Source organism: Coregonus lavaretus (assembly GCF_964263955.1).
Source record: "Coregonus lavaretus genome assembly, chromosome: 19".
NCBI lineage: Eukaryota > Metazoa > Chordata > Actinopteri > Salmoniformes > Salmonidae > Coregonus > Coregonus lavaretus.
Window position 1 is genome coordinate 15,979,886 of NC_140006.1, and position 56,172 is coordinate 16,036,057.

At 41.0% G+C, this 56,172-nt stretch overlaps 3 protein-coding genes across 4 annotated transcripts in view; 2 read left to right on the top strand and 1 right to left on the bottom strand.

Moving 5' to 3' along the window:
* Positions 1 to 2,301: 2,301 nt before the first annotated feature.
* On the top strand, positions 2,302 to 19,595 carry LOC311146161 (outer dense fiber protein 2-like). 2 transcript variants are annotated; one of them, XM_084182649.1, is made up of 17 exons: positions 2,302 to 2,380; positions 2,898 to 3,059; positions 3,192 to 3,321; positions 3,465 to 3,596; positions 3,834 to 3,908; positions 4,433 to 4,504; positions 6,129 to 6,245; positions 8,225 to 8,410; positions 11,352 to 11,461; positions 11,608 to 11,743; positions 13,104 to 13,214; positions 13,343 to 13,447; positions 14,315 to 14,473; positions 14,943 to 15,043; positions 15,278 to 15,440; positions 15,950 to 16,075; positions 19,131 to 19,595. In XM_084182649.1, the coding sequence occupies exons 2-17, from the start codon at positions 2,926 to 2,928 to the stop codon at positions 19,308 to 19,310; spliced, it is 2,037 nt and encodes a 678-aa protein (XP_084038775.1). In that variant the 5' UTR covers positions 2,302 to 2,380; positions 2,898 to 2,925; the 3' UTR covers positions 19,311 to 19,595. The 2 variants fall into 2 exon arrangements, with proteins under 2 accessions (XP_084038775.1, XP_084038776.1); XM_084182650.1 differs by lacking the exon at positions 14,315 to 14,473 and having other exon boundaries at positions 2,319 to 2,380.
* Positions 19,596 to 21,779: 2,184 nt separating this feature from the next.
* Positions 21,780 to 25,343, bottom strand: LOC311146171 (CCN family member 1-like). The gene is made up of 5 exons (XM_084182663.1): positions 25,182 to 25,343; positions 24,771 to 24,990; positions 23,486 to 23,839; positions 22,705 to 22,912; positions 21,780 to 22,579 (listed from the first exon to the last, which is right to left on the bottom strand). The coding sequence occupies exons 1-5, from the start codon at positions 25,245 to 25,247 to the stop codon at positions 22,525 to 22,527; spliced, it is 903 nt and encodes a 300-aa protein (XP_084038789.1). The 5' UTR covers positions 25,248 to 25,343; the 3' UTR covers positions 21,780 to 22,524.
* Positions 25,344 to 54,637: 29,294 nt separating this feature from the next.
* Positions 54,638 to 56,172, top strand: part of LOC311146172 (B-cell lymphoma/leukemia 10-like) — a 4,057-nt gene continuing 2,522 nt past the window's right edge. The window contains exons 1-2 of the mRNA XM_084182664.1: positions 54,638 to 55,477; positions 55,984 to 56,172. The exon at positions 55,984 to 56,172 is cut by the window's right edge and continues 100 nt beyond it. Coding sequence (XP_084038790.1) covers positions 55,427 to 55,477; positions 55,984 to 56,172 — 240 coding nt within the window. The 5' untranslated portion in view covers positions 54,638 to 55,426. The remainder of the gene's footprint in view (positions 55,478 to 55,983) is intronic.

A 56,172-nucleotide genomic window follows, 5' to 3' on the forward strand; every position in this document is an offset into this window, starting at 1 on the left:
AACGCAAACAGTGTTCTTTACCAGGAGGAAGGTGGGAGATGAGGTATGCTTGAGGTTATATGGGAGAAACTTGGAGAGGGTGGGGGCCTTCAGGTTCCTTGGGGTATACTTTGAAACTAGACTGACCTGGGCAGAACACATTGAGAGATTGGTGGGAAAGTGTAAGAAGGTGCTAAATGTGATGCGCTGTCTGACGGGGAAGGAGTGGGGGGCTGGGCGTTCCTCATTGAAGACCATGTATGTTGCATTGATCCAATCTGTAATAGAATATGGAAGTATAGCATATGGTTCGGCAGCCCGGACCTCACTGGAAAGGCTATTTGTCATACAGGGGCAAGGACTCAGAATATGTAGTGGGGCGTTTCGGACATCCCCAGTGGCTGCGTTATAGGTGGAGATGGGGGATATGCCGTTGCAGATTAGGAGACAGCAGCTGGCAATTAATTACTGTGTCAACCTACAAGGACATGGGGTGTCTCATCCTGCGAAAGGGATTTTACAGGCATGCTGGGAACATGAGTTAAGACCGAACACGAGCTTTGGGTGGGTGGGAAAATACCCAGGCGAAGGAGATGGGACTGTATGGAAGGGAGTTTAGTCCAACGGTAGTTATTCCTGTAAATCCACCATGGCTACTCCTGTCTCCAGTAGTTGATCTGGAAGTGTTGGAGAGACTACAGAAAGAAAGGGAGGGTGTTGATCCAGCTGATTTCTTTAAGAGACGTCTGGAAACTGTGTATCAGGATTTTGTGGCCATTTACACAGATGGTTCAAAAGATCCAAGGACAGGACGTACTGGGTCAGCATTTGTAGTGCAGGAATGTGGGGTGGAAGTCAGGAAACATATTACAGATAATCTGGCTGTATATACGGAGGAGCTGATGGCCATACTGTCGGCCTTGCAGTGGATGGAGGAAGTCAAGCCAGACAGAGTAGTTATTTGCTCTGACTCATGCGCAGTGTTAATGAGTCTCCAGGGCTTTCGCTCACGTAGCAGACAATACCTGCTTTATGAGGTGCTACAAACCCATGGCAGGATTAAACAGATGGGTATTCAGATAAGATTTACTTGGGTTCCAGCCCATGTTGGGGTGGAGGGGAACGAGGCGGTAGATGAACAGGCTAAACAAGCACTTAGTAGTGGGGATGTTTATGTTGAAGTGTCAATGAGCAAGGCAGAGGCAAAAAGACTGATATATACAGTGATGGTGAAGAGATGGCAGGAGCAGTGGAATATAAATAATAAGGGAAGGCATTTATTTCAAGTACAGAGGAAAGTCGGGGATGGGAGGACGGCAGGAAGGGACAGAAGAGAGGAGGCTATTTTTAAAAGATTAAGGGTGGGACACAGCCAGTTGAATAAGACATTAAACGTGATAGGAAAGCATCCATCAGGAAAGTGTGATTATTGTCAGGAAATAGAGACTGTGGAGCATGTATTGCTACGGCATGGGCAGTATCAGAGGGAAAGAGAGAGGATTAGATTTAGTATGAGGGAGAAGGGGATACAGGAAATTAGTTTAAAGAGTATATTGAGTAGAGCGTCATTAGATATAGTCTCAAATATTTTTTTTATTTTTTTTAAAGAGAAACGGGGTTAGCAGGTAGGATTTAGTTTATCCCTGTCTCTTGCCCACACTTCAGTCCGGTAGGTGGCGGTAATGCACCATAACGTTGGATGCCAACCGCCGATAAACCCCACTGAAGAAGAAGAAGAAGAAGAAGAAGAAGGCGTTGATGCTGTCACAGACTCAATAATGGCACCGATACAAAGATGAGTCCTCTATGGGCCTCTCCAAACTTGGATGCCATTTGACTTCACTGTACTAGCACAGAGTAGTCAAACTGTCTTTGGTACTAGCATTTGAATCTCGTACAACTTTCTTTCGGTTTGACTCGAAATATTTTAATACAGAAAATCCATGTGGATGGGTTAAATCAACCCCCAACGGCCATTTGGTTCATTTGGTTTGCTAACAACAACCACGCTCTAGTGGGGTTTGTTTACGTTACGTCCAATGCCTTAGCCAATCTCGAATCGCAGAACAAATAGACGGGACTCAAATCAACCAATGGGTGCAACGAACGCCATTCGTTTCCTACGGTCGTCACTAATTACCACAGCCAGAAAGTCATAAACCCCGCCCATTTCTACAATTTATCTTCTTAAAATCTGATTTTAAACCTAACCCTAACCACACTGCTAACCGTATGCCTAACCCTAACTTTAATTAAGACCAAAAAGCTAATTTTTATTTTCATGAATTTTTACGATATAGCCACTTTGTGGCTGTGGTAACTAGTGACAACCGTTTCCTACAGAGAGCATCAGCTGTTGAATAGCAGTAACACAAGACAAAAGGCACCGTAGTGAATGAAGGTAAAAAACACAATTTAGCTAGCTACTTCTTGATCATAGGATATGTGTCTTACCTACTGCAAATTCGGTTTGTATTTTCATTCCATCTTCGTGATTCTAACTAACTGGCCAAATTAGCTAGGTAGCAAACTTGAACTTGTTCTGCTTGCTAGCTAGCTAGCTACTGTTCTTTAACTCTGAAAGTGAAGGTCAGAATGGATCAGCTCAGCTAGAAGATAATGGTAAAAGAACACGCACTGTTTGTATCCTGACAATACATACTATTAGAGGAAATAGTTGTTGTCTTTGACAATTTCCTTGTAAGAGACCGGTTAGTTAAATAAAATTCTAGCTATACTTGCATTATATTATACACTGATGTTGTCTGTGTAATCTTATCATATGCTGTCTATGCAACAATATTTTTCATAATTTCCTTGTCATTACAGTTGTCTAGTTTAATTTATTAGAAAATGAGAATGGGATTATTATAGGCAAGCAGTCATGGGAAAGCATTAATGTAAGCCTAACCATATAGTCAGTCCTCTGATCCACCTTGCACGCGAATGAGAGCCATGTCTCCTGAGGATCCCTACCAGGACTCTTTAGATGATGATCTAGACGGCTTCTCCGAGCCTGGGAGAGGGAGCAGGATACGCAGCAGTGTCTACACCAAAACCCCAGAGATGGAGAGTAACTGGTGAGACCCATGAGGCACAGTTTTATTAAGGGATAGTAAACATTGAGGCCACACACACTTGCCCACAAATAGCTTTCAGTGTGGATCCAACTGATTTCAAATCCTCTCTCTCTCTCTTGTCGTTATACTTAGCTATGGAGACTATGGAGCCACCGTGGACAAAAGTCCCCTGATGAAAACATTGATGGATGCAGAATCAGCGGCCAACTCTGCAGCCGTACAGCTCATGTCATTCAAGGAGACCCTGGAGGATGATTTTGCTGTATGTGAAGTCCTTTATAATTGATATGCTGACAGTGCACCTGTCATTATTTTGAGATGTACAACATGATATCAAAATGTTCAATTCATTAACAATGTTTAATGTGTCAAAAGCAGAATGTAATTTATCCTTCTATTATAAAGGACTCAAGACACTCTGCCTCTGATAACCGGCGGATGTCAAGGCAGAGAGGCCTTCTGCTGGAGAAGTTGGAGGTTTTTAAACGGATTAACAAGTCTGTTCGACAGCAACTCAAAGACCTGCAGGATGCAGAGGTTGGTTTTATCAACCAGTTATAATCTGATGGCTAATGACTACTACTTTGAATGACTGTCAGGTTGCAATTTATAAGGGGGTCATGCTTATGACAAGTTTTACAATGCATTATAACGGCAACATAATGCATTATACTGACCTGTGGACTAAAGGAAACTGTTATTGCAACTTTGTCTTTTTAACTGTTGCTTGAAATAACATGATTTGACTACCTCTTTTTGTCTCCCTTTTATTAGGCATCTCGAATGGAGACAGACAAACACATCGATCTCTTACTAAAGAAGCTTACACAGGCTGAGTGTGATAATCTGGTAAATTGCTCCTCATTTGGGTAAAAAAAAGAGAACTTCAGACACTCCAGAGCTGTATGGTCTGCCAATATGTTAAGCTCCTCTTGGCAGATTATACATTTTACATTTTAGTCATTTAGCAGATGCTCTTATCCAGAGCGATTTACAGGAGCAATTAGGGTTAAGTGCTTTGCTCAAGGGCACATTGACAGATTTTTCACCTAGTCGGCTCTGGGATTCTAACCAGCAATCTTTCAGTTACTGGCCCAACACTCTTAACCGCTAGGCTACCTGCCGCCCAGAGGGTAGGGTAATTCAGTGCAGTAGTTCAGATGGCTCAATGGGTTGAAACATGGTGTTAGCTACATTAAGGTTGGGGATTTGATTCAGTCCTGCATGGGCCACATGTACTGAACTTGTGTTCTAACTTTGTAAGACACTTGGGATAGAAAAGCATCTGCTCCTGTTCACTATACACATTTGTCATTTTACAGTTGTACTGTGAGTAAGATCAAATGTTTTTGTTGTTCTTTTGTTTCCACCAGCATTTGAAAAGACATTTGAATGATAAAGAAAAAAGGGTGGATGAACTGATGGGTTTGAGGAAGAAAGAAATGGTAAGCTTTGGCCTTTCATTTCACATGAAATATGGTCGCATCTGAAATTATTGGCGCCCTTGATAAAGATTAGCAAAAATTACTGTTTAAAATAAATGATACAAATACCAAGCTATATTGTATGCTCCAAAAAATGGGGAAATTCTAGTATTTTATACAAATACAATTGCTCAGAGAAATATATTTTGTTTAACAAGTTAAAACAAGTCTAAAAAAGATAGGTGTCAAAATTATTGGCACCCCTAACAATTCTTATATAATATAATAAAAATAATTATAATCAACTGCATTAACATTCTAATTTTTAAGTCAATCTCAGCTTAATTAACTGTATTGTGGCCTTTCATGGTTTCCTGTTTCACACAAATTTGGTAACACGCATGTAAAATCAATTTGTCATCCATCACCATGGGGAAAGGCAAAGAACTTACAAATGAAAAGAGAAAAATGATTGTTGACTTTCATAAATCAGGCAATGGGTACAAAAAAACTACTGAAAAAACAAATATATCAGTATTAATGCAACAATTAAGAAGTTTAAAACCACTGGAACTGTGGTAAACTTGCCTTCTAGAGGACCCAAGTGTATCTTATCCCCACGCACAGTGGGGAAGATGGTTCGAGAGGCAAAAGAAGTCCAAGGGCCACAGTTGAAGATTTGGGGTCACGAAGTCTCCAAATCTACAATTAGACACCACCTCCATGCCAATAGTCTGTTTAGAAGGGTTGCCATACAAATAGCCTTCATTGAGAGCAACCAACAAATGTAAACACCTGGAGTTTGCTAAACGTCATTGGCACATGGATTGGAACCATGTGCTATGGTCAGATGAGACTAAAATAAAGCTCTTTGGCCTCGAACACCAGTGGTGGGTTTGGCCTCTAAAGAAGGATGCATATTCAGAAAATAACCTCATACCTACTGTAAAATATGGTGGTGGATCTTTGATGTTATATGGCTGTTTTGCTTCCAATGGTTCTGGGGCCCTTGTCAATGGCATCATGAACTCTACCAAGTAGTAGGACATTTTAGCCAAAAACCTGGTTCCCTCTGCCAGGAGGCTGAAACTTGGCCACAAGTGTATCTTACAGCAAGACAATATGACCCCAAGCACACATGAAAATCCACAAAGAAATAGTTAATTTACCACAAAATCAACATTTTGCAATGGCCATTTTCATTTTCCTTACTTGAACCCCATTGAAAACCTGTGATTTGAATTGAAGAAGGCAGTTCATAAGCGCAGACTGAAGGATATCAAGGAACTGGAAAGATTCTATATGAAGGAATGGTTGGTCTAAGATCCCTCCCAATGTGTTCTACAATCTCATAAGACATAGAAAAAGGCCAACTGCCCTTATCCTCACAAGCAATTGCATTAATGTAAATAATACAAATGTTATTTGAGCATACAATATATATCTCAGTATTTGTATTTATTTCATATGGTGTTTTTTGCTCATCTTTATCAAGGGTGCCAATCATTTTGGATGTGACTGTACATAAGTGATGACCACAATTTGTACATGATAAAACATATTGTATTAAAGGTTTAAAGGTATAAATCATACTGTATGAAAGCAGTGTCCTCACACCATCTCGTTCTGCTTTGATGCGCCACAGGAGAACACAGAGAATGCGGTCCATGCCACCAAGTCTGTGGAGACCACGCGCGCTCACCTGCAGGGCCAGCTACACAGCAAGGAGGCCGACAACAACCGTCTCACCGTGCAGCTCCGGGTAACACACAAGTTCAGGCATCAGTCTATCAGTCAGTCAATCAATCACTATATTGTCAGAGTTGGAAAATGTGTATTTCTAAGCCCTAGCCATTCTCTCTGTAGAATAAGACGGATAAAGTAAAGGACACAGTTTGCAGTCAGTATTATGCTTCCAGCCTGTGTGTGTGATGTATGGGACGGTTGGGAAGAAAGACAGCAAAAAGTAGACATTTCTGTTTCACAAAGAATAGTGGGCAATAATCTTCTACAACCCATCCAAGATGGACGTCGTCCATGAGTGAAATCCTATTTGTTTTCACCAGGCTAGAGATAAGTATGTACAGTTGAAGTCAGAAGTTTACATACACCTTAGCCAAATACGTTTAAACTCAGTTTTTCACAATTCCTGACATTTAATCCCAGTAAAAATTCCCTGTCTTAGGTCAGTTAGGATCACCACTTTATTTTAAGAATGTGAAATGTCAGAATAATTGTAGAGAGAATTATTTATTTAAGCTTTTATTTCTTTCATCACATTCCCGGTGGGTCAGAAGTTTACATACACTCAATTAGTGTTTGGTAGCATTGCCTTTAAATTGTTTAACTTGGGTCAAATGTTTCGGGTAGCCTTCCACAAGCTTCCCACAATAAGCTGGGTGAATTTTGGTCCATTCCTCCTGACAGAGCTGGTGTAACTGTGTCAGATTTGTAGGCGTCCTTGCTCGCACACGCTTTTTCAGTTCTGCCCACAGATTGCTATAGGATTGAGGTCAGGGCTTTGTGATGGCCACTCCAATACCTTGACTTTGTTGTCCTTAAGCCATTTTGCCACAACTTTGGAAGTATGCTTGGGGTCATTGTCCATTTGGAAGACCCATTTGCGACCAAGCTTTAACTTCCTGACTGATGTCTTGAGATGTTGCTTCAATATATCCACATAATCTTCCTTCCTCATGATGCCATCTATTTTGTGAAGTGCACCACTCCCTCCTGCAGCAAAGCACCCCCACAGCATGATGCTGCCACCCCCATGCTTCACGGTTGGGATGGTGTTCTTCGGCTTGCAAGCGACCCCCTTTTTCCTCCAAACATACTGATGGTCATTATGGCCAAACAGTTCTATTTTTGTTTCATCAGACCAGAGGACATTTCTCCAAAAAGTACGATCTTTGTCCCCATGTGCAGTTGCAAACCGTAGTCTGGCTTTTTTATGGCCGTTTTGGAGCAGTGGCTTCTTCCTTGCTGAGCGGCCTTTCAGGTTATGTCGAAATAGGACTCGTTTTACTGTGGCTATAGATACTTTTGTACTTGTTTCCTCCAGCATCTTCACAAAGTCCTTTGCTGTTGTTCTGGGATTGATTTGCACTTTTCACACTAAAGTACGTTCCTCTCTAGGAGACAGAACGTGTCTCCTTCCTGAGCGGTATGACGGCTGCGTGGTCCCATGGTGTTTATACTTGCATACTATTGTTTGTACAGATGAACGTGGTACCTTCAGGCGTTTGGAAATTGCTCCCAAGGATGAACCAGACTTGTGGAGGTCTACAATTCTTTTTCTGAGGTCTTTCTTTTGATTTTCCCATGATGTCAAGCAAAGTGGCACTGCATTTGAAGGTAGGCCTTGAATTACATCCACAGGTACACCTCCAATTGACTCATGATGTCAATTAGCTTATCAGAAGCTTCTAAAGCCATGACATCATTTTCTGGAATTTTCCAAGCTGTTTAAAGGCACAGTCAACATAGTGTATGTAAACTTCTGACCCACTGGAATTGTGATACAGTGAATTATAAGTGAAATAATCTGTCTGTAAACAATTGTTGGAAAATTACTTGTGTCATGCCAAAACTATAGTTTCTTAACAAGAAATGTGTGGAGTGGTTGAAAAACAAGTTTTTATGACTCCAACCTATGTGTATGTAAACTTCAGACTTCAACTGTAGATATGTTGAAAGTTTAAACAGTCAGTGTGTGTTCCCTCTCTTTCTTTCTCCCAGGGTTTGGAGAGGCAGCTGACTGAGCAGAAGCTGGAGATAGATGGTCTGAGGAGGGAGATCTCTAGTGTCTCTGAGAAGGCAGAACAGGAGAAAGAGGCCCTGAAGAAGGCCACCCGTGCCCAAAAACAGAGGGCCGAGAGGTTCGAAGCTGCTGTGGATAAATGTTATACTCAGCTGAGGGAGAAGGTATGTGTGGGTAATGTTGGGAATCAGTTTCTCGGTCACCATTTTCTCCTCAACTTAGATTCTCTTCACCAGAGTTTTGTTCAGTATGGAGAACATGTTTTGAAACGGGGAGATACTACATGAACTTGTCCAATAATACCACAGCTTTTTTAATTGTATTTTTTAAAATACTTTTTATTTATTGGTTTTAGATCACAACAAGATTCTGAAAAGGAAATAATTAACCTAAACAGGCCAATAATCAGCATTTCATAAAACAATATAATGGTACACACACACAGACGCGTACCCCCTCATGCGTACACACATTTGCACTTCTACACTCGCATACATGCACCAATTCACACACACGTGTCCACCCACACCCGTCTGTTTAAAACATGTACATTTTATCTCCTGTTAGGGCCTATAAATATTTCACAATATAATGTCTGTTTTTTTATACTTTTTCCCCATCATATCTCAAATAGTCATTTGGTTTCTTATTCTATGAGTTATCATTTTCCATACTATAGATTTAATTAATTGTTTCTTTCCAATTGCTTATTTGTGGTGCCAGCGGTTTAAGCCAGTATCTAGGGATCTGTTTAAGTGCTGTTATTCTCAGAATTCTGAAAAGGTACTTATCAGATTCAAGGACCAGTGCATGAGGGGTTCTCCCTAGGAACATGTGTTCTGGATTTAGAGAAAGTGAGCGTTCAAGCGTATCATCCAATACGTTGTATACTTCGGTCCAGAAATGACTGAGGACTGGGCAGGAATATAGTATATGGGTGTGGTTAGCCCTGCTCTCCCCACAGTTACGCCAGCAATTTGGTGTGATGTCACGGTTGTATTGTTGTTGTATTATAGGAGTTACGAAACATCTTGACTGAATTTTCCAAGAGTATCCCTCCAGAGTAGAGAGTTAGTTGTTCTTCTAGATATGTCCTCCCAGTCCTCTGGGGTTATTACTATTTGCACCTTGTCTTTTCAATTGGTTACCACTCTAATATTCTCATATTTAGTTTCTTCTTCAATCATTCTGTATATGTGCCCCAGCACATTCTTGGCATTTACCTTGTTAGATGTCTTTGCTATATATCTAATTAAAGGATGGATATCATTAAGCGTTTTATTAGGTCCTACTGCTTTAGTAAGATAACTTCTTACTTGTAAATGATTGTAAAACAGAGTTCTGAAGGTTGTATTTTTTTTGATAGATTCTCAAATATATCTATCCCCTTATCTGTGAACATCTGATGATACCTGGTCAGTCTTTTTTCAGCCCATAATTTTAAATGTATCACCAATCGTACTTGGCTTATAAAGTCTCCGTCCATTCCAATTTCTCGCAGGTAGATCAAGTCTGTTTGGATGCTTTTTGTTTTGGTGATCTTTGTCCAGACCTTTATGTTATTTATACAGGTATTTTTTGATCTTCCTAGTGTGTGTTTGATTGTCTTCCTAAAAATAGTAGTACTTATTGGTTTTGTCCATCTGTCTCCATTTAGTGGTTGATGCTGGGTTCATCCATACAATAATTGATTTTAGTTGGGCGGCCTAGTCCCGCTGCTTGTTTACGTTGTTTGATTGTTTTACGTTTGACACTGGCTTTTCTTCCTCTCCAGATGAATTTACTCAGGCCTGTGTCCCACTGTTCAAAAATTATTTGGACTAATAGTTATTGGTCGATTCTGGAACAGGAGTACAAATCTTGGGAGAACATTTCATTTTAATTGTTTCAATTCTTCCTGTTATTTTATCTTTGTAGGCCCTGTTTAAGCTGGTTTTCCAGTGTTCCAAAGTTATACTGATGTAGTGTCATCAGATCTTGGGGGATAGTAATCCCTAAGTATTTCAGTTTATTTTGATCCCATTTAAGTTTAAACTTAGTTTTGATGTCTTGGGATATTGGTTGACCTACCGTCATTGTGTCTGATTTCCCTGTATTTAGTTTGTACCCAGATACGACACTTTGTATTTCATCCATAGTGGCGGGAACTGACTGGTATGTTTGTTAAGTAGAGAATCACATCATCTGCGTACATTTTATTTTATTTTTTACTTCAGTTTATTTTGTAAATACTTTCTTAACACGTATTTTTCTTAAAACTGCATTGTTGGTTAAGGGCTTGTAAGTAAGCATTTCACTGTAAGGTCTACACCTGTTGTATCCGGCGCATGTAATAAATACAATTTGACTTGATTTGCTAAGTTGTGTTCTTCCTGATCGATCTGTAGACCTTGTCGTTTCTGATTGTTTGTTATACACTGAGTGTACAAAACATTAGGAACACCTTCCTAATATTGAGTTGCACCCCCTTTTGCCCTCAGAACAGCCTCAATTCGTCGGGGCTCTATAAGGTGTCAAAAGCGTTTCACAGGGATGCTGGCCCATGTTGACTCCAATGCTTCCCACAGTTGTGTCAAGTTGGCTGGATGTCCTTTGGGTGGTGGACCATTCTTGATACACATGGAAACTGTTGAGCTTGAAAACCAAGCTGCGTTGCCGTTCTTGACACACTCAAACCGGTGCGCCTGGCACCTACTACCATACCCCGTTCAAAGGCACTTAAATATTTTGGCTTGCCCATTCACCCTCTGAATGGCACACATACACAATCCATGTCTCTAGGCTTAAAAATCCTTCTTTAACCTGTGTCCTCCCCTTCATCTACACTGATTGAAGTGGATTTAACAGGTGACATCAATAAGGGATCATAGCTTTCACCTGGATTCACCTGGGCAGTCTATGTCATGGAAAGAGCAGAGTTCCTAATGTTTTATACACTCAGTGTATTTTCGGCTAACGGTTCCATACTAAAAATGAAGATTAAAGGCTTTATTTTACTTTTGCTACGGTGTTCCCTACTGAACAGGACCCAGGTATCCTGTTGTTGGTGAGTTTCTTGCCACTGACAGTAAACTGATTTATGTTATGTGGCATGATGACATATAGGATGTTCAGCTGGCGGAGGCTTGTTCAGAGAGGGACACGTGGAAGAGACAACAGGAGCAGAAGACAAATGCAAGACTTCTACTTGATGCACAGATAGGACTACTGAAAGGGTATGTCATTTCACATTTTGACCTCGACACAAAAAGTCTGGCATATTGTTAATCTAGGTCTTTGAGGCAATCAATTGTGTTCTTTCATTTTTAAGCTTTTCAGATTTGTGGGCAAGTGGCAATTGCTTATTGATGTTTCATTACAGCCAAATAGCAGACGTTACTGCAAAGCTACAGAAAGAGAGGGAGGAATTCACTGCTGCAAATGAGGTCTTACTGCTAAAAGTGGAAAAACTAAACGCTGAAAACGGAGACATTGGCCTTGAGAACGCAACCCTAAAGGTAGGAAAATTAAACATCAATATAGACCTTTAAGTTGTGTGTGCACCAACCAAAAACTATTGATTTACCCTGTTTGACTAAAACTTTACCTTGAACCATAGAGTAGCCACAAATTATCTAAACTACTACATCTGTAAATTGCTTATATAACAAACCTAGCTCTACTGCTTTTTAATTTGTGTACCTTTTCTGTATATTCTAGCATGTATAATTTATTTCCACCTTAATACAGGATGATATGTTTATATACTCCCCTCCATATGTATTTGGACAGTGAAGCTAACATTTTACATTTGGCTCTATACTCCAGCATTTAGGATTTGAGATCAAATGTTTCATATGAGGCGACAGTACAGAATCTCACCTTTTTTATTTGAGGGTTTTTTCATATATGTTTTACCGTTTAGAAATGAAAACACTTTATATATCTAGTCCACCCATTTGAAGAAGTCCTAAGTATTTGGACAAATTCATATATAGTGTATTAAAGTAGTAAAACGTTTAGTATTTGGTCCCATATTCCTTGCACTCAATGACTATATCAGGCTTGTGACTACAAACTTGTTGCATGCATTTGCGGTTTGTTTTGGTTGTGTTTCGGATTATTTTTCCCTCAATAGGAACTGAATGGTGAAAGTAAGAATAGAAGATGTTTCTGAACACTTCTACATTAATGTGCATGCTACTATGATCATGGATAATCATGAATAATGAGTAGTAAGGTGTACAGTGGTACAAATATCATACCCCCTGAAAATGCTAACCTGCCCTGTTATTGGTAATGATGAGAAGTTAACATGTTTTATTGTAGCCTTTGTAACCTTCTCACTCATCATTATTCATGATTCATTCATGATTTTTCTTAATCATGGCATTATCAGGATTAATTTACATGTGTTCAGAAACATCTTATCTACTCACTTAGAAAGAAAATGACTCATCATTCAGCTCCTATTGGGCAAAACATGATCTAAAGCACAACGACAACAGAGTCACAAGCTTGATATAGTCATTGTGTGGTAGGAATATCGGACCAAATACTAAACTTCTGACCACTTTAATACACAAAAGGGAATTTGTCCAAATACTTATGACTTCTTCAAATGGGGGGACTAGATACATAAAGTGCTTCCATTTCTAAGCAGTAAAACAGATATGTATGAAAATACCCACAAATAAAAGGTGAGATTCTCTACTGTCGCCTGATCTCAAATCTAAAATGCTGGAGCCCAGAGCCACATTAAAAATGTTAGCTTCACTGTCCAAATACATATGGAGGGGAGTGTATGTATGATTATTAGTATGTGGCTTGTTCCCACCATGTTCAGGATCACATTTGTGTATTTATCTCTGGTTCCAGGCGTCTATCGTTGAGCTGGAGCTGCAGCTGGTCCATTCTGAAGCAGCGCTAAAAGAGGAGAGCACCGTCTCGCAGGAGAGGAAAGACCAAGCAGAACAGTATCAGAGTCAGGTAGGGATCCCACACTCCACCACATATCCAAGTTCCCGTACTTACTAATCCTATACAAATGTATTGCGAGACTAAAAGGTAAGGCAGCAGCTGTCTGTTTTATTAACCTCTTATTGCACATCTCTCAGGCGGCAGAGCTTCAAATGGAGGTGGATGATCTGAAAATAAAGTTGGAGAGTTTTCTGAGGGAAGCAGAGCACATCAGAGAAGGAAGAGATGCAGAAGTAGAGAAGGTAAAGTCTTCTGTTGGCTACATTCAGTGTAAAGAGCTTTGTCTTAAAGGGATAATTCTGGATTTTGGCGATGAGCTAGCATGCTAGTAGATACCCATAGACTTCCAGTCATTGCGCTAATGCTAGTTAGCATTGGCTCTCAAAACTACCTCTAACTTCCTTCATACTGTACACAGAGACATAAAAATGGTATCTACAAGTTCATCTGACTCTAGTGAAGTAGCTAAGGGGCCTCATTGCCAAAATCCCGAAGTATCTCTTTAAATTGTTTTGCGTCCTTCAAAATTGAAGCAAGAGAGAGCCCACTCAACATGTGTAAGAATATCAAATTCTTGAAATAGTTTGAGACACACACTACTTGGTTCAGTGAAATTAAAATGAATGTGATATCCTGTGTGTTTGATATTTGTTTACTAACATTTGTATTTGTCTCTTTCTGGTACCCACTGTATTGGTTCTTAAAGGCTTTGCCTGTGCTGTTAATCATTTCAAAGTGCACTGTTTACAGCTTCACATTTATCCTCGGTGTGAAAACCAACGTATGCTGTCATTTAGAATTCAGTGATCACTAAGGTTCCCAAGTCTGCATCCTAACTATGGTACACCTATCGACACGTCAGTTTAACAGGACTGGAACTTAACTGCTGCTTCTGATTTAACCTCATTTTGCTGAAAGCCTTCCAAAGATTCTCTCTGAGAAAAAATGGTGAATGGCCATGCCCTGCTTCCGCATGCGTTACCTATGCTTCAGTTACCAGTCAAGGTCCAGTCGGTGAAAGCTACTCAGAGAGGTGCAGCCAATCAGTCATTAACATTTCTCTGACCCCCCTGCCTTGCCGGCCTGCACGCCCCTCCCCCGGACCCCAGGTGAGGCTGGAGCTGGAGGGGCGCGTGAAGGAACTGGAAGAGTACCCCGAGTTACTGAGCACCACGGAGCAGAGTCTGGCGGAGTGCCAGGACAACCTGAAGCGCTCCGAGAAGAGATGTGCAGACAAGGCAGAGGCCATTAGACAACTGCAGGTTAAGGTGTGCATCTAGCAGTAAGACAATATGTAATCTGTAGATGGGCAAGTAAGGTTTGTGATTGGATGTACTTGGAGTGCAGTAAAATAAAGTTAGGTCGCAACCCTATGTGCCCCTTTTGTAGTTTCTGTGTTTGTAAAGCCTTGATGACCACCTTAAACTGTTTTAAACTGTGTTTCTGTTTAATGTTTCAGCCCTGTTCAATCAATGCTTGCCTTTGAATGTTGCTCATATCATCATTGTACAGTGTTGTGTGCTGTGTTGATAACTTGATAAGCCAATGTAATTCCAGTAATTCCATGGTAGAACTCTTTGTGGTATTGTACTCTATGTGCTTAAACCCTCATTCATGTCCCCATAGTCAATACTATTAAACTGAACATACGTTCAGCATCTATGATATCATTCAGTCACAGTCCAACTACATTTTTTCCCAACCACAATTCTGAATGTATGATTATTGTGCATCCAGGTGGAGAGACAAGGGGAGAAGATGAGATCATCGGTGGACATGAAAGAGTCTATCCACGAGGCCAACTCACAGCTACAGCAGAAAATGGATGCTCTTCAAAAGTAAGATTATTACTTTCTCTTCTTTGAAAGAATTAATACATTCTTCCATTTGCTTTTTGGTTTTCAATTAGTGACATTGAAGACATATTGTATTGTTTTTAATATGTTTTTAAGCCTGACCTGGGTGAATTCTGAAATGTTCTGAAATGTTAATGTACTGCTTATGACTTATATGTATGGGTTACGAATGTGTTATGAATGTGTTCCTTATGTATTGCTAATGATGTATTCCAGGCAGATGGAGGAGCTTCATGGGGAGAACCAGGAGCTGGTCCGTAGGCTGGCAGGGCAGGAGGAGGCCCTACACTATAGCAGCAGGCAGCTAGAACAGCGCTCAGCAGACTGCCAGGCTCTCAACAGACAACTGGAGGCAGCAGTGGCCGATGTCAGGCAACAGGTACTCGGGTTAAAGTTCTCCATCACTGCGACGGATTTTCGTCATATAAGGACTGGAATTGGTCAAACTTGCAGTTTAAAACATGTCAAAAATTATCCTCTTTCCTTAAAAGCATGATGGTCATTACTTTTATTTCGTTTTACATGAAAGGGGAGGTTAACCTGGTCCCAGACAATGGATCTGAGATTAACCTGTTTCAGTCATGTGATTTATTTTTTGCTTTAACCCCTGGGTACTGTATGATGGCTCCTGGATAGGATATAATGTGTGGATGTGGACAGTATTTAATGCTCATACACTCAGCATATGTTTTTATTCAAATCTGTTGTATGTATATAGAAGCAAATTCAAATGCTCAGAATAAAGGTGTATATATTAAGTGGAACCAATGTTCCCAGAAGGGAATGGAAAGGCACAGAAGCGAATTGAAGATGGTGTTTTTAGGAGATTAGTTGCTGTCGGGGGTGTGGTTTCATCTTTATTCATCTTTATATTTCTTTCATGCCAAGGTTTCCAAAGTAAAAGACAAAGCCATCTCCAGAGAAAGTTCCCTTCAGACCAAAATCCTGGAGCTGGAAGCTGAGAAGAGCAGGAGAGAGAATGAGCTGAAACAGATGAAACAAAGCAAGCAGTCAGTAAGTACCAGACACAATCACATAGTGCCTTCAGAAAGTATTCACACCCCTTGACTTTTTCAACATTTTGTTGTGTTACAGCCTGAATTTAAAATTGAATTAATTAATTGTTGTGACTGGCCTACACACAATACCCCATAATGTCAGTGGAATTATATTTTTAGAAATGTGTACTAATTAATAAAAGATGAAAAGCTGAAATGTCTTGAGTCTAAGTATTGAACAGCTTTTTTATGACAGGAGTAGAAATGTGCTTAACAAGTCACATAATAAGTTGCATGGACTCACTCTGTGTGTAATAATGGTGTTTAACATGATTTTGGAATGACTACATCATCTCTGTACCCCACACATACAATTTATCTGTAAGGTCCCTCAGTTGAGCAGTGAATTTCAAACACAGATTCAACCACAAAGACCAGGGAGGCTTTCCAATGCCTCGCAAAGAAGGGCACCTATTGGTAGATTGGTCAAAATAAAATAAAAACAGACATTGAATATCCCTTTGAGCATGGTGAAGTTATTAATTACACTTTGGATGGTGTATCAATACACCCAGTCACTACAAAGATGCAGGCTTCCATCCTAACTCAGTTGCCAGAGAGAAAGGAAATCGCTCAGGAATTTCACCATGAGGCGACTTTAAAACAGTTGGAGTTTAATGGCTGTGATAGGAGAAACCTGAGGATGGATCAACAACATTGTAGTTACTCCACAATACTAACCTAATTGACAGAGTGAAAAGAAGGAAGTCTGTACAGAATAAAAATATTCCAAAACATGCATCCTGTTTGCAACAAGGCACTAAAGTAATACTGCAAAAAATGGTGGCAAAGCTATACACTTTTTGTCTTGAACACAAAGTGTCATGTTAGTGGCAAATCCAATACAACACATTACTGAATACCACTCTCCATATTTTCAAGCATAGTGGTGGCTGCATCATGTTATGGGTATTGCAAGCATTAAGGACTGGGGAGTTTTTCAGGATAAAAAGAAACGTAATGGAGCTAAGCACAGGCAAATCCTGGAGGAAAACCTGGTTCAGTCTGCTTTCCACCAGACACTGGGAGGTGAATTCACCTTCCAGCAAAGCCAAATCTACAGTGGAGTTGCTTACCAAGAAGACAGTGAATGTTCCTGAGTGGCCGAGTTACAGTTTTTACTTAAATCTACTTGAAAATCTATGGCAAGACCTGAAAATGGTTCTCTAGCAATGATCAACAACCAATTTGACAGAGCTTGAAGAATAACAAAGTATTGACTCGGGTGTGAATACTTATGTAAATGTGATATTTCTGTATTTCATTTTGAATACATTTGCTAACATTTCTAAAAATGTTTTCACTTTGTCATTATAGGGTATTGTGTGTATATGGGTGAGTTTTTTTTATTTATTTAATCTATTTTGAATTCAGGCTGTAAGACAACAAAATGTGGACTAAATCAAGGGGTATGAATACTTTCTGAAGGCACTGTAGCTACGATTGCCTACTGCAAACCATGTGACATTTTCCCCCATATCCCTCAAAGCTAATGAGAACACAGTACAGTACTTTTTGAAGCCATACAATACCCAATGAGTCAGACCATTTTTTATTTTAAAGCATAGTAGTACATACAGTGCATTCGGAAAGTATTCAGCTAAACAGGCTCAGCCCCACTTGCCTTGAATGACGGGTCGCCACTGGCACTGTAATACAGTGCAATTGGAACGTTTTCAGACCCCTTGACTTTTTCCACATTTTATTGCGGTACAGCCTTATTCTAAAATGGATTGAATAAAAAAATATCCTTATCAATCTACACACAATACCCCATAATGACAAAGCGAAAACAGTTTTTAAAATTTAAAATTAAAAACATCAATACCATATTTACATAAGTATTTAGACCCTTTGCTATGAGACTCGAAATTGAGCTCAGGTTCAACCTGTTTCCGTTGATCATCCTTGAGATGTTTCTACAACTTGATTGGAGTCAACCTGTGGTAAATTCAATTGATTGGACATGATTTGGAAAGGCACACACCTGTCTATATAAGGTCCCACAGTTGACAGTGCATGTCAGAGCAAAAACCAAGCCATGAGGTCAAAGGAATTGTCTGTAGAGCTCCGGGACAGGATTGTGTCGAGGCACAGATCTGGGGAAGCATTGAAGGTCCCCTAGAACACAGTAGCCTCCATCATTCTTAAAAGGAAGAAGTTTGGAACCACCAAGACTCTTCCTAGAGCTGTCCACCCGGCCAAAATGAGCAATCGGGGGAGAAGGGCCTTGGTCAGGGAGGTGACCAAGAACCCGATGGTCACTCTGACAGAGCTCCAGAGTTCCTCTGTGGAGATGGGAGAACCTACCAGAAGGACCACCATCTCTGCAGAACTCCACCAATCAGGTCTTTATGGTAGAGTGGCCAGACGGAAGCCACTCCTCAGTAAAAGGCACATGACAGCCCGCTTGGAGTTTGCCAAAAGGCACCTAAAGGACTCTCAGACCATGAGAAACAAGATTCTCTGGTCTGATGAAACCAAGATTGAACTCTTTGGCCTGAATGCCAAGTGTCACGTCTGGAGGAAACCTGGCACCATCCCTACGGTGAAGCATGCTGGTGGCAGCATCATGCTGTGGGGATGTTTTTCAGCGGCAGGGACTGGGAGACTAGTCAGGATCGAGGGAAAGATTAACAGAGCAAAGTACAGAGAGATCCTTGATGAAAACCTGCTCCAGAGCGCTCAGGACCTCAGACTGGGGCGAAGGTTCACCTTCCAACAGAACAGATTTAATCAATTTTAGAATAAGGCTATAATGTAACAAAGTGGAAAAATATCAAGGGGTGTAAATACTTTCTGAATGCACTGTACATTTGTCAGGTCAATGGATTGAATTCCTTGGTGAATTAAATAATGTTGAAAGTGTTTAGAGTAATAACTGTTGTTTTGAGTTTGAGCGTGAAGCCTTATTGTCCTATGTGAATGAGCATATTTTATCCGATTTTTGTTTTACCCTAACTGCACTACAAATGTCAATAAAGAGATTGATTGGTTGTGTTGCTCTGCAGGCTGAGAAGCAGTTTGAGGTGCGTCTAAAGGACCTGCAGCTCAGCCTGGACCAGTCAGAAAGCCACAAACAGAGCATTCAGAACTACGTAGACTTCCTCAAAAACTCTTACGCCACCATGTTTGATGAGGGACTACCACAGGCACCGTCTAGTTTTGGATCGTCCTACTTTTTAAAATGATGATTATTTATTTATTTTTATTCATTTAGCAGACGCTCTTATCCAGAGCGACTTACAGATTACTCAGGTATGTGTGTTTGCGGTATGTTATGTGTGTTGTTGGTTCAATCATGTGTACTGTACAATTTGATCCTTATTTAAGAATAATAATGTGTTTTGGAGAAACAATGAATTGTCACATATTCATTTAATGTTTATTAAAGACATACATGTAAATGTTTATGTAGATTAGTTAATACTTTTTGTCCATTTATAAATAGAGTTTCAATAAAGTTTATAATTGCATATTGTACAGACTGTTTTCATCACATAATCAAATGACAGAACCGCCAGAGCCAATGTGTTTTTCTCTCGTCTTAAGTTTGTATATCACTCTTCGTGCTGTGCAGGATTTGGGAGCCTCTGAGAGCCAGTTTCATGGCCTGTTTGGGATCTCACTGTCTCCAGGGTTTTTCTCAGGAGTAGTCAGTCAACACTTTGTTTCCTCTTCTCCTAACATCATGCAATCTGATGGAATGCCAACATCCGAAAACAAGGTACAGTTGCTTCAGCTGTCAGGCCTGGTTTCATCACAGGATCTCCAGATATCCAATACAGAACCAACACAGTCTCAGTTATGTAAAAGGCAATAACAAACAATTCAACAAACGTAGTAGCGACGTGAACCACAGGATGCTTCTTTACTTCCCCTCTTGGCCTCTGTTTTTGCTTTTGATATGTTTATGTGAACCAGGATAATGAGTTAGAGGTTTTTTGGGTAAACTGAAAGGACTCCAGTTTAAATAACTTACACTCAACTAGCCTGGGCCTACCAACAGGAACCTTGGCACATCTCAGTGCTTTGTTACATAAGCTTGACTTGACATGTCTGATGACATACAGGAACATTTGTTCCTCCCTGTGACAGCCAGAGATGGACAGTGTCATTCCCATTGGGCCTAATCACTAATTACTGTTGTACTGTGTTGCCCTTTCACTGACTATTAGATAGCCATACATTCTTTGTTAGGGTGTATTAGCTGGACGTCATGAGTTGGACCAAAGAGTGTGATGATGACTTCATTCTATTCAGCTTTGCCATTCATCGTTGAAGGCACAGATCCAGGATTTCTAAATTACAGCCAGAGACTGGAGAGGCTGTAATTGGGAGTTTCAAACATCTCTTTTACAGCATTCACAGAAGATAACGTTTTGTGGTGAGTATAGGAAACACCTCAATGCTTACGCCTTGACTGCCTTGACCATGAAGAGAAAAAAAACTGCAATTGATTAGTTGTCCAGAATACCTAGTGTACTGGGCCACCATTTGGTTATGTCATGATTATGGGACTGTTGTTAAGTATTGGTTGAGTCATAATCCTGCCTGCATTTGTCTGGCGGTGAGTTGATATTATGTAAACTCATCAAACCCTAGGGTATAGGGTAGAGGCTACTAATGTCAGTCAAGTTCTCTGCCTCACAGGGTTGGGGTCAGTTCCATTTCAATTTAGGAAATAACTGATATTGGAATTTCCTATTTTTCTTTTTGAATTGATTGAAATGAAATTGACCAAATCCTCACGAGTCGGCTCTTAAGCTAATTAATGACCTGTTAGGATCAATAGACATTAACTTGGAATAGACCTTGGAGGCAGTCCAAGGAGGAGTATGGGATTCTGCAAAGCTCAGATGTGGACCTCTTCCCCAAAGCAGGCATCACACCTCAAGTGTTCACAGACAAAGCTCCATTGTACTCCTCAGACACAAGATGGATGGATTTCACTTCTGTGTGCGTCAATGCCCTAATTTCCCCCCCTGGTCCAAGTCAGAACTTGTATATTTAATACTGGCAGTCATGATTGGGTGTATGCATCTCTCATTCACACACACACACTGTCTCATACACTCATCTATTTACTGGAAGATATTCTCGCTTTCATGCTGATGCCTGACATGTTGGGCAGAAGGGAAAGTATTGTACACACACACACGGCACATCAGGTTTGGCACTCCCTCACCTTATGTGCCTACCAGTCTCTCAGCAGTTGGATCATGACCCACATATCTGTTTATAGACACCTGCAGTATGAAAATAGACTTGATGTCAGTTCTGGATGTATTTAGAGGTTTTATGAGGGTTTGATGTTTGTGGGGACTGAGTGTAATGTAGGAGCTGGATTAGATGGTACTATGTGATTTACCAATACAATGAACTACTAGATGATAGAAATGTACACATTTGATCCATCCATTCAAATCTAGATCCCCTCAGAAGTGGGTCAGCCAGAAACACAGCAGGGCAGGTATCCCTTGCCTAAGTATGGAGTCGGACAAGCTATTGGGAACCATACTCTAAAATAACTATGGATAGATTAAACTAGGGAAAACACTGCCAATAGAACTAAGTTAGAGCTACTGTCCAATGGGATACCAAACACTAAACCCCTTTGATTCTGTGATATCTATTAATTCACGACAGAGCATCAGGTTCCATAAATACATATATTTTATTAATAGCACACATAAAAAACAAATGCTCAAATATCATTTTCCATTATGGCCTATTATATCTTAATAGAACTTAAAGAATTTATTGATAAATATTACAAATAATATTGTGATATTCAAAACAATGGCACTTATTTATATTTTACATCTTCTGAATGAATCATTTTAGTAAATGCCACAAAGAAGATGGCTACACTGTCTTTTCAATGTTTTCATATTGACTGTAAAAAAAAGTATATAGATACACAAAAACATAGGCATGCATACAAAACTTTTGTTTTGAATAAACAAAACATAAGTTGTCAATAAACTGAAATATTTCAACATAACGCTCCATATCGAAGCAACCAATAACACTCCAATATTACGAAGCAATTCATTAAAAAATCATCGGAATAAATGTCTCCAGCATAACGGTGCACATCTTTGTAATCCTAGTTTACATTGAGTCCCACACTTTTATTCCCTCAACCTTCCCTTCCCCTCAGTCTCTGGACTTGTGGATATCATTGGAGAGCCTGTAGAACCCAGAGGACCTCTCGTTGCTATGGGAACAGTTAAAGTCACATGAACAGGACTATGACATTCTTGCTGAAGGTGTCTCCGTCCTCGAAGCAGACCGCCTTAGTCTGGGTCTGCCGAGGGGTGCAGCAGCGCCCGTCCAGACAGGAATCACAGTACCTGGGACGGAACTTCTTCACACTGCTGCAGTCTGCGTAGGTCAGTTTCAATGGAGGGCTGGCCTTTTCAATACGACTCCACTTCTTACCCTTCTTAACCTTCTGATGGTGAGAGGAGAACAAGAACAATGGGAGACCAGAATGTTGATGGACTAGACATGCATGTCCTTATGATTCAGCGTCATCCCGGTAATAGCATGGCATTGTCAGTTTGATTTGATGCGTACCTTGAGGCTGGAGTAGGCTGACTGGGATCAAGGCGGACCTCACAGAGACAAGTCTCCTTCACCAGCTTGCACTGGCTGTTGTTGTTGGTGAGCCTGGTGGATACTCCTGTGCTACAGGACTGAGAGCAGGGGGACCAGGCTGTGGTCTGTGTCACACACCTCTTGTTCCCCTTGGACATCAGGCGACTTTCAGGCTTACTTCTGAAAGCTGTGGGGAAAAGATGGCCAGACAATTAGTCAATGTGCAATGGAGGCCAGGTCCCACAAAACTTCAAGCAAATTGGACATTAGTTTAAATCACATGAGGTTGGTGGCATCTTAATTGGGGAGGACGGGCTCGTGGTAATGGCTGGAACGGAATTAATTTAATGGTATCAAATACATCAAACACATGGTTTGATGCCATTCCATTCGCTCCGTTCCAGCCATTTTTATGAGCCGTCCTCCCCTCAGCATCCTCCACTGGTTTAAATCTAATGTGAGATGATACCAGAGGCGTAGGCATGGGTGGGCCTGGGTGGACACAGGCCCACCCACTGGAGAGCCAGGCCCACCCAATCAGATTGAGCAAAAGCAAAACAATGATACGTTATTATTACAAAAATACTACTTGGCCCATCCAACGAATTTCTGGCTACGGCCCTGGATGATACATCCAGATGGTTGATAGATGGATTTACCATTTCAACTCCTTCTGGATGTATACTGACGCTGAACATCTATTGGAGCTCAATAAATCCACTAACCGAATCACTGGTTAAACAGAGTTCAATTGACTCACCAGGTAAAGACTTGAGTCTTCCTCTGACGACAGACACCAGCTCGTTCTTGTTTGTGAGGTCATCTTCGGAATGTTTATCCTTGCGGCCATCTTTTCTGAACTTGTCTGCTGAGGCTGAGCCCAACACTTTCCCCTCCTCAAGGCAGACTAGCTCCTCACAGTAGTGACCAGGCACTTTTACCAGCTTGGGTTTGGCACAGCCCAGTTTGGTCAGGGAGAGCTGCTGGGGGCACAGGGGAATACACCCCACAGCACCATCCATGCACGTACACTGGTGCTTGCAGTTGGAAAGGAAGCTCTCTCCATTCTGGTAGATCTTGCTGTTGTACTCGCAGGGTCTTCCATCTGTTTTGGCTGTTTGGAGAAGCAGGTGGGGAGACTGTTACTATGTGAGTCAAGTGTATGGTTGCAAAGGCAGGGTATATTACTGGAAACTTTCTAAGTTTACCAGTAAAATAACTACCAGAATTTTGGTAACTTTCAAATATTTTGGGGAATTTTATCAGATGAGATCTAGTGGCCTTTTTGGGTACTTCAGATAATCACAGGTGTCTGTAATTATCTCTGGCCCTCTGTGTAGCCTTATTACATGTATAATATATAAAATAATCAAATAAGATTTTAAAATGGAAAATATAATGACAAAGCTGTAAAACATTATCCTAAATATAAACCATCAGCTTAATGAATACCATTGGTGTTTAATGAGGGTTTCAGCATGAACTATTATTTGTACACAATTTTTTTTATTTTACTATGTCTTTGTTGTAAATGGTTTGGCGCTAAACTTGTGGCAGTTGTGAAAAAAGTCAATAGTTGGAAGAGTTGCAAAGTTAAATGAAAATAATGCCATTGTTGATTAGATGCTTTTTTCATTAATTAGGCTATTTTCTCTTGAACCATATGGTCTTTCCACTAGAAACATGGACAATATGGACACAGATATAAAAATGAATACTATATATGACTACATTTTTAAAAAAGTTATTCGAGTATAAATTACTAAAGTTATTACCTGTTAATTACCAGCTTTAATGAAGATTCGCTACCTTTGGTAAATTACCGGTAGCTTTGCAACCCTAGTCAAGTGTAATATTCTAATTATAGATAATGCGCCGTAAATAAACCAAAAGCATAATTCCTCATTTAAAACGTTGTAATAAACTAGTTAAAAACCTACATCTCTACATCCAAACCCATAGGAGCTAGATTTGTAGAAGTTATAGACTATCAATGCCCACAGCAGAGTATCAGAATTATTGTTTCCTATACAACTTTATCATACCTCGACAGATGCCTTTAGCTGTGCCATAAGCAGCCCCAAGGTTGCACTCCAGTCCCTTGGTGTGGTCGCATGGCTCTGTCTTGCTGCAGTCTTCATTGAGCTGCCGCACGCAAACTTTGCAGCATCCACAGCCGTCTGGCACAAAGCTGATTCCTGGCGCGCACCTGGGTAGGCCTACCTCACGAGGACACGAACATTCGGAGGGACAAGATGCTGATGCCTAAAATAACAAAAACATGTTATAAGATAAATGTTCACTTAATTTATGTGATTTCTCCTAAAAATATTAGACTGTAGGATGGAGTGAGGATCTTAATCACCATCAAGCATCACCCACCATTGGCAATCAATCACGCATATTCTTGTAAGCTATGAATGATAATGAATTAATGAATTATTATGTTTTCTTACCAAATTTAAACTCCCATAGAGGAAAACAACAAAGGAAAGCGCTAAAATCTTCATGTCTATTGACATAGTATTCTTACGATCTTAGTAAAGAAAAAGGCTAATTTTGATGTATCATTCCAGACGTTTAAACACGGAGTGTGCAATGTGAACTACCTGCTGACTGGGTTCTCTTGTGTCCCCCTCTCCTATTTTATATGCGAAAGAGATCTGACGTGTGCGTTAGCTGACTGGTTCCAAAACTATGCAAGAAATGTCTCCCAATGCTTTCTCCATTCAAGCCAAGTACCACCCTGTCTACTTTTATTCTTACAGGGATACCATTCCATGACCATGGTTATAGGCCATTTAATGTCGGAAACTGAGTTTAAACAAGCATTGAAACTAGGCTATTTATTTTAAGATATTTATGTGTTGTCTGTCCTGTCCTAAAGTGGGACCCAAGACAAATCAAATTGTATTTGTCACATGTTTTGTAAACAACATGGTGTAGACTAACAGTGAAATGCTTGATTATGGGAACATTCCAAAAATGCAGAAAGAAAAATAAAAGGAAATAAATAGGAAAATCCAAGCACCTCCATGTGCCTTTTACTGAGGAGTGGCTTCTATCTGGCCACTCTACCATAAAGGCCTGATTGGTGGAGTGCTGCAGTGATGGTTGTCCTTCTGGAAGGTTCTCCCATCTCCGGAGAGCAACTCTGGAGCTCTGTCAGAGGGACCATCGGGTTCTTAGTCACCTCCCTGACCAAGGCCCTTCTCCCCTGATTGCTCAGTTTGGCCGGACGGCCAGCTCTAGGAAGTGTCTTGGTGGTTCCAAACTTCTTCCATGTGTTCTTGGGGACGTTCAATGCTGCAGACATTTTGTGGCACCCTTCCCAAGATCTGTGCCTCGACACAATCATGTCTCAGAGCTCTATGGACAGTTCCTTCGACCTCATGGCTTGGTTTTTGCTCTGACATGCACTGTCAACTGTGGGACCTTATATACAGGCCCTTCGGAAAGTATTCAGACCCCTTGACTTTTTCCACATTGCTAGGTTACAGACTTATTCCAAAACTGATTAAATAGTTTTTTTTTTACTTACCAATCTACACACAATACTCCATAATGACAAATCAAAAACAGGTAAAACATTTTTTTTTGCAAATATATTGAAAATAAAACACTGAAATATGACATTTACATTAGTATTCAGACCCTTTACTCAGTACTTTGTTGAAGCACCTTTGGCAGCGATTACAGCCTTGAGTCTTCTTGGGTATGATGCTACAAACTTGGCACACCTGTATTTGGGGAGTTTTTCCCATTCTTCTCTGCAGAGCCACTCAAGCTCTGTCAAGTTGAATGGGGAGCGTTGCTGCACAGCTATTTTCAGGTCCCTCCAGAAATGTTCGATCAGGTTCAAGTCCGGGCTCTGGCTGGGCCACTCAAGGACATTCAGAGACTTGTCCCGAAGCCACTCCTGCATTGTCTTGGCTGTGTGCTTAGGGTCGTTTTCCTGTTGGAAGGTGAACCTTCACCCCAGTCTGAGGTCCTGAGCGCTCTGGAGCAGGTTTTCATCAAGGATCTCGCTGTACTTTGCTCCGCTCATTTTTGCCTCGATCCTGACTAGTCTCCCAGTCCCTGCCACTGAAAAACATCCCCACAGCATGATGCTGCCACCACCATACTTCACCGTAGGGATGGTACCAGGTTTCCTCCAGACGTGAGGCATTCAGGCCAAAGAGTTAAATATTGGTTTCATCAGACCAGTGAATCTTGTTTCTCATGGTCTGGGAGTCATTAGGTGGCTTTTGGCAAACTCCAAGCGGGCTGTCATGTGCCTTTTACTGAGGAGTGGCTTCCGTCTGGCCACTCTACCATAAAGGCCTGATTGGTGGAGTGCTGCAGAGATGCTTGTTCTTCTGGAAGGTTCTCACATTTCCGCAGAGGAACTCTAGAGCTCTGTCAAAGTGACATTTGGGTTCTTGGCCCTTCTCCCCTGATTGCTCATTCAAGGGTTTTTCTTTATTTTTACAATTTTCTACGGTGTGGGAAAAAAGTATTTGATCCCCTGCTGATTTTGTACGATTGCCCACTGACAAAGAAATGATCAGTCTATAATTTTTATGGTAGGTTTATTTCGAGAAAAACGCATGTCAAAAATGTTATAAATTTATTTGCATTTTAATGAGGGAAATAAGTATTTGACCCCCTCTCAATCAGAAAGATTTCTAGCTCCCAGGTGTCTTTTATACAGGTAACAAGCTGAGATTAGGAGCACACTCTTAAAGGGAGTGCTCTTAATCTTAGTATGTTACCTGTATAAAAGACACCGGTCCACAGAAGCAATCAATCAATCAGATTCCAAACTCTCCACCATGGCCAAGACCAAAGTGCTCTCCAAGGATGTCAGGGACAAGATTGTAGACCTAAACCATGCAAGATCTCACCTCGTGGAGTTGCAATGATCATGAGAATGGGGAGGAATCAGCCCAGAACAACATGGGAGGATCTTGTCAATGATCTCAAGGCAGCTGGGACCATAGTCACCAAGAAAACAATTGGTAACAAACTACGCCGTGAAGGACTGAAATGTCCCCCTGCTCAAGAAAGCACATATACAGGCCCGTCTGAAGTTTGCCAATGAACATCTGAATGATTCAGAGGAGAACTGGGTGAAAGTGTTGTGGTCAGATGAGACCAAAATCGAGCTCTTTGGCATCAACTCAACTCGCCGTGTTTGGAGGAGGAGGAATGCTGCCTATGACCCCAAGAACAACATCACCACCGTCAAACATGGAGGTGGAAACATTATGCTTTGGAGGTGTTTTTCTGCTAAGGGAACAGGACAACTTCACCGCATCAATGGGACGATGTACGGGGCCATGTACCGTCAAATTTTGGGTGAGAACCTCCTTTCCTCAGCCAGGGCATTGAAAATGGGTAGAGGATGGGTATTCCAGCATGACAATTACCCAAAACACACGGCCAAGGCAACAAAGGAGTGGCTCAAGAAGAAGCACATTAAGGTCCTGGAGCGGCCTAGCCAATCTCCAGACCCTAATCCCATAGAAAATCTGTGGAGGGAGCTGAAGGTTCGAGTTGCCAAACGTCAGCCTCGAAACCGCAATGACTTGGAGAAGATCTGCAAAGAGGAGAGGGACAAAATCCCTCCTGAGATGTGTGCAAACCTGGTGGCCAACTACAAGAAAAGTCTGACCTCTGTGATTGCCAACAAGGGTTTTGCCACCAAGTACAAAGTCATGTTTTGCAGAGGGGTCAAATACTTATTTCCCTCATTAAAATGCTAATCAATTTATGACATTTTTTACATGCGTTTTTCTGGATTTATTTGTTGTTGTTATTCTGTCTCTCACTGTTCAAATAAACCTACCATTAAAATTATAGACTGATCATGTCTTTGTCAGTGGGCAAACGTACAAAATCAGCAGGGGATCAAATACTTTTTTCTCTCACTGTACATTGTAGAATAATAGTGAAGACATCAAAACTATGAAATAACACATATAGAATCATGTAGTAACCAAATAAGTGTTAAATGAATCAAAATACATTTTATATTTGAGATTCTTCAAATAGCCACCCTTTGCCTTGATGACAGCTTTGCACACTCTTGGCATTTCAACATCTCAAGGATAATCAATGGAAACCGGATGCACCTGAGCTCAATTTCGAAACTCATAGCAAAGGGTCTGAATACTTATGTAAATAAGGTATTTCTGTTTTTTACTTGTAATACATTTGCAAACATTTCTAAAAACCTGTTTTCACTTTGTCATTATGGGGTATTGTGTGTAGATTGATGAGGGGAAAAAATAATTTAATCAATTTTAGAATATGGCTGTAAAGTAACAAAATGTGGAAAAATGGAAGGGATCTGAATACTTTCCGAATGCACTGTACAGTTGAAGTCGGAAGTAAACATACACTTAGGTTGGAGACATTAAAATTAGTTTTTCAACCACTCCACAAATTTCTTGTTAACAAACTATAGTTTTGGCAAGTCGGTTAGGACATCTACTTTGTGCATGACACAAGTAATTTTTCCAACAATTGTTTACAGACAGATTATTTAACTTATAATTCACTGTATCACAATTCCAGTGGGTCAGAAGTTTACATACACTAAGTTGACTGTGCCTTTAAACAGCTTGGAAATTATGTAATTGCTTTAGAAGCTTCTGATAGGCTAATTGACATAATTTGAGTCAATCGGAAGTGTACCTGTGGATGTATTTCAAGGCCTTTCTTCAAACTCAGTGCCTCTTTGCTTGACATCATGGGAAAATCAAAAGAAATCAGCCAAGACCTCAGAAAAAATATTGTAGACCTCCACTAATCTGGTGCATCCTTGGGAGCAATTTCCAAATGCCTGAAGATACCACGTTCATCTGTACAAACAATAGTACGCAAGTATAAACACCATGGGACCACGCAGCCGTCATACCGCTCAGGAAGGAGACGCGTTCTGTCTCCTAGAGATGAACATACTTTGGTGCGAAAAGTGCAAATCAATCCCAGAACAACAGCAAAGGACCTTGTGAAGATGCTGGAGGAAACAGGTACAAAAGTACAGTGGGGAAAAAAAGTATTTAGTCAGCCACCAATTGTGCAAGTTCTCCCACTTAAAAAGATGAGAGAGGCCTGTAATTAGTTCTTATTATACAATTTCAATGTAGAACCCCTAGTCCCTCTCAAACTGCCTCATATAGTTCCTTTGTTCCTCCCCCCATACACGCCGAGACCGGCTCAATCGATGCCTCCAATGACGCTATCTCTTTCATTGTTACCCAACGCTTAGGGTTACCTGAACTGTACTCATATCCTTCCATATCCTTTTCTGTACATAATGCCCTGAATCTTTTCTACAACGCCCGGAGAACTGCCCCCTTTATTCTATGTACCCAACGCACTAGAAGACCAGTTCTTAAAGCCTTTAGTCGTATCCTTATTCTAGTCCTCCTCTGTTCCTCTGGTGATGTAGAGGCTAACCCAGGCCCTGCAGCCCCCAGTATCACTCCTACTCCCCAGGAGCTATCATTTGTTGACTTCTGTAACCGTAAAAGTCTTGGTTTTCTGCACATAAATATCAGAAGCCTCCTTCCTAAGTTTGAGTTATTCACTGCGTTAGCACACTCCGCCAACCCTGATGTTCTAGCAGTGTCTGAATCCTGGCTTAGGAAGGCCACCAAAAATTCTGAAATTTCCATCCCCAACTATAACATTTTCCGTCTAGATAGAACTGCCAAAGGGGGTGGAGTTGCAATCTACTGTAGAGATAGCCTGCAGAGCTCCATCATACTATCCAGGTCTGTGCCCAAACAGTTTGAGCTTTTACTTCTAAAAATCCACCTTTCCAGAAATACATCTCTCACTGTTGCCGCTTGCTACAGACCCCCCTCAGCCCCCAGCTGTGCCCTGGACACCATATGTGAATTGATTGCCCCCCATCTATCCTCAGAGTTCGTACTGCTTGGTGACCTAAATTGGGATATGCTTAACACCCCGGCCATCCTACAATCTAAACTAGATGCCCTCAATCTCACACAAATTATCAACGAACCTACCAGGTACAACCCTAAATCCGTAAACATGGGTACCCTCATAGATATCATCCTGACTAACTTACCCTCTAAATACACCTCCGCTGTCTTCAACCAGGATCTCAGCGATCACTGCCTTATTGCCTGCGTCCGTAACGGGTCCGCGGTCAAACGACCACCCCTCATCACTGTCAAACGCTCCCAAAAACACTTCAGCGAGCAGGCCTTCCTAATTGACCTGGCCCAGGTATCCTGGATGGATATAGATCTCATTCCGTCAGTAGAGGATGCCTGGTTGTTCTTTAAAAGTAATTTCCTCTCAATCTTAAATAGACATGCCCCATTCAAAAAATACAGAACTAAGAACAGATATAGCCCCTGGTTCTCCTCAGACTTGACTGCCCTTGAACAGCACAAAAACATCCTGTGGCGTACTGCATTAGCATCAAATAGCCCCCGTGATATGCAACTTTTCAGGGAAGTTAGGAACCAATATACACAAGCAGTTAGGAAAGCAAAGGCTAACTTTTTCAAACAGAAATTTGCATCCTGTAGCACTAACTCCAAAAAGTTTTGGGACACTGTAAAGTCCATGGAAAATAAGAGCACTTCCTCCCAGCTGCCCACTGCACTGAGGCTAGGAAACACTATCACCACCGATAAATCTACAATAATCGAGAATTTCAACAAGCATTTTGCTACGGCTGGCCATGCTTTCCACCTGGCTACCACTACCCCGGCCACCAGCTCTGCACCCTCCGCTGCAACTTGCCCATGCCCCCCCCCGCTTCTCCTTCACACAAATCCAGACAGCTGATGTTCTAAAAGAGCTGCAAAATCTGGACCCCTACAAATCATCTGGACTAGACAATCTGGACCCTTTCTTTCTAAAACTAGCCGCCGAAATTGTCGCAACCCCTATTACTAGCCTGTTCAACCTCTCTTTCGTAACGTCTGAGATCCCCAGAGATTGGAAAGCTGCCGCGGTCATCCCCCTCTTCAAAGGGGGTGACACTCTAGATCCAAACTGTTACAGACCCATATCCATCCTGCCCTGCCTTTCAAAAGTTTTTGAAAGCCAAGTCAACAAACAGATCACCGACCATTTCGAATCCCACCGTACCTTCTCCGCTATGCAATCCGGTTTCCGAGCTGGTCATGGGTGCACTTCAGCCACGCTCAAGGTCCTAAATGATATTATAACCGCGATCGATAATAGACAGTACTGTGCAGCCGTTTTCATTGACCTGGCCAAGGCTTTCGACTCTGTCAACCACCGCATTCTTATTGGCAGACTAAATAGCCTTGGTTTCTCAAATGACTGCCTCGCCTGGTTCACCAACTACTTCTCAGATAGAGTTCAATGTGTCAAATCGGAGGGCCTGTTGTCTGGACCTATGGCAGTCTCTATGGGGGTGCCACAGGGTTCAATTCTTGGGCCAACTCTTTTCTCTGTGTATATCAATGACGTCGCTCTTGCTGCTGGTGACTCTCAGATCCACCTCTACGCAGACGACACCATTTTGTATACATCTGGCCCTTCATTGGACACTGTGTTAACAAACCTCCAAACGAGCTTCAATTCCATACAACACTCCTTCAGTAGCCTCCAACTGCTCTTAAACACTAGTAAAACTAAATGCATGCTCTTCAACCGAACGCTGCTTGCACCCGCCCACCCGACTAGAATCACTACTCTAGACGGGTCTGACCTAGAGTACGTGGACAACTACAAATATCTAGGTGTCTGGTTAGACTGTAAACTCTCCTTCCAGACTCACATTAAGAATCTCCAATCCAAAGTTAAATCTAGAATCGGTTTCCTATTTCGCAACAAAGCCTCCTTCACTCATGCTGCCAAACATGCCCTCGTAAAACTGACTATCCTACCGATCCTTGACTTCGGCGATGTCATTTACAAAATAGCCTCCAACACTCTACTCAGCAAATTGGATGTTGTCTATCACAGTGCCATCCGTTTTGTCTCCAAAGCCCCATATAATACCCACCACTGTGACCTGTACGCTCTTGTTGGCTGGTCCTCACTACATATTCGTCGCCAAACCCACTGGCTCCAGGCCATCTATAAATCACTGCTAGGCAAATCCCCGCCTTATCTTAGCTCATTGGTCACCATAGCAACACCCACCCGTAGTCTGCGCTCCAGCGGGTATATCTCACTGGTCATCCCCAAAGCCAACACCTCCTTTGGCCGCAATTCCTTCCAGTTCTCTGCTGCCAATGACTGGAACAAATTGCAAAAATCTCTGAAGCTGGAGACACTTATCTCCCTCACTAACTTTAAGCATCAGTTGTCAGAGCACCTTACCGATCACTGCACCTGTACACAGCCCATCTGAAATTAGCCCGCCCAACTACCTCATCCCTATATTGTTATTTATTTTGCTCATTTGTACCCCAGTATCTCTATTTGCACATCATCTCTTGCACATCATTCCAGTGTTAATACTAAATTGTAATTATTTTGCACTATAGCCTATTTTATTGCCTTACCTCCATAACTTGCTAAATTTGCACACTGTATATTAATTGTATTTCTGTTGTATTTTTGATTTTGTTTTGTTTTACCCCATATGTAACTCTGTGTTGTTGTTTTTATCGCACTGCTTTGCATTATCTTGGCCAGGTCGCAGTTGTAAATGAGAACTTGTTCTCAACTGGTTTACCTGGTTAAATAAAGGTGAAATAAATAAATAAACAGTAGATATGGTGTTATTTGGATGCAACTCAGCATTCTTTGTCCTCCAAACACAACGAGTTGAGTTTTTACAAAAAAAGTTCTATTTTGGTTTCATCTGAGCATATGACATTCTCCCAATCCTCTTCTGGATCATCCAAATGCACTCCAGCAAACTTCAGACGGGCCTGGACATGTACTGGCTTAAGCAGGGGGACACGTCTTGCACTGCAGGATTTGAGTCCCTGGCGGCGTAGTGTGTTACTGATGGTAGGCTTTGTTACTTTGGTCCCAGCTCTCTGCAGGTCATTCACAAGGTCCCCCCGTGTGGTTCTGGGATTTTTGCTCATTTTTGTTCACCTTGTGATCATTTTGACCCCACGGGGTGAGATCTTGCGTGGAGCCCCAGATCGAGGGAGATTATCAGTGGTCTTGTATGTCTTCCATTTCCTAATAATTGCTCCCACAGTTGATTTCTTCAAACCAAGCTGCTTACCTATTGCAGATTCAGTCTTCCCAGCCTGGTGCAGGTCTACAATTTTGTTTCTGGTGTCCTTTGACAGCTCTTTGGTCTTGGCCATAGTGGAGTTTGGAGTGTGACTGTTTGAGGTTGTGGACAGGTGTCTTTTATACTGATAACTAGTTCAAACAGGTGCCATTAATACAGGTAACGAGTGGAGGACAGAGGAGGCTCTTAAAGAAGAAGTTACAGGTCTGTGAGAGCCAGAAATCTTGCTTGTTTGTAGGTGACCAAATACTTATTTTCCACCATAATTTGCAAATAAATTCATTAAAAATCCTACAATGTGATTTTCTGGATTTTGTTTTCTAAATTTGTCTGTCATAGTTGACGTGTACCTATGATGAAAATTACAGGCCTTTCTCATCTTTTTAAGTGGGAGAACTTGCACAATTGGTGGCTGACTAAATACTTTTTTTCCCCCACTGTATCTATATCCACAGTAAAATGAGTCCTATATTGACATAACCTGAAAGGCCTCTCAGCAAGGAAGAAGCCACTGCTCCAAAACTGCCATAAAAAAGCCAGACTACGGTTTGCAACTGCACATGGGGACAAAGATCGTACTTTTTGGAGAAATATCCTCTGGTCTGATGAAACAAAAATAGAATTGTTTGGCCATAATGACCATCGTTATGTTTGGAGGAAAAAGGGGGTTGCTTACAAGCCGAAGAACACCATCCCAACCGTGAAGCACGGGTGTGGCAGCATCATGCTGTGGGGGTTCTTTGCTGCAGGAGGGAGTGGTGCACTTCACAAAATAGATGGCATCATGAGGAAGCAAAATTATGTGGATATATTGAAGCAACATCTCAAGACATCAGTCAGGAAGTTAAAGCTAGGTCGCAAATGGGCCTTCCAAATGGACAATGACCCCAAGCATACTTCCAAAGTTGTGGCAAAATGGCTTAAGGACAACAAAGTCAAGGTATTGGAGTGGCCATCACAAAGCCCTGACCTCAATCCTATAGAAAATGTGTGGGCAGAACTGAAAAAGTGTGTGCAAGCAAGGAGGCCTACAAACCTGACTCAGTTACACCAGCTCTGTCAGGAGGAATGGGCCAAAATTCACCCAACTTATTGTGGGAAGCTTGTGGAAGGCTACCCGAAACGTTTGACCCAAGTTAAACAATTTAAAGGCAATGCTACCAAATACTAATTGAGTGTATGTAAACTTCTGACCCACTGGGAATGTGATGAAAGAAATAAAAGCTTAAATAAATCATTCTCTCTACTATTATTCTGACATTTCACATTCTTAAAATAAAGTGGTGATCCTAACTGACCTAATACAGGAAATGTTTTACTAGGATTAAATGTCAGGAATTGTGAAAAACTGAGTTTAAATGTATTTGGCTAAGGTGTATGTAAACTTCCGACTTCAACTGTATGTAGCCCTGTGTTGTGTCAAATTTTCCTAGTTTGAGAGCCTTTTGCTTGAACAAGGAACAGCCCACTTTGTATATTTTAGTGTTCCGGCCTCCTAAACCTAATAGTTTGTTCATTGCAGAATTCTCTGACCTGCTGTCTTTGGTTACGCTAAATATGACAGGGTTATTATTCTTGGAGATCGAAACAATGTGTGTTATCCAAATAATGCTCTTGTTGGGGAGTTTCTTAACCTGTTAGAGTCCTTTAACTTTATGCTACATGCCACATGGCTTACACACAACAAAGGCCATACTCTTGATCTCGTGCTGTCCTATGGTCTGAATATTGATAACTTTTGTTGGTGAAACCATAATTAGGAGAGGAAGTACAAAACCAACGACGCTAGACAGAGAGGAATATGCTTAAGCAAAAGGCAGTTTATTAAACACAGAGATAGCTGGTACTGCTCAAGCTACATGCATGGGCCCAATGCATGGACCCAATCAATTGCCTCTTATGGAGACAGAGACAGTTGAGAAGGATGGATAAACAGAGTTTACAGCATTATTTTATACAATGTAACATGAAGGAAGGGGTCCTTCTTCTAGTCCCTTGATTGGTTCCCGAGGCGTAGGAGGCGGGTCTGCTCTGTCCAGAGTAGAAGCCCCATTGGTGCACGGCAGAGTCCTCTGCCCTTGGCACCCGACCAGTAGAAGGAAGTGGAGTTTGTGTGTGCGTCCACAGAGAAATGTCTGTGTGTCAAAGAACTCGTGAGGCATGAGAATGAGTGTGCGTCCACAGTGAGATGTGTGTGTGTGTGTGTGTCTCAAGGGAAACTCGTGGGGAGCAACAAGTGATTGTGGCCTGTGACGTGGGTGTTGTCCTTGGCCACCAGGTGACAAGATATGGTCCTCTGTCCATTGTTCTTGCATAGGAACAGCATTTATTGAAAACAAGCTCCTAACACAAAATGGGTCTTGCACAACATTCTAGTCAGACCAAGCTATAACATTTTATATTTACTACGACACTTGTAAACTATTGATGTCTATGACCATCTCAGTAAAACATTTTTTTTTTTAATAGAGTCGATTGACACACCTGTGTGTTTATGCTAGAGACTTACTGTAGTGGCTGCAGCTTAATCTGCTCTTTCCGCCGATATAAAGTCTGCGCCTATTCCATAACATGGGGCTTGTGAAAGCTGTCGCTTTCTACACATGAGAGGATCCGGACAAGAAAATCGTCACGAAATTGTCTGTAAAACCCAAACCGTGTGACCAACAAACTAATATGTCATCAATATCGAAAGGGGAGACTCTCACGGTTGTTTGGCTCTATTACATTTTACATTTTAGTCATTTAGCAGACGCTTTTATCCAGAGCGATTTACAGTTAGCGAGTGCATAATCCCTGTGGGAAACGAACCCACAACCCTGGCGTTGCAAACGCCATGCTCTACCAACTGAGCTACACGGGACCATGCATAAGCTTTATGGCAGTCGTCTGAACTCTCTGTCTTGAACGTCCTCATTTTGAAGAGGTCTTCTCACAAAACTGACCTTCCAGACTGAACCATATGATACCAATATCGACAGTGGAGACGCTGACGAGCACGGAGGTGTCGATTGTTCTGCTCTACGACGCACACAAGCTTCAGTACCGGGCTGTACTTTATTAGAAAGAAAAATTATACTAAGTTTTCTTGTCTCTCAGATATAGGACAGACAGTTCAAAATCTTGTTCCTGATGATTTATTTTTTGACTTTCTGTTTTGCCATTTATGTATGTGTTATTCAATGCATTTCTATGGGCTATTGCAGTAAAGGCCAAATTCAATGTTTCTTCAAGTATGCTTTGTTTTTTATACCTATGGGGTCCTAAAATTGAAAATCAAATGGCTAAAGGATACATTTTATGACCATCTTAAATCTATTCCATATGTTAGCTTAGTAGATATTGCGATCTAAGGGCTTAGAACTATTAAAATGCGTTCTCCTCCTCCTAAAAATGTCTGTCACCACTCGCTCTCGCATTATTAACTCCACAACTGCTAGAACATTTACAAAGGCTTTTTTATCCTCTACTGATGATCTTGTTCTTTGTCATCACACCGATGATTTGCTGAACAGTTTCAATGACATATGTTAGGCTACTTTAGACTCAGTGGCACCAGTTAAAACCAAGAATAAACTGTCTGCCAGAGTCTCACCTTGCTGCAACATAACAAAATGTGGTATAAGTCAAGGGGTATGAATACTTCTGAAGGCATTATCTCTAAACTTGTTTTCAAGCAATTTGTGGCTTATTTGAATATAAACAACATATTTGAAAAATTCCAGTCAGGCTTCTGCAAACTTCACAGTATGGAAACTGTTTTATTAAAAGACAGTAATAACCTTCTGTTGGCTGCTGATGCCGGTGAATGCTCTATCCTAGTTCTTTTGGATCTCAGTGTCGCGTTTGATACTATTGATCATAATATCCTTGTTGACCGGCTGGAGAGGTGGTTGGGAATCTCCGGCATTGCCCTTGACTGGTTCAGGTCATATTCATGTGGCTGATGTTTCTCAGTGAGCATGGGTGGTTCAGTATCGTCCCCAGCACCTATTCACTATGGTGTCCCTCAGGGGTCAATTCTGGGCCCCATCCTTTTTTCCCTGTACATGCTTCCCCTTAGTGACATCATCCGCAAGCATAACATTCAGTTTCACTGCTATGCGGATGACACACAGCTTTATTTACCGATCAGACTCAGTGACCAAGCTAGCGTAGCTAGCCTTAACAAGTGTCTTGCTGACATCAAATGATGGATGTCGGACAATTTTCTCCAGCTCAATTATAAGAAATCAGAGGATGTTTTATTTGGCCCCCACATTGCTAGAACCCAGATTGTGAATAACCTTGGTCATTTGTCCACCAATGTAAAGCCTATGGCCAGAACCCTTGGTGACTTCTTTGACCCTGACCTAAACCTTGAGCTGCATGTAAAGAAGGTTTCCCAGTCCTGCTTTTATCATTCAATAAATATTGCTAAAGTCAAGTATTTTATTTCAATCACTGATCTTAGAGAAAGTTATACACGCTTTTATTTCCTCACCCCTATATTACTGTAACTCTTTGTTTATGTCTCAGTCATAAATCACTCCATCGTCTACAGTTAGTTCAAAATGCTCCAGCTTGGCACCAGAAAATGTAACCATATCACACCTATTTTAGCTTCTCTACACTGGCTACCAGTCACTTTTAGAATATATTTTAAAATGTTATTAATCACGGTTAAGGCCTGGTTTAGCCCCATCCTATATCTCAGATATTTTATCTCCCTACAAGCCAGGACGCAGCCTGAGATCCTCTGGCAGGGCACTGTTGACCATTCCAAAGTTGAAAACGAAAGGAGACCAGGCATTTGCCATTAGGGCCCCTAGACTTTCGAATTGTCTGCCAGAGGAGATCAGGCTTGCAGATTCAGTACCTCATTTTAAATCCCTGCTGAATACACACTTTTATAAAGATGCTTTTAATGTATGATTTCAATGTATGATTTTAATTAGCTATCTTTTTTCATTCTCCTTCCTCCTGTCTTTTTCTTTGTTAGTACTTGTTATTTATTTATTATTTTATTATTTTTATTTGTATTGAAAAGAGCTATAAAAATCAAGTCATTATTATTATTATTATTATTATTAATATTATTATTATTACCAGTCATATTTGAAATGCCTTTCAGTCACCCACCTGGGTGTGGATGGATAAATAAATGTACACTACGAGTCAAAAGTTTTTCAAGGGATTTTCTTTATTTGTACTATTTTCTACATTGTAGAATAATAGTGAAGACATCAAAACTATGAAATAACACATATGGAATCATGTAGTAATCAAAAAAAGTGTTAAACAAATCAAAATATATTTTAAATTTGAGATTCTTCAAATAGCCACCCTTTGCCTTGATGAAAGCTTTGCACACTCTTGAGGTTCTCTCAACCAGCTTCATGAGGTAGGCACCTGGAATGCATTTGAATTAACAGGTGTGCCTTCTTAAAAGTTAATTTGTGGAATTTATTTCCTTCTTAATGCGTTTGAGCCAATCAGATGTGTTATGACAAGGTAGGGGGGTATACAGAAGATAGCCCTATTTGGTAAAAGACTTAGTCCATATTACGTCAAGAACAGCTCAAATAAGCAAAGAGAAACAAAAGTCCATAATTACTTTAAGACATGAAGGTCAGTAAATACGGAACATTTCAAGAACTTTGAATGTTTCTTAAAGTGCAGTCGCAAAAACCATCAAGTAACAGACACATCTCAACATCAACTGTTCAGAGGAGACTGTGTGAATCAGGCCTTCATGGTCGAATTGCTGCAAAGAAACCACTACTAAAGGACACCAATAATAAGAAGAGACTTGCTTGGGCCAAGAAACATGAGCAATGGACATTAGACCGGTGGAAATTTGTCCTTTGGTCTGGAGTTCAAATTTGAGATTTTTGGTTCCAGCCGCTGTGTCTTTGTGAGACGCGGTGTGGGGGGATGGATGATCTCCGCATGTTTATTTCCCACGGTAAAGCATGGAGGAGGAGGTGTTATGGTGTGGGGGTGCTTTGCTGGTGACACTGTCTGTGATTTATTTAGAATTCAAGGCACACTTAACCAGCATGGCTACCACAGCATTCTGCAGCTATACGCCATCCCATCTGGTTTGGGCTTAGTGGGACTATCATTTGTTTTTCAACAGGACAATGACCCAACACACCTCCAGGCTGTGTAAGGGCTATTTTACCAAGAAGGAGAGTGATGGAGTGCTGCATCAGATGACCTGGCCTCCACAATCCCCAGACCTCAACCAAATTGAGATGGTTTGGGATGAGTCGGACCGCAGAGTGAAGGAAAAGCAGCCAACAAGTGCTCAGCATATGTGGGAACTCCTTCAAGACGTTACTACATGATTCCATATGTGTTATTTCATAGTTTTGATGTCTTCACTATTATTGTACAATGTAGAAAATAGTAAAAATCAAGAAAAATCCTTGAATGAGTAGGTGTTCTAAAACTTTTGACCAGTAGTGTATGTCTAACCCAAATGTCTTTCTAATCAAGAGTAGTACTTTGGTTAAGAGAGTTTGGAATGTTTGACCCCTCCTGGAATTCTTTGTTCAGCCAGAATGAGTTAGTCCGGATTGAGAGAAGACTAAAGAGATTCCAGAATGTGCTTGAGGAATGCCTGAAGGAACATTCCATTCAGGATTAACCTGGCAGGTGCCTTTGGAAATATACCCTTATACCCACATCAAAGAACAACAGCAATTATGAGGTGGAAAAATACTTTCCACCCTTCATTCCTGTCCTTTACTTCAGGATGACTTGTGTGAATAGCTAAACAGACTGGCATACCTTTTCATTTAGTCCTTGTCTAACTTGAGAGTTCATATGGGTCAGTCGAGTCAAATCCAGGTCAACAGCTGAACAGCAGACCTAACATTTGAGGAGCATGCGTCACAAAGCTCTGTCCAAGAAAATAGCTGACTTTGGGGTTTTGAGTATAACTTTTTCCTACATAGCCCCACTTCTGGGAATATGGTTGAGTACAAACAGTCCAGTTATGCCCTCCGTACGGCAATCAAACAGGCAAAATGTCAGTACAGAGACAAAGATTTGCAATTCAACGGCTCAGACACGAGAAGTATGTGGCAGGGACTCCAGATAATAACGGATTATAAAGGGAAAACCAGACACGTCGGAGACACCGACGTCTTGCTACTAGACAAGCTAAAGACCTACTTCGCCCGCTTCGAGGAAAACACAGTGCCGCCGACATGGGCAACCGCAACTTCTGAGGACTGTGAGCTCTCGTTCTCAGAGGCCGACCTGAGTTAAACCCTAGCCGCGTTCTCAGAGAATGCGCAGACCGGCTTTCTGGAGTGTTTACGGACATATTCAATCAATCCCTATCCCAGTCTTCTGTCCCCACTTGCTTCAAGATATCCACCATTGTTCCTGTACCCAAGAAAGCGAAGGAAACTGAACTATATTGAACAAAAATATAAACGCAACGTGTTGGTCCCATGTTTCATGAGCAGAAATTTTCTGTATGCACAAATAGCTTATTTCTCTCAACTTTTGTGCACAAATTTATTTACATCCCTGTTAGAGAGCATTTCTCCTTTGTCAAGATAATCCATCCACCTGACAGGTGTGGCATATCAATAAGCTGATTAAACAGCATGATCATTACACAGGTGCACCTTGTGCTGGGGACAATAAAAGGCCACTCTAAAATGTGCAGTTTTGTCACACACCACAATGCCACAGATGTCTAAAGTTTTGAAGGAGCGTGCAATTGGCATGCTGACTGCAGAAATGTCCACCAGAGCTGTTGCGAGTGAATTTAATGTTATTTTCTCTACAATCAGCCGCCTCCAACGTCGTATTAGAGAATTTGGTAGTACGTCCAACCGGCATCTAAATCGCAGACAATGCCAGCTCAGGACCTCCACATCCGGCTTCTTCACCTGCGGGATCGTCTGAGACCAGCCACTCGGACAGCTGATGAAACTGAGGAGTATTTCTGTCTGTAATAAAGTCATTTTGGCTGGGCCTGGGTGGGTATAGGCACCCGCTGTGCCTCTGCCCTGTCATGTGAAATCCATAGATTAGGGCCTAATGCATTTATTTCAATTGACTGATTTCCTTATATGAACTGTAAGTCAATATAATCATTGGAATTGTTGCATGTTGCGTTTATATTTGTATTCAGTATATAAATGACTATCGCCCCGTAGCACTCACTTCTGTCATCATGAAGTGCTTTGAGAAGCTAGTTAAGGATCATATCACCTCCACCTTACCCGACAACCTAGACCCACTGCAATAGAGCCACGGATGACGCAATCGCCACCGCACTGCACACTGCCCTCTCCCATCTGGACAAGAGGAATACCTATGTTCATAGACTACAGCTCAGCCTTCAACACCATAGTACCCTGCAAGCACATCATTAAGCTTGGGGCCCTGGGTCTGAACCCCGCCCTGTGCAACTGGGTCCTGGACTTCCTGACGGGCCGCCCCCAGGTGGTGAAGGTAGGCAACAACACCTCCACTACGTTGATCATCAGCACAGGGGCCCCACAAGGATGCGTGCTCAGCCCCCTCCTGTACTCCCTGTTCACCCATGACTGCGTGGACACGATTACCAACAATGACAAGACAGACTACAGGGAGGAGAGGGCCCTGGCAGAGTGGTGGCAGGAAAATAACCTCTCCCATGTTTAATTATTTAAATTGTTTAATTATTTAATTGTAGAATATCTATAGGCCTCCTTGAAGCAATAGAGATCAATAGTAATGGCGTCCTTTTGTAAGCACTAACTTTTGTAGGTTCATTGGGCAAAGCCTATGGGAAAATGAATTGAGTTTTTGTAGGGCTTTTCTATAAAACGCCAAAAATAAGGTCTCTGGTAAACACAGGCTTAGGAGATCTTATACATTTTGTTCTATGAGATAATCTTCATCAGCTAACCTCACTTTTTGTGAATTTTGAAGCATTTATGTAATAATAAAAAAACGCAAAGCATATAAAGGCTTCATAATTCATAAAGGTCATGTTAACTGACTGATATTATCTCATAGAACAAATTGTATAAGATCTCCTAAGCCTGTGTTAACCTCAGACCTTATTTACAGCGTTTATCCCAAACCCCTATTCTTTCCCCATTAATTTCCGCTATAGGAATGGCTCAACCAAAGATTTGTATAACTAACCCAAGATAGACCCTGGCCTGTTGTTTCCAATGGGAGCAAATTAATCCTAGTGTACAGAACAAGCAAGGAGCTGGGCAGAGCCAAGCACGAGCTAGCGTGAGTCTATTGGCGCGTTCTAGCATGTATTTGCCATTAGGGAACGCCTACTCTGTGAAGTGCGTGTGTGCAATAACTCAATTCGCCCTTGCACTCCTTCTAAACAACGCAATTTGTACATTTCAGGGCACAGTATGAGACAACTAGCATAACAACAATAACTTCAGGGAAGCAATCAGTCTTCAAAGGAGTCCTGTAATATCATGATTAAAGGGAGATGGCAACTGAAAAGGCACAAGTTGTACCCCTTTGGAATTTATTTTTGACTTCTGGAATGTTATGTTTGCCTTCTCATGCAAAGCGGTTAACCTGGCAATAAGAGTAGAGGAAACTCCACTGTCCTCTGCCAATACTTGCTCTTGTTGGCTTACTTTAACCTGGTCAGGGCTGTACCCTTCCCACTCTTTGTGGGCCCTATAGTAAACAATTATATCACTTTTTTGTTATGTACTGTAATGGATACTTGAACACAAATTATCTCTTCTACATGACTGCTTATTCAATATGGCATGTGTTTTCAGGTTGCCAAGGCAAATTAGATATATACCCAGCCTAGATGTGTTCTCATAGCCCTAGAATAGCCTCAGAAAATGTATAATCTCCTCATAACGTGTAAAGCAGACTTTTTGATATTAGACCTCAGGCACCATGTGTCATCATAACTACATCAACAGTTATAAAGGCAGACACCCTCTCAGCAACTGAACCCAACAAGAGTAAATATAGTATTATTATTTATGAAGTACACATTTACTAAGACTTAATTAATTATGCATGTATTACACATGATTATGCATTACATAAGTAGAAGTATAATGGTGACGTGATGACTACAATATTGCCTGGTCATATCAAAGTGCAGCAGACTACTCTACAATAAAGATACCGGTACTAATATACACTGAGTGTACAAAACATTAGGAACACCTTCCTAATATTGAGTTGCACTCCCTTTTCCCCTCAAAACAGCCTCAATTCGTCGGGGCATGTACCCTACAAGGTGTCGAAAGCGTTCCACAGGGATGCTGGCCCATGTTGGCTCCAATGCTTCCCACAGTTGTGTCAAGTTGGCTGGATGTCCTTTTGTAGTGATTCATATGTTGATGATGTAAATAATATTTGCTGGTCTGTGGTGTGTAATGAGGAGCAACCAGACGCTGCACTTGACACATTTATGAAATTGCTTATTCCAGTTACTAATAAGCATGCACCCATGAAGAAAATGACTGTAAAAACGGTTAAATCCCCTTCGATTGATGAGGAATTGAAAAATTGTATGGTTGAGAGGGATGAGGCAAAAGGTACGGCAAATAAGTCTGGCAGCCCAACTGATTGGCAAACATACTGCAAATTAAGAAATCATGTGACTAAACTAAATAAACTATACTATGAAACAAAAATAAATGATATAAAGAACGATAGTAAAAAGCTTTGGAGCACCTTAAATGAAATTTTGGGAAAAAAGGAAAACTCGGCTCCATCATTCATTGAATCAGATGGCTCATTCATCACAAAACCCACTGATATTGCCAACTACTTTAATGACTTCTTCATTGGCAAGAGAAGCAAACTTAGGTATGACATGCCAGCAACAAACGCTGACACTACACATCCAAGTACAGTGGGGGGAAAAAAGTATTTAGTCAGCCACCAATTGTGCAAGTTCTCCCACTTAAAAAGATGAGAGAGGCCTGTAATTTTCATCATAGGTACACGTCAACTATGACAGACAAAATGAGAAAAAAAATCCAGAAAATCACATTGTAGGATTTTTAATGAATTTATTTGCAAATTATGGTGGAAAATAAGTATTTGGTCAATAACAAAAGTTTCTCAATACTTTGTTATATACCCTTTGTTGGCAATGACACAGGTCAAACGTTTTCTGTAAGTCTTCACAAGGTTTTCACACACTGTTGCTGGTATTTTGGCCCATTCCTCCATGCAGATCTCCTCTAGAGCAGTGATGCTTTGGGGCTGTCGCTGGGCAACACAGACTTTCAACTCCATCCAAAGATTTTCTATGGGGTTGAGATCTGGAGACTGGCTAGGCCACTCCAGGACCTTGAAATGCTTCTTACGAAGCCACTCCTTCGTTGCCCGGGCGGTGTGTTTGGGATCATTGTCATGCTGAAAGACCCAGCCACATTTCATCTTCAATGCCCTTGCTGATGGAAGGAGGTTTTCACTCAAAATCTCACGATACATGGCCCCATTCATTCTTTCCTTTACACGGATCAGTCGTCCTGGTCCCTTTGCAGAAAAACAGCCCCAAAGCATGATGTTTCCACCCCCATGCTTCACAGTAGGTATGGTGTTCTTTGGATGGAACTCAGCATTCTTTGTTCTCCAAACACGACGAGTTGAGTTTTTACCAAAAAGTTATATTTTGGTTTCATCTGACCATTTGACATTCTCCCAATCCTCTTCTGGATCATCCAAATGCACTCTAGCAAACTTCAGACGGGCCTGGACATGTACTGGCTTAAGCAGGGGGACACGTCTTGCACTGCAGGATTTGAGTCCCTGGCGGCGTAGTGTGTTACTGATGGTAGGCTTTGGTACATTGGTCCCAGCTCTCTGCAGGTCATTCACTAGGTCCCCCCGTGTGGTTCTAGGATTTTTTCTCACCGTTCTTGTGATCATTTTGACCCCACGGGGTGAGATCTTGCGTGGAGCCCCAGATCGAGGGAGATTATCAGTGGTCTTGTATGTCTTCCATTTCCTAATAATTGCTCCCACAGTTGATTTCTTCAAACCAAGCTGCTTACCTATTGCAGATTCAGTCTTCCCAGCCTGGTGCAGGTCTACAATTTTGTTTCTGGTGTCCTTTGACAGCTCTTTGGTCTTGGCCATAGTGGAGTTTGGAGTGTGACTGTTTGAGGTTGGGGACAGGTGTCTTTTATACTGATAACAAGTTCAAACAGGTGCCATTAATACAGGTAACGAGTGGAAGACAGAGGAGCCTCTTAAAGAAGAAGTTACAGGTCTGTGAGAGCCAGAATTCTTGCTTGTTTGTAGGTGACCAAATACTTATTTTCCACCATAATTTGCAAATAAATTCATTAAAAATCCTACAATGTGATTTTCTGGATTTTTTTTCTCCTCAATTTGTCTGTCATAGTTGACGTGTACCTATGATGAAAATTACAGGCCTCTCTCATCTTTTTAAGTGGGAGAACTTGCACAATTGGTGGCTGACTAAATATTTTTTTCCCCCACTGTATATCTGACCAAATTATGAAAGACAAGAATTGTACTTTTGAAGACGTAAAGTCAGTTTGGAAGAGGTGAAAAAATTATTGTTGTCTATCAACAATGACAAGCCACTGAGGTCTGACAATCTGGATGGAAACTTACTGATAATAGCGATAATAGCGGACGATAACTTAGGATAATAGCGGACGATATTGCCACTCCTATTTGCCATATCTTCAATCTAAGCCTACTAGAAAGTGTGTGCCCTTAGGCCTGGAGGGAAGCAAAAGTAATTCCGCTACCCAAGTATAGTAAAGCCCCCTTTACTGGCTCAAATAGCCGACCAATCAGCCTGTTACCAACCCCTAGTAAACTTCTGGAAAATATTGTGTTTGACCAGATACAATGCTATTTCACAGTAAAGAAACTGACAACAGACTTTCAGCACGCTTATAGGGAAAGACACTCAACAAGCAGAGCACTTACACAAATGACTGATGATTGGCTGAGAGAAATTGATGATAAGATTATTGTGGGGGCTGTCTTGTTAGACTTCAGTGCAGCTTTTGACATTATCGATCATAGTCTGCTGCTGGAAAAACGTATGTGTTATGGCTTTACACCCCCTGCTATATTGTGGATAAAGAGTTACTTGTCTAACAGAGCACAGAGGGTGTTCTTTAATGGAAGCTTCTCAAACATATTCCAGGTAGAATCAGGAATTCCCCAGGGCAGCTGTCTAGGCCCCTTATTTTTTCCATCTTTACTAACGACTTGAGTAAAGCCAGTGTGTCTATGTATGCGGATGTCTCAACACTATACACGTCAGCTACTACAGCAACTGAAATAACTGCAACACTTAACAAAGCGCTGCAGTTAGTTTCGGAATGGGTAGCAAGGAATAAGTTAGTTCTAAATATTTCCAAAACTAAAAGCATTGTATTTGGGACAAATCATTCACTAAACCCTAAACCTCAACTACATCTCTTAATGAATAATGTGGAAATTGAGCAAGTTGAGTTGACTAAACTGCTTGGAGTAACCCTGGATTGTAAACTGTAATTGTCAAAACATATTGATCCAACAGTAGCTAAGATGGGGAGAAGTCTGTCCATAATAAAGCGCTGCTCTGCCTTCTTAACAACACTATCAACAAGGCAGGGCCTCCAGGCCCTAGTTTTGTCGCACCTAGACTACTGTACAGTATATGTGGTCAGGTGCCACAAAGAGGGACTTGGGAAAATTACAGTTGGCTCAGAACAGGGCAGCACGGCTGGCCCTTAAAAGTACACGGAGAGCTAACGTTAATGACATGCATTCTCATGGCTCAAAGTGGAAGAGAGATTGACTTCATCACTACTTGTTTTTGTAAGAGGTGTTGACAAGCAGAATGTACCGACACCCATGCATACCCCACAAGAGATGCCACCAGAGGTCTCTTCACAGTCCCCAAGTCCAGAACAGACTATGGGAGGCGCACAGTACTACATAGAGCCATGACTACATGGAACTCTATTCCACATCATGTAACTGATGCAAGCAGTAGAATCAGATTTAAAAAACAGGTAAAAATACACCTTATGGAACAACAGGGACTGTGAAGAGACACACACAAAGGTACAGACACATGCATACGCACACATTGTGATATTGTTGTGTGGTGGTATTAAACATTTTGTATTGTAGATATGTAGTGGTGTTATAATGTTATATGATGTACTGTTTTATATTTTGTTTTATATGTCTTGGCAGCAGCTAATGGGGATCCCTAATAAATACAAAATACAAAAATACAAAAGCAATTAAATGTTTTGTCTTGCCCATTCACCCTCTGAATGGCACACATACAATCCATGTCTCAATTGTCTTAAGGCTTTAAAATCCTTCTTTAATCTGTCTCCTCCACTTCATCTACACTGATTTAACAAGTGACATCAATAAGGGATCATAGCTTTCACCTGGATTCACCTGGTCAGTCTATGTCATGGAAAGAGCAGGTGTTCCTAATGTTTTGTACACTCAGTGTATATACAGGTAACTGCCAAAATAAAGGAAACACCAACCATGGTTTACATCGCTTTCATGCTCATTAAACCATTCAGTGACCACTCGTGCCCTGTAGATAGGGGCATTGTCATCCTATGGGGGCATAGCCATGGTTGCCAAAATAATGGCCTGCCCAGCATTTTTATACATGACCCTAAGCATGTTGAGATGTTACCTGTTTTCAATATACTTTGTATCCCTCATTTACTCAAGTGTTTCCATGATTTTGGCGGTTAACTGTAGCTCAGAATGATAGCCTATGACTTACTGTTATAGCCCCATCCCATAGCCTACATATAAAATAATATTGTATTTTGAAAATGTTTCTTAAAAAAACATGATAATGAAAATGTAGCTACAAGTAGCAATGAAAGGGGTTCACAGGATGACAGAACGGACACAATCATTTGGATAACAAAGCAAGCACTCTATCATGTAGGAACTACAGTATCTTTCTTTATGTGCAATCAGTGAAAACATTACCATGTTTATCTCTCAATATCACAAGGATGACGCTAGTGAAGTTTAGTCCACTGCTGTAGGTTGGTTATCTTTGAATGCAGCAGGTAATCAATCTTAAAGTCATTACTTAATGTACTAAGTTTATATACCAATTGTGGGGTCAATTTGACTAATGTTTATGTTAAGATTTGTGAAATATTTTCAGCATTAGTGTATTGGTTTGTTACAGTCATCTTTGAATTCTGGGACTTTATTTTGTCAAAATGTGTTTTTGTAAATTATTTAAATCTCAGTTGGTACAGTCCACATTAGCGTTCCAGAATACTTCAATATACTCTCACAGCTGTAATATGCTGACTGTGCAAGCAGCAGGACTTCTGGTTTCTACAATATGGCCAACAATATGTGATTATACAGATATACTAATCATGATATTTCACATTGTCCGTCTGCATAATTTAAATCTAACATTCATTTGCATGAGACAAAGTCCACTTGATAAATAGTTATTGCTCTAGTATTGTAGTGGGCAGTAATATTTATGTGTATATACAGTACAGTGGGGGAAAAAAGTATTTAGTCAGCCACCAATTGTGCAAGTTCTCCCACTTAAAAAGATGAGAGAGGCCTGTAATTTTCATCATAGGTGAATTTATTTGCAAATTATGGTGGAAAATAAGTATTTGGTCACCTACAAACAAGCAAGATTTCTGGCTCTCACAGACCTGTAACTTCTTCTTTAAGAGGCTCCTCTGTCCTCCACTCGTTACCTGTATTAATGGCACCTGTTTGAACTTGTTATCAGTATAAAAGACACCTGTCCACAACCTCAAACAGTCACACTCCAAACTCCACTATGGCCAAGACCACAGAGCTGTCAAAGGACACCAGAAACAAAATTGTAGACCTGCACCAGGCTGGGAAGACTGAATCTGCAATAGGTAAGCAGCTTGGTTTGAAGAAATCAACTGTGGGAGCAATTATTAGGAAATGGAAGACATACAAGACCACTGATAATCTCCCTCGATCTGGGGCTCCACGCAAGATCTCACCCCGTGGGGTCAAAATGATCACAAGAACGGTGAGCAAAAATCCCAGAACCACACGGGGGGACCTAGTGAATGACCTGCAGAGAGCTGGGACCAAAGTAACAAAGCCTACCATCAGTAACACACTACGCCGCCAGGGACTCAAATCCTGCAGTGCCAGACGTGTCCCCCTGCTTAAGCCAGTACATGTCCAGGCCCGTCTGAAGTTTGCTAGAGTGCATTTGGATGATCCAGAAGAGGATTGGGAGAATGTCATATGGTCAGATGAAACCAAAATAGAACTTTTTGGTAAAAACTCAACTCGTCGTGTTTGGAGAACAAAGAATGCTGAGTTGCATCCAAAGAACACCATACCTACTGTGAAGCATGGGGGTGGAAACATCATGCTTTGGGGCTGTTTTTCTGCAAAGGGACCAGGACGACTGATCCGTGTAAAGGAAAGAATGAATGGGGCCATGTATCGTGAGATTTTGAGTGAAAACCTCCTTCCATCAGCAAGGGCATTGAAGATGAAACGTGGCTGGGTCTTTCAGCATGACAATGATCCCAAACACACCGCCCGGGCAATGAAGGAGTGGCTTCGTAAGAAGCATTTCAAGGTCCTGGAGTGGCCTAGCCAGTCTCCAGATCTCAACCCCATAGAAAATCTTTGGAGGGAGTTGAAAGTCTGTGTTGCCCAGCGACAGCCCCAAAACATCACTGCTCTAGAGGAGATCTGCATGGAGGAATGGGCCAAAATACCAGCAATAGTGTGTGAAAACCTTGTGAAGACTTACAGAAAACGTTTGACCTGTGTCATTGCCAACAAAGGGTATATAACAAAGTATTGAGAAACTTTTGTTATTGACCAAATACTTATTTCCCACCATAATTTGCAAATAAATTCATTAAAAATCCTACAATGTGATTTTCTGGAATTTTTTTCTCATTTTGTCTGTCATAGTTGACGTGTACCTATGATGAAAATTACAGGCCTCTCATCTTTTTAAGTGGGAGAACTTGCACAATTGGTGGCTGACTAAATACTTTTTTCCCCCACTGTATATACTGTATGATATTATAAATACTTCACATAATAACTCATAATAAGACTAAGTAATTAGCCTATTAAAATGTTCATCTGACTCCATAAAGATGATTTAGCAAGATGCAAGAACACTATTGAGTTACAGTAATAGGCAATCAAGAAATGTCTGAGAGTGGAATTTTAAATACAAGCATTATTTAATTACTTTCTAAAATGAATGGATTTCCATACAAGGCATAAAGCTTAAGTTACATGGCAATACCGACATTAACAAAGCAGTATTCTAAGCATGATCAGAGAGAAAGAGAGAAACCATAGCCTGAAAGGCCATGCCCCAAAAGTCCATGGGGTGGAGAGAGAAAGAAACAGAGAGAGATTATCTCACCACAGCAGTTCAGGAACAAAAAAGAGAAAGAACAATGAATCTAAGATCCTTTTATAAGCATCTGAGTTGTTTGGATTCAAAATCTGAGTTGTTGATCAATAGTATTACTGTAAAGTTAACCTCCAATCAGATATCAGACCTACATGATGTAACCTCTGCATCTCAGAGGTGACACAATTGGGGTTGGAGAGATAATTCAGAGAATTCTGAATTCCTTAGACAACACAGAGGAAATTCTTGCATACAGTTAATAAGAAGAGTCACTTCGTGGGCTGCCCTACAGTATCCTATGGTGCCACTGGTGCCAATGATATCTATAATGCCACCAACTGGTCTGGGGCAGCCTTCTAAGGTTGCTGTGACTTTATATTCACACAGCTTCTAAGGACATATACATAAGGTTTACACAGTGGTGTAAAGTACTTAAGTAAAAATACTTTAAAGTACTACTTAAGTCGTTTTTGGGGGTATCTGTACATTACTTTACTATTTATATTTTGACTACTTTTACTTCACTACATTCCTAAAGAAAATAATGTACTTTTTACTCCATACATTTCCGCTGACACCCAAAAGTACTCATTACATTTCGAATGCGTGCATATATAAGTACACCATTAAAAGACTGATGTACTGAGTATTTTTTTTATAATAATGTATAATTTTTTTGTTTTTGCTCAATCTGATTGGGTGGGCCTGGCTCCCCAGTGGGTGGGCCTGTGTCCACCTATGCCCACCCATGCCTACACCCCTGAAGAGATGTACCATGTGCCTACATACCGAATTGGTGTTTTTTGGAATGGTTTATGAGAAGACGTTTTTCAAAGGTTTTCAAAAATGTCCAAGATGGAGGAAAATCTATCCTAACAGACCTTATGGCTTCTTGAGCCAAATTTGTTCAGCATGAGGAAAGACACCTACATACAAAGTTTCAAGTCTCTAGTTCAAACGAGGCAGTGGATATGAGGGTTTAAGTGAGACCGCTTATAACAGCGCCACCTATAGGCCAATTGGTGCCATTCTTTTTGACCAAGTTACTCATGGCCTCTAGTTTCACCTATGTGAAGCTAGCGACAATAAAGATTAGCCACAATTGTGGAATTTGCTGTTCGTCTTAAAATTAAAAGTCACATATCAAAAGTGATGCAAATGGCTACAAATAGTGGAATCTAATATTTGTGTAATCTTCACCGTTGTGTTCTGTGGGTGTCACTGAGAAGACTGATACCCGATTTCATTGATCCACAATTCATAGGTAAAGCTGTACAGTGCAATGTGAATGTCCAATACACATAGTAAATTGACTGGTAAGCTTAATGTGGCCCATTTCACAGTGGTTTCAGAGTCCCGCAATATGAGCTATGATGCTAATTTATGTGTAATCTCTTCACAGCTGTGTTCTGTGGGTGTCATTGAGTAGACTGATACCCCATTTCATTGATCCACAATCCATAGGTAAGGCTGTACAGAGTAATATCAATGTCAATACGCACAATAGCTGACTGGGGAAGTGATTTCCCACAGTCAAAGTCCCGCAATAAGAACTACTACGCTAATATTTGTGTAAACTCTTCACAGTTGTGTTCTGTAGGTGTCACTGAGTAGACTGATACTCCATTTATTTCATTGATCCACAATCCATAGGTAAGGCTGTACAGTGAATGCAATTCTGAAGTCTAAAACATCCACAGTGCGATTTAAACTGATTTTCAAATTAACTAATAATTGTGTTTTGTTGAATTTATATAACAACATTCCAACCTTGTTTAGCATGATCTAGTCCAAATATGGCATGATTCCACTATTTGTATCCATTTGCATCATTTTCAATTAGGGACTTTTATTTTGAAGGCAAACCGCAAAGGTAGACGCTATGCGCAGCGAGAGTTGAGTGGGGACGAATGGATTCGGATCAGTCAGTCCTGCTAATGAGCCTTCCCCAACCTCTTTTTTAATAATTTTTTTCCTTCTCCTTTTTTAAATTATTTGTATTTTATTTATTATTACAGACAAACAAATATCAACAAAAAAAAGAGGAATAGTCACATGCAAACAAGCATAAATACAAACTATTTACATTGCCAGGAATTGCCTTCCCCAGCTAGTTCCTGGTTGTGGCTAGAAACATCTAGCCTGGCTGATGGTGAGCAACCCAATACACCAGCCTGGTCTCATACACTAGACGTAATATATTAAAGATAACTCCAGGAAACTCATTAGTATGATATTTTACATTTGGTATGGTTACATAAGACAAAATGTTACTTAAGGCAAAAACTAAAAGATGGTGGTTGGTAGGGGTGGCGTATAACGCGAATGTCTAGCAACCCAAAGGTTGCGTGTTCGAATCTCATCACAGACAATTTTAGCTAATTAGAAACTTTTCAACTACTTACTCCTTTTTAGCTACTTTGCAACTACTTAGTATGATAGCTAACCCTTCCCCTAACCTTAACCCTTTCACACGTCAGTTCCAAATATCTCTAACGGTCGCCCCAGCATGAGTTGTTTTATGCACGTGATGTCAGAGTGCACTCACTGTTCCAAAGTGTGAATGTTACGCAACAGGATAGTTAACAAGCGCTGCCTGCTAATTATCTATTGGCTATGTTTTAACTAGTCAATTTCAAATTATTTTCTTACAATTTGTATTTTCTAACAGTTTGAATTGAGGAGTGTTCCGCCTCCTCATTGATTCACATAAAAGTAGCCCATTTCAGTGTTCCGGGCAATTTATGTTTGATGCTTTACTGAGCCGGACAAACTTCTTTCTTGAGGAGAGCCCAAGCACTCCCCAGTGTTTCCGCAGATCAAAGTATGCAGACATTTGTGCAGTCTTGCGTGAACTGGCACATTTTCTGGCTGGCACTCGCATTGCCGGTTTGAGCGTACGCTGCAGGGACCACTGTAGAATGATCACACCCATTTGTTGGTACGTGTGAAAAGGTTAACCCTTTTAGCTAACCCTAACCGCAATCCTTTAACCTAACTCCTAACCTTAACCCCTAGCCTAGCTAACGTTAGCAAGCTAGCTAACGTTAGCCATCTAGTTAGAATTCGTAACATATCATACGTTTGGCAAATTCGTAAGATATTGTATATTTTGAAAATTCGTAACATATAATACGAATTGTCATTCGTAACATATCATACGAAATGAGTGATGTCTACAAATTCATATATACCATACGAAACGTAACATATCAACTAAATGTCCTTTCTCGATTTCCATACAGAATACAAAATGCACTGAGACCAGGTTGCAACACAACACAATAACATTGGTTATTAACACCGGTTTGTCGTTATGTTAGCTAATTGGACTGTCACGGTGACTTCCAGATGGTGACCAATACTGGTTATCTCTCCCTCGCCCATCGACATAAACATACTTTATTTTACAAGTTAACTACGCCATGCTGTTGTTGTTGATAGCTAGCCAGCATAAACTAGCTAGCTGGTAAGGGCTCATCAAGACGACTGACTGAACCCATTTGTCTCCACTCGACTCTCAGCTGTGCGACATACGTCAACAATTTGGGCAGGCGAGTCTGTGTAGCCTCGGCTCTCCCCAAATTCTATTGTGGCTAGCATAACATAGGTTCTAGTTTCTGTGTGCCAAATTAGAAAAATAGTTACCACGCTATGCTTCAGTTATTTGACCATGTCAAGGAAAAAAAAGTAGAATTCAGAGAATAACAATAGATTATTTGAACACAGGAATATACTGTTTATCCCTCAATGGAATAAACAGTGGTGATGCGATAGTTGCCGACTAGTATAGCGCTACTGAATGAAAAGCACTCATCATTAAATTGTCCATACATGACTTGCGTAAACTCATCCATGGAATCAGGAAGTAATAATTGGCAGCGGTTCACTAATGAAGAACTTATATTTGCCAAGGCTCTGGAAGCTTCTGTTTTGTATCGGCAAATAACTAGACTATAGGATATTAGACGAGTTACGCACTGGAAAATACAATATCCGTGTTCCGGAGCCTATCTTTTGGTTTAAATATTTTTAGTGTGCCTTTTTATTCTCGTGAAGTACCCGGAAGACTTTAATTTGACACCATAGGTAGGATGGATGTTCCTCACCTGACAGAAGATGACATGGCCGATATAAAAAAGGAAGTAAGTGGCTTATTTGTCTGACTGTCAATTCAACTGTTAGGGAGTCGGTTTTACAATAATTATTTACCATAATGTTATTAACTTATAGAGATGGGATCTTTAAATGTTGAAATGCGCATAATAAAGAAGTGAAAGTAACCAACTTATGCTGAACCCTCTATTGGCTACCCCATTTTCACAGTAGCCTATATGTGTGTATAGTGTAATTTTCACAGTAGCCTATATGTGTGTATAGTGTAAATAAAGTTATTCCTTTGCGTATTATACCTAACCCCTTAATCTTAATGATTAACAAAGGCATGTCCTTACTCTAATCATTCTTTGTCCACACGTTTACCTGTACTTCAGTACAGTTATAGTATAGCCATCAGTAGTCAGTGCCCTGGTCACACACACTTGATAAAACACATATCAACTAATTATGGCCCAAATAACATACAGATGGTCTAGAACCCATCCTTCAACAAAACACACCCACAGTTTCCATCTTGCTCTTCTCTGTCTAGGTCCTAACGAGGCTGCGGCCGTACCTCTGTGACAAGATCCGGGCCGACCGTCAGTTTGACTACCTGCGTTCGCGTAAGATCCTGACACGGGACGACACAGAGGAGATCAGCTGCAGGAGCACGCAGACCAAGAGAACAGGCATGCTCCTGGACTACCTGGCTGAGCACCCTCTGGGGCTGGACGCCCTG

Excerpts from the sequence above, each read along its gene's own strand:
- LOC311146161 (XM_084182649.1), top strand. The coding sequence starts at position 2,926 with ATGAGAGCCATGTCTCCTGAGGATCCCTACCAGGACTCTTTAGATGAT. Across the intron at positions 3,060-3,191 it reads CCAGAGATGGAGAGTAACTG|CTATGGAGACTATGGAGCCA; the intron begins GTGAGACCCATG and ends CGTTATACTTAG. Across the intron at positions 11,744-13,103 it reads TTGAGAACGCAACCCTAAAG|GCGTCTATCGTTGAGCTGGA; the intron begins GTAGGAAAATTA and ends CTCTGGTTCCAG.
- LOC311146171 (XM_084182663.1), bottom strand. The coding sequence starts at position 25,247 with ATGTCAATAGACATGAAGATTTTAGCGCTTTCCTTTGTTGTTTTCCTC. Across the intron at positions 24,991-25,181 it reads TCTATGGGAGTTTAAATTTG|GCATCAGCATCTTGTCCCTC; the intron begins GTAAGAAAACAT and ends TTGTTATTTTAG. Across the intron at positions 22,580-22,704 it reads CAGCCTACTCCAGCCTCAAG|AAGGTTAAGAAGGGTAAGAA; the intron begins GTACGCATCAAA and ends TCTCACCATCAG.